A 72,089-nucleotide genomic window follows, 5' to 3' on the forward strand; every position below is an offset into this window, starting at 1 on the left:
AGAAAATTGGTTAATTAGATAAGATAATAAATTTGTATCTCAATTTTACAATTCGCATGACTAAATTTGCATTTATTTTCAAAATTGACTACATTTAGTTAATTTTGGTTATAATTGAAATAGTCAATTAATTGCTATGTGTTGATTGTGGCTACGTTTGAAATAGCCAATTGCCTGATTAAAGTCAATTAAAGTTATAATTGCAATAATTAGTTGTGGCCGTGTTTTAAAGAATTAATTGGTTAATTAGTTCTAATGTGGCCATAATTTAATTGTTTATTTTGTCACTTTTTTTATTTTCGGCCTTTTGATTAAATTTGCATATTTTGCCCTTCCATATACATATGTAGACATTAATATATATACCATGTATACATATATATAAAACGGCCCCTTCTTTTTCTCCTTTTAAACGATCGGGCCCAGTCCAAATGGACTTGAACCGGCCCAACCACCTCTCTATACAAACATACACAAACAGATCACACCAAACGGACCCTATCTCTCTTCATTTGTTGAAGAGGAGGGTTTCCTCTCCAAACCCTAGTCGCCAGGAGGAGTTTTTCTCTCTCTTCGTCATCTTTGGTGCCAAAAATGGCAAGGCCACAGCGTACGATCGCTTTATGCAGCTGTGGTTCAACCGTTTGGGGCAAGCAAATAATGTTTGCCTCTCTCTCTCCACCATGCGACAACCAAACAAGTTACAACCTTTTTTTTTCCTTTACTTTTCTACGTTTTAAGTTCAAAACGAGTACGAACTCTTCATGAGTTTTGTTTGTATACGAATTTGAATACTTGATTTTCATTGGTTTCTACTAGTTTAAGAGGGAAGTCAAGAGAATTCCCCTCAAACCCTTAGTCCCACATCAAATATTAGGGTTCAAGTCTTCAGATTTGGGGTTCTATATAGAACCCCATATCTCACTGTTTCAGTAGATTCATCGATATATACACCACACAAGTCTCAAATATGAGCAAAAAATACCTAATTTAACTCGGGATTTAGCAATTTTGCTGAAACCTTTAATCAATTAGGTTTACGTCTAAAATTTTAATTCATTTCTTGTTTGTGGCTGAGTTTCGAGGAGGAGCAAGGATCTCAACTCCAAATCTCGATCAAGGTTGCAGTTGAAAAAGGTAAATGTCTCTCCTTTCAGTCGTTTTTAATCATTTTAGTTAGTTGTAATTACTTATGTGTTCCTATTCTTGTGTGATTTGTGTAGGGTTATTAGTGTTTACTGTTTTGTTTAGTCATTATGAAGGTTTTTTTTAACCATATTTGTTGTTAGTTAATGGTAGTTTTAGCATGATTGCCAGTTTAAGCTACTGATAGATTAGTCATTAATACTGTTAAGCTTTGATTTGCAAAAATACTGAGTATTTGTTTAGATACTGCTATTGATACTTACCAACATGCCTATTAGTTTAGATGTGGATTAGCCTAAGTGTTTTGACTTGATATCTCTCTATACTCATTAAGATTGAAATCAGTATGATGGCATGTTCAGTTGCCTGGTTTAGACATGTTTAGTTCAAACTACATTAGTTACTTGTGATATATAAAGGTCAAATTGAACCCTCATGTCTGTACGTGATTTGTTTGGTTAGACCGGTCTTGTTTAAAAAATAGCATATCTTGTAATGAAAATAAATTAACATTCCCATGCTTTTATCAAGTAAAGTATGAGTTATGTTGAGTTTACCTGCTGTTTCAATGTGTGTGTCACTGAAATCTAACCTGATGAGGGATGTTCTATTTAAATGGTCTAAATGTTTGAAGAGTTAGTTAATACAGAGCAATGAAGTGCTAAATGTAACCATATTATGTCATTCAAAGTGTTTACTTATGCTGAGAATGATCTTTCTATGAATTTGATGACATAAGCTTTGTTAAGGAGTCTGTTTTGAGTCTGAAATCCATTACCTGTATTATCCTATGTCTGGTTGTGATATGCCTATTCATGAATGGTTTTGCCCTTTTTCTGTTAAAAAATGACTATGTGTTGGAGCCATTTAATCATCATTTGATGGTTGTATTTTTCTGACCAATAGTTGAATTCCCATCTCTGTCTGATTTTCAAATAAGCATTTAGACTCAAGAAGTTGTTTGGTATGACTAGTTTTCACTATCCTGTTTGTTGGAATGAAGCTAGTAGCTTGAAATGCTTAAGATATAATGGAAGATAAATTGGACTTGTGCATGATAGATTGGGTTGGTAAAGCTCACTTAGAGAGAAATGAAAAAATGTCTGATCACTTAACATGTAAAAGAGGCTTAAGAGGTTGTTACTTGGTTTCTAAAGACATGAGGAGTGACTTACCTAGGGCTAAGGAGGGTTCAGGAAAGACTTTGAGTTCCCACTCAGTCTAGTACTACCTATCCTAGGCTGCTGGGGTTCCTGCTTATGCATTTACAATGCCATGGGACCTTTTTTGGTCCTTGAAAGTTTAAAAAGAGGAAAACTATGTAAAAATGATGTGTAAATAAAGTTGAAAATCTGTTTGAAGTGCATTAGGTCTAACTGTGCAATATGATGATCTTGCATCCTATCTAGGTTGTCCCATACTATGATTTAGGAGTCTTTGGTGTTGTTCTTTCTTTGTGGTAGCCTAATCAAAGTCCTATCTTATTGAGTTATGTTCATGTTTGCAAGAGGCTCCTCATAGCCATTCAAAAATCTATCAAAGGTTTTAAATATGAAAGTTAGAATGGTCACCCTTTCTCCCCTTTCCCCATTTCTTGTCTAAAGCTTCTAAACATGTTGAATGATATGTAAACTGATTTTATTTTGAAAGAAATGATCTCATGCTTATGTACATTTGCCTTGCTGATATGAATGCCCTTTTCTTCCTCTAAATTGATCAGTTTGTTGTTTGTCATTCCTCTTTCATAAGCATTATTAGTTTCTCTAAGTAGTGAATGTGCAGTATATATGTTGGTAGATATCCCTTGTATATGTGCATAGGCATCTGTGTTAAGTCTACTCAAAAAATAAATGTTGTGCCCTGCTTGTTTCCCACTGTTTCTCCTCTTCCCTTCTCTTCTCTTTTGATGTTTGTGAACAAATATACCGGGTATACAATGTATATGCTCTACGTATATACCCCAGTATATATTGGAATTGAATATCGCGTATACCTAGGTATATCATGTTGCACTCATGAATAATAATTGACTTGGGCCTTGCCTTGCCTATCTCTCTCACACGGGCCTCTATTTGTTTCTTTAAGCTTTATGGACTTTCTGTCATGCCTTCTTGCTTCCATTGAATTTATTTGCGCCTGTTTTAGTATTATACATTGTGATACACACGGATATATTAACTGAAAATATGACTTTGCGTGTGTGATTATGTGTGGATAATTTATTCCTTTCTTGCATAATTTGCTAAGTATAGATGACTTCTGACCGTCATTTTCTTCCCCCCCCCCCCCCCCCGTCCCTCCCCCCACCCCCCACTCTTCGCATGGTATACACCGTCAAGGCCATTTGGTCCAAACTGCATCAACTAAGTTGTTGGGCCAAGACCCAACAGCTCATTCATTCCTTTATCGAGTCTGAACTGCTTGAAGGCCTAACCAGGTGAAAATGGCAACTGGTGGGCTCGGTAGGCCCACCATCCTTACTCTCCTATTTCATTTTTTATGTTTGTATGTACATCTATGTAAATGAATGATATGTAAATATTGAAACCCGAAAGGTTAGAATCGATTAAATCACGTAGAAATACTTAGCAAGGCTTTCAATTGATTTTTCAACATGACATTAACAAAAGATAAATGACGCATGAAATTGGTAAATAATTTTGACAATGTCTTTTGAAAGAAAAAAAAGAATCGGAAATGATATAGCATATATGTATACAGGTTGTACATTCCGAGTATAAAAGAAGAGAAAAACTGTTTTGGGTTTGTATTTGTTAAAAATGGATATAGGAGTGATTTTGAACATACAGGAAAACAGAAACTGATTTCCAAGAAAATGTGAAGTGTTACAAAAAAATGATTTCCAAAATATTCAAACTTAAGGTTATTTTGAAACCTTTTGGGCCCAAGCCAAAGACTTAAGTCATTTAAACAAGGAGAAATCCATTTGAACTTCAGTTTGGGGTAAAGGTTTAAAAGTAGAGTACGGTTGGCCTAAAATTAGACAAAAGAAAAACAAAAATGAAAAAGTTCTTTATACTTATATAAATCCATGGCATATTTATAAAGGAAATATACTCAAAACCCATTTTTCAACAAAATATATAAGGATTAAAAGCATAACATTGGACCAAATTAGTTGAACTCTACTTAAGAGAAATCTTAGGTGTGTTTTGGTCCAAAAATGAAATGACTTTAAACTTTATATAATTTTTTCAAGGAAAATTCAACTCTTTTATCTTCAAATAAATGAAACTTTGCCAAAATGATTTGTGATATGACATGACGAGTTGTACAAGAGATTAAACCATTTTTAAGCAAATAATTACAATAATCACACATTGAAGCTCGAAGGTCAACCGTATTCTACGGATCCTTAATACTAGGGTTCTTAAAACCTTCTCTAGGGGATCACCAGAACTCTTACCTCGATCTCTGATTATTATTATTTATTTTTAAAAAGTTTTTTCTCTTGTTTGATAAACCCTTTTAACTTGGCTTTCCTAAATTCTCTTATAAATTAGGTGGCGACTCTAAAAATATAAAAAATCCAAATAGAGTCCACAAGCTCGAAGTAGCTTTTATGCCTCGCGTAAAAGTGAACCGTAACAAATACCATCATCCCTCGTCACCCATGAGATCAACAACAACCTTTAACCAACATTCTAATCATATAATCATTCATGATTCGATATCATATTCACCAGTTATAATTCAAGAACTTATAGTCTCTAAATACCAAACACATAACCATATTCAAGTGTAGGATGAAGGCCTTACCTTTTGATATCCAAATCTTGAATTTCGGATTCTAGGGTTTCTTGTCCAAGGTGAAGATTCAAGTGACAATCTATGAATTCCCAAGATTTAATCTTGTTAATTAGAGTATTGGTGAGTTGTAATCAACATTAAAACACCATTAAAACTCACCTTGAAGGGTTGTTGGTGCCTTAGACGAGTTTTATGTCACGACCCGACTAGGGGCCGTGACGAGTACCCGGTACTTGTACCGAACACCCCTTATCTTGTCTCATATCCTTATTACTAAGTGGGTCGTATGACCTATACCATTTTTTTTCTTTGTTACTTAACATTAACATTAGTAGCATAGTTATGAACATAGGCGAACAACCTTTACTAACACATTATACATCGACTAGGACTGCAAAAAGTACAAAACATTTAACTGTACACATCTGTCTACGAGCCTCTAGACATAATACACATATACACAAGAAGGGCCGAGCACTGTCACGCCCGAATATATATATACACAAAAGTAGTACCAATAAACAGTGGCTCCGGAACAACTGGAGCACTCTCTATGAACCGCTGGTGGAGCTTCTAAGAACCGGACCCGTCTACCTGCTTACCTGCGCGGCATGAAACGCAGCGTCCACAAGAAGGGACGTCAGTACGAATAGTGTACCGAGCATGTAAGGCATGAAAAATAGTAAAGAGAGGAATATAAATTGCAACCCATAACATAATGAAATCATAGGACATATAGAGCGATAATAGAGCAACCTGTACATGTATGTGCCATCCAGGGCAGATGCCATGCATGCTAAGCTGTCTTTAAAAAAAACATTTCGTGTTCATATATGAATATAAAACATAATGTATTGCCGAGGCGTCGGCAGCCGATCCATTTGGCCATGAATGTGTGTAAATATCCCGCGTCCGGGCATCCCGCGTCCGGGACGATATCAAGTCCAATACGGCTACATGTACCGTGTGTATGTCCCAGCGTCTATAGCGCTCTGCCCTGCTCCCTTCTTCCCCGTATACATATACATATATACATATATATCATAGCATGCAAGGGAGCCCAAAGAGAAGCTATAACGTTATCGGAGTGACGTAAGGTCGGTAGCCTCCGATTACATTATGAAATCGTCATGGTCGTCAGGTCTCACCTTGAAGGAACAATAATTATAAGGCGAGACTATCAATAAAGAATAACATCACGAGAGAACATAGAACAGGATCATAAGGTATCGTTTCATGTACTATGGAATCTTTAATCATGGAATCATCATTGTCATATTCATCATGTAAACATTTTCTTTCCTGACATCATCCATGTCATTGTAGAACATACTCATCGTCATTGACAAAAAAACTATACTCATCGTCATTGACAAAAAAACTTACTTTGCCATAACCTTTGTTTTGGGAAAATGCGGGCGTTTGGAAAACATTTACGAGCTATTGGGGAGAAGATCATACCTTAGGATCAATAGATTAGTTAAACAACTATTGTTTAGTAGTCGAAATAGTAACTAAAAGTTTCCCTTAATTATCGTACGGAAATAAGCTAAATGGAACAATAGGAGGGAATTTGGGAATAGTGGGCCCACCTCGGGTCGACCGGGGTGGCGTACCCAAATTGCATATAATAAGTTTCATGGAGTCACTTATGAAGGTTTTGTTATAATCCGGTTTCATTTGGCAAGTTATAGAAGTAGGAGCCATTGTTTCAACAAGATATGAAAAATTTAAGTCAATTCTATTGAATGAAAAAGGGTTAATTTCAATCTCGGATTTCTAGGAATAGGATCATCCCCGAAGTTTGTATCCAACCCTATTACGTCTAAGACATGCCGAAGAAGGAAAGTGAGACCTTACATACCTCTTTCCGCTCCTTTGGCTATCCCGAATTCAACTCGCAAATCCGCCAAAATCTACAAATTGGTCAAGTTTACCAAACATGATTAGTGCCTTTAGAATTGAATTCTTAAAATGATACTTGGCTACCGAAATTTCGGCAGCACTTCCCCTGTAAACTACTCCATCCCACCAAGTTCAACTTGGCCAATTTCAATCAACAACAATCCGGGAATTCGACCCGGCCAAACTAACAACACAATATCAACGACCATACTAAAAATTTCCACATTCATTCCAAGTTACATTGTAACAACTCAATCAATATACTACTTCCTTCAAAACCTTCCAACTCCAATAAGAACATTAACAACATTATAATTCATATACCAACAACACCACACTAACAACATTATCTTCCATACATGCAAGAACATAGTATTCAATTTTAAATACTCCAACCGCAAGTCTCCAACTTCTTCAACTTCACAAGATTATTATGCATTCATCAACAACATAGTATCCGCAACACAACGACAACCAAAACACTAAATAAAATTGGCTCGTCTTCTTTCACTACTTAACACATATATACGGTTATACATATAATACACTACACGGCCACCACCCTACATACACAACTACAACCTTTCCAAAATCATTCAACTTCCATTATCCACATAACATTCACAACAATAACAATCAAATACTAAAAAAAATAATTACAACATAATTTCTACACACACACATATATCACACGGCCACACACACCCACTTCCATATTCTTCCCAATTTCACTTATTTTTGTACACTACAACATGCAAAATCTTCCATAACATATAAGAAAGATTTAAACCTTACCTTTTTCTTCAATTCTTCACTTGGCTATATGTTGGTAGCTTGAAAGAATATAAGTTTTTCTTGTTCCAAAACCACTTCACCTTGATAATCACCCTTCAATGGATTTCTTAGGTAGAAGAAAATAATTTTTTTAAGAAAATTTATCCAAGATTTTGTTGGTCTTTCTCCATGGCCGAATGGCTTGGAGTTTTTCTCCTTCTTGTCTTGCTTCTTATCTTCTTGAAATTTCTAGAGGATTTAATGAATAAGATGACTAATTAAGTCATCTTATGGTCTTATAAATTTTGTGCTCATATGGGCTTTGGTCCATTTACTATAGGTGGCCCAAATGGCCCCTTTTTCTTCCAAGCCCATATTTTTTTTTTGTGCACTTCATGAAAAATTATTATTATTATTCCACATTCCAAATTTGCCCTTCGCCTTCCTCCATATTTCCACGAGTCATGTTGCCAATTTACCTTTTTGCCTCTAGCCTTTCTTAATATTCCCACTTCAAAATTTTCATAAACAACTTGTATGCCAATCAATATCAAAATTATAGTGTTGCTCTTAACCTTCCGCCATTATCTTAAATTATCCAAATACGCGAAAATGCGGGATGTAACATTTTACCTCTCTCTAGAACGTTTTTTGAACTTGGGAAAGTTGGGGAAATAAACCCCGACCTTAAATACTTAATAAAATACGAAGTTTGAATAATCTTTACACGTACACCACCCGTGCATCGCATAGGTGCCGCACAAGAACAAAAATCATTCAGAGAGGGTGCTGGCGTGCGCCACACATGCGGCGCGAGGGTGCCGAGCACAGCTTTTAGTAAAATCGGCATAACGTTTTGTACAGAGCTCCATTTGGCCCGTTATTATATGGATAGAAAGGTGTTTCAAAGTGATACAACTTTCATTAAGTAAGATTTCCCAAATTCCTAACGAATAATGGGTTTATACCTGCTTAAAGTGAGGCCTTGCGAAAGTTCACTTGAAACCACGGTTCGTTGCGTAGCTTCCAACTTTAATTTGCCCAAAGACTCTTCTTATACCTTTTATAGGTTTCAAAACACTTCCTACACTTTCCATCTTGGTTCCATTGTATTCCTATCTTACGAGTCAAATCATAGCCTGAAGGCACGGGGTGTTACATATGTGTTTCTCATCGTATTCTCTATGGGATTCGACCCCAACCTAGTTGGGTTATATATTTGACAACGACCGCTTTACATAATTTAAAAGGTGTAATTTAGGCGATATCAGCAGCCCAAAAAATGGTTGTTTGCGCACTCGCCCAATAAAAACCAACAATTAGTCTATATCCATATCGATTTCATAGCTAGAACACAACCCGACATGCCAATATTAGATAAGCTCAAAGGAAATAGGAAAATAATTAGGTAAAAGGTGCAAAGTTTCTCTTAAACTTTGCAAAAGGATCCAAATTATTTTTCCTTTAATAGTTAGGGTCAAATATACTATTGTCATTACAAGATTAGTCCAAATATGCCCTTATTGATTAACCGCATAATCTTTCCAACACATGAGCCTTCTTAACAATGATAAAGGTGAAATTGCCCTTATACTATGCAAAATGGTCCTGATTTGCCCTTGAACTTTGAAGAAGAGGGTCACTGCTCTGGTGACAACAACATCGTCTTTTAATGCTCAAAACTTTCGGGCAAGGTCTCTATCCGCCAAGCTCAAATTAACGACCCTCATACCTCAAATCACCCCAAATAGAATTCTAACAATGAACAATTACACTACCAAGTTAAATTTCCACCTCGAACTTCATCGATACAACTCCATCACAAGTCCTCCTAAGATCACTAATAGTAATGCTAGAGCTCCACATCAACCCTCTAATGCTAAAACAAACCGAGGTACACAATATTTAGCTACTAAATCACTTGCAGCAATATCATGGCGGTCAGGGTGGGATTATAAGGATTGGGGCTTGGGCTTGTAGTCTTATGGCAGAGGTAAAATGGTGACACAAAAAAGTTGTAAAGATGAACATGTGAGAGTTCGTTTAAATGTGGTAGTTTTGTCTGAATTTTTTATGTGTTCTTTCTACAAGTGTTGTCGGGGTGAAGTAGTGTTGAAGTAACAATGATATTCAACAAGTGGTTTTGAGAGTGCATAAATCAGTTGTTATAATGGTGATTGATTTAGAGCAATGATGGATGATGGATGATGACTGGAAAAGTAAAATATGCATAATTTTGTAAAGTTCAGGGATAAATTTTTATCATTCACATAATTTAACGGCAAATTTGATTGTTTGTCCTTATAAAAAGTCTAATTTGTTGGAAATTTTTTGTTATTAGTTAATAAGAGCATATTTGAACCAATCTTATAAAGATAAGGATATATTTGACCCAACTATTAATTAAGGGCAAATTAGGACCATTAGAAAATGACAAATTTGAACATTTTCCCAAACAAATATAAAGATTACCTTTCGGAGAGAGAGGCATGTCAAGGTGGGTATGCCAATGATCAAAGCTTATGTTGGCTTTAGCGATCCAAACTTCAGTAGCACATCTCTCTGACGTTCAAACATTTATGCTTGAAGTTTGTTTGCACAAGTAATATATCAAATTCAAATAAAAATTATAACTTCATATGCGGACTTTTTATGCTTGAATCGCATATGTCTGAAATTAATTTTGAAATTGTGTAATATATCTGAAATTGTTTCTAAAGTGAAAAAAACTTATGTAAATTTATAAACTTTGAATATACCTTAAATAGTTTTTCCCAAATGTTAGGGGTGTCAATGTTTTTTTGAAAACCGACGTTACTGACCGTAACCGAATGGATTTTAGGTTTCTTTTAATAAAACCAAAAATTTTTATATAAATTTATAACCGTAGCGAATAATTAGGTAGGTTTTTAATTTTATAAAAACAAACCAAAAAAATACCGAACCATACGAATAAATTTATGTGTAAAATATGTTTTATATTAAGTTTTAAAATAATGAAAGATTCAGATTTCCGCCTTGGGCCTGGGGTGATGGAAACAACTTCAAGTCAATTAACACCCAAAGTCCCAACTCCGAAGCCTTTTTTTTTTTTTTTTTTTTTTTTGTATTGATAGTAAATTAATTCTAGCATCTCGAATAGTAACTGGTAAACTACAAGGTATTTCAGCAATCTTAAGTAGCAAGTCACAAGGTATTAGATATCTTTTCTCTTGTATGCTTTAAATTCTCTTATTAGATACTTAATCTTAGCAGACTTAGTTCTTGAGTTCCATGTTGATTGATTTACACTACTGTAAAATTGTAGGATGGATATTTATTCATGTCGTCTTTCATGTTATCTTGATTCATCACCCTTTAAACGATAACGATGTCTAAAGAATTTTGGTCGAAGTCCTATAAAAGTATGCATGATATCGTTTCCTAACTTTTTCTTGTGCTTTTACATGACATTTTAAAAAAATACCAAAAATGAACCAAATCGTACCGATATCAAAGAGAAACGAGATGATGGGACTGTTTTAACAAGTCTAATTTTGGTCATGAAAAATAAAGAAACCAAAAAATTAATATGTTCTAAATTTTATAAAATAACGGTCTGAACCATACAACTGTCCTCCTCCCCCACTCCCCAGTAAATCATGCATCTTGGGTGTGGGAAGTGTTGTGGGGACACTTAAGTAAATGCAAATTCTAATCAAACAGAAAATTACAAACGTATCCTTTTTTATTTTCAATATATAAAGTTACATAGTAAAATATTGGCGGAATAGCTTGGTAGGCCCCTGTACTTGTCCAGTTTTGTCATGCCGGTGTTTGCACTTCACGATGTTTCATCCAAACCCCTAAACATGTTCAAATCAGGTATTTTAAACCCCTCTGACAGTTGACCAAGCATATGTGGCATTTATTTTGATGAATCAAATGCAATGCGTGTTTACACTCATTTAGAAGCGAGTGAAGACGATAATTTTAATTAAAAATATATTGAAATTAAAGGGAAGAAATAACAATGAAAAGAAAAGGAAACAATGCCCCAACCCCATTCCCCATCCTCAGATATGCTGCTGCTGCTGCTTCTTCTTCTTAATTCCCAGCTTGAATCATCACCCCCCCCCCCCCCTCCCCTACCCCCTCCTTGTTCTTCTTTCTGATAGGAGTGGTGACACAGAATTCCAATTCAGCAAAATAAATGTCAAGGAAAGAGACACATTTATGTGACAGATATAGGTTTATGGAGACCGCAAGAGAAGTAGTTGAGTGCGGTGCCAATTTGAGGACTTTTTAGTTTTTAAATACCCAAAGAGGTATAAGTGTTGTGATATCAATTTTTCCCTCCGAATTGTCTCAAAATAATTGTAATTTAGGAATTCAAGACTAAAGTTGATAATTGTTGTCAATCATATTATTAAAATTAAAAAAAAGAGTAATTCGTTTTAAAATTGCTCAATTCTCAAAAAATATCTAATAAATAAGGATAACTCAGTAAATTATATTTTGTATTTTTTATTTTTCTTAATGGTATGAAAAGAACTAAAGCTACCTTTAAAAACCCTTAAAAGTTTAAATAAAGTCTGAATTTTCATTTGATGTACTTTATCATAATTTTGGTGTGAATTCGAATATGAATTTCTTGATATTCTTACATAAATTTACCTATTAAAAGACGATATTAGAAGCAGAACCACAAAACCTTACAATTTTTATAGTTAACATTATTTGGAAAACATTGCAGTTAAAAGATAATACAATTTAACTATGTGAATAGTAAAACACTGAACAAAGTGTAAAGGGAAGTGAACTTTTCAACTTTTTTTTTTTTTTGAAAGATTGAAGTATTTGTGCATGTAATATGTTACTCTACATCTTATATAAGTTTAGGACAAAACGGTTAGATTAAACACGTCATCATTCATTGTTTAGTCATACCACGGCGTGTGAAGTTCACGTGATATATTTTTCTTATAGGTTATTCATAAGAAATTTAATAAATACGCATTAAATGACATTAGATTGTTTAATAGGTATAAGCCTCATATGAAGTGTGTACGTATAAATTTGGCTATTGAAACATGATATTCTCAAAAACTTTCTGTAAAATGAAAAAAGCTAGAGCTTTTATGCTATATATACATTTGAAAATAAAAAGAAAGTCTATAATAAGAAAATGTTTTTTTTTTAACTTTCAAGTACTTCTGTACATATAACATGTTAGAAGTCTTTAAACTGCTTTTGAGTAACATGATGCAACAAAAACAATAAGACAACTAGACAAGTATTGAATACTTTTTAAAAACAATTGCAAATTTAATTTTTAATATTAAGCACGGGCCAAACGGGTAATTTGTAAATTTGTTAACGATATGATAATTTGTTAACAATAGGTGTTTGGGGAAATTAACACCGGTTAGGAATGTCGAAAAAAGCAGAAGTTGCGGCCCATTTTGGAGTGCCATGGCCAACACTTAATGACGGATTAACCTACCATGATATTGTCCGACTCACCGATGCTGGTCTCTATTTACATAAATTAAACTCATTTTTCTCCACACACTCGTTTTTTTTTTTTTTTTGGTTAATTGTAGAGTTTTTGCAAAATTTATAGGTCTTACACTGATTGAATTCTACTTCAGAAAGTACAAAAATTCAGCTCCTTTACTAGGGTAAGCAAGCTTATCAACTTTTGTGCAAATCTTTTTTTTTTTTTTTTTAATGAAGATTCAGATATTAATTAACTGTTGAGCAGTTGGTTGCAGAGAATTCAAAATAGACAGGTTAGTTCATCAAGGAAATGGTTTAATGCACATGGGAGTATTTTGAGATTATGAAGCTTGGTCATGTTTAATTGTTGCAGATAACAGTTGATGGTAAAGTTGTTACCTTACCAGATACTGAACTCAGGTCAATTTTGTAATTTTTTTGTTTTTGCAAGATTTAGCCTGCAAATGTTGTGTGATTCAATATGTGAAGTGTAGTTTTTGGATGTGCAGGGCAGGTGCTGAATTAGTATACCATCGCCTTCCTTGGAGAGAACCTGATGCACCTTACTTGTTACAAGTACTATTTGAAGATGACCACTTGGTAAATTAAATTGGAAGTTATCTTTTGTTGTATGACTTATTAATGTGATAGAGGAAAACTGAGAAATTAAAGAGGAAAAATCAATGTCTACACATCTTGATGATGTCTTAGAGAGGACTAGACTTGCGTACACAGGTGATCGATCAATGGAAAAATTAAAGATACCTAGATGGATATTGGGCTTGAGCAATTCAAATGCCTACATGAAAAAGAAATGATGACTTTTTTTTTGACACTGCATGGTGTCCGGGCTAGCTTGTGCGCACCTCGACTAGATCCACGGGATACCTGCCACCTCCCACCAGCAACAGGTACCTGGTAATTATGACCACTAAGCCACACCCTTGGGTGCAAAAATGATGACATTTATACCCAAAAGTAAAAGATTGAAATCTCTGTACTAGCTCCATCCTTCCCAAAATAAATAAATAAATAATAATAAATAAGATAAGATAAAGCCAGTTTCCTTGTATTTGTGATAAAATACCTGCTAGCTAACCATATTGTCAAGAGGTTTTCTAAGAAAACTTGGTTTAACAGGCAAAACTTAAAGAAACCACATTGGTAGATTCTGTGGTTCTCAAACTTTATTGCTATTCTTTTTATCTTCTGCAAAATCTTGTTAAGTGACGTGATCACTTGACTAAAGGGGAATTTATCACTGAGCTTTGGAAGTTTATGTCTCACATTACCTTACTTTGCTTCTTTGGGAGAAGTTATAAACTCATAGGTAGGTGGTCGACTAGCATAAAACTAGTCAAGATGTTATCATAACCTTATGTTTACACCGGTGATCTACTTTGCGTCTAAACTTGTTTATCCTAGTTATAGATAAGCTAACCAATAGTATATAAGATGGATGTCTGTAGTGCTCACTATTCACAAACAATATTTGAAACGAATGAAAGGGTCAATCAAAAGTTTGAATTATGATTTATGGAGAAACATTCTAGATAGCAAGAGTTTTAGGATAAGTAGAAGTTAGAATATATGCACCTCTAGGTTTTTGGTATAAGAAGAATGAAGTTTATGTGAAATTAGATGGGATTACGGCGTCTACATGCAAACAATTCAGAAGTCTAGGTTTAGCCTTTTAGGGGAATGTAAGCTATAGGACGACCGTGAGACAAACAGTGTTATATGGGAGTGAATGTGGGGTTTCTCAAGTCTAACATATCCATAAGATGAGTATCGTAGAAATGCAAATGTTAAGATGGATACGCGATCATACAACATTAGAAAAAATTACAAATAATTATGTCCAACAGAAGGTGCAAGTAGCTCAAGCCTTTGGTTATATATCCTACGTAGACCTAGGACGACCAAAAGTGTTAAAATGAAACAAGGTAGACCTAAAATCAAACAGAGGGACATTCTCTTAATAGACCTACAATCCCTTCACATCCGTTTGGACTTAACAAGGAAAAACAACACAATGGAAGCAAAGTACCCATATGAAATACAAACTGTTTGGAAATAAAGGCTTAGTCGTTGTTGTTACACTTACATTAAGATCAGTGTTCACCTGGAATCCTTTTAGTTTGGTTAGAGATTTGTATGTCAGAATGTGAGATTTAGAGAATCTGTAGGTTGAGTGTTCCTAATTTCTCTATAGACAAATTCCAGTAGGGGAATAAAATAGGCCCAAATGAATGGAATGGATATAAAGGATCTATACAGTGACACTACTTGTTAGGAATTGAGGCATAGTTGTCGTAAACTCATAGATCTTTCTACAGGCCCAATTCTGATATTGAATGAAAATTTAAAGAAGTTAAAATAAAGAAGCCATGCAGTTGGAAACCTTATGAGTGGATATATAAAGAGAATGGAGTGTTTATATATATATATATATATATATATGAAGCAAATACAAGTGAAAGAAAGAGCATAATGTAGCATAGCTAGTAGAGAATTTTTCACACTATCCTATATGGGCCAAAGGTACATTCATATTATGTATTCTCACTTTTCAGATTGTCGTAAATAAACCTTCCGGTTTGCAAGTTCTTCCTGGAGGGTCGTACCAGCAGCGGACCGTCTTGACACAACTCCAGTGGCATGCGTGCAAGCTGACAACCACTTCATCAGGTTGTCAAAAAGCACATCCAGTCCCAGTTCATCGCCTAGGAAGGGGTACATCAGGTGAGTTATCAAGGGCACGTCTGTACATGAGTTTTTGCTCCAAGTACACTGATAGAACAAGGAATGAATTTGTGCTCTAAGTATAATATGAAAGATGGGTAATCTTTCATTTAATGTCATGTCCTTTATTTAGAAAGAACAGAATTACATAAACCTGTCATAAATTGTAGTAGAGATTTTTTAATTTGAATTAGTAAACAAAATTACTACATGTAAGTATAATAAAATTTAAAACTGCAGCTATCTTTCACCTCCATCCTGCAAAGAAAACAGAAACACAACCAATCCTGGACAACATTGAATTGAAGTGATAATGATATGGTTATTGTAATATTTTGATGAAGTATGAATATATTGATTTCCAGCAACAAGAGAATGCCGGTAGGTTTGTGTTATTGTTTTTTTTTTTTTTCCTTAAATGTTAATTGTCGTTCAATGTGACAATTTGTTTCATGATTGTTGAATTATCAACTGCACTCTTCTATTTTTACATATCTGAAAATTAGTATTCCAGTCCATCTTAGAAAAAACTTTTCATGGTATTCTGCATATAAATTCCCAACAGGTGGAGCTTTAATCGTGCTCTGTCAGGGAAACCCATTATTCTTGCCTAGTTTTAGTCGTAATCAGCAAAAATCTGTTTCACCATTTTACTTTTCAATAAATGTGAATTTTATCATCCCTTTTCTTAATAGGATCTGACAGTAGTCTAATCATGATGTTATTTCCGAGATCTAGTAACCGTACAAAGTTGAGTTGTCAAGCAACAGAACTTTTTACTAGAACTATTGACACTTTGTAACACTAAAAACATTCTTGTAACAGTCTTTTGTTCCTTTTTTTGTTCTTCTGAAATCAAGCAATAAAGAACATTCTTAAATCTTTTGTGGAATGTTCCAGGAATACTGCTCTGTGCAAAAACAAAGCTTGGTAAATCTCGCCTTGCAGCATATTTTGCTGAGGGGACGTCAGTTGTTGAAGACAAGTATGTTGAATTTTCTTCACTACTTAGACATGCCATAATTTTCAGTACATACTTATGTTGCTATTTTTTTTTATGAAGTAAGATGATTTCATTAAAAGCATCAAGAAGATGCAGATGTAGAAAAGAGTGAGCTCAGAGGACAAAAGTCAGCTATACAAACTAAACAAAAAGCTGGCTAAAATTAAAGAGCTGACGAAGTCCAAAAGATTTACAGGGCAGTTGATAGGTGCTAAATTCGGCCAACTATATAACGAAAAAAGACATCTAGCTTTGAGGATAGAAGTAGGAGTTGATAGCCCATCAAAACATCTTGGATTCCTCATGCATGAGGGGATCATTTGCCAGACTTTACTGATGGGCTGTCAACTTGCCAAAGAGACCAGCTTTAAAAAGCATCCTTGATGCTGTGTGGCATGACCCAACTTAGACCAAAGATAGCAAAAAACATCCACCAAATGTCTGTTGCAATGGGGCATTGAAGAAAAAGGTGCTTGTTTAGATTCAGAATGTAGTAGACACATATAACATCTGTTGGCCAGCTGAAACTTTCTTCTATTGAGATTTTCTTGGGTTAAGCATGCTTCATTCAGGGCTATGCAACTGAAACAGGAAACCTTTGTAGGCAGTTTAGTCTTCTATATAACTTTCCAAGGCCATCTGTCAATGATTTCATTTGTTGAGCATAGATGAGTTTTTTTTTTTTTTTTTTTTCTGATAAGGTAAGTATTTTATTAACAAATGGGGACATCCCGTATACAAGCCGTTTACCAAAAGAAGATGAGTATAAGCTGCTTTTACAGAATAGAGACCATTTTTGGAGTTTCCCCACCTTATACTGTCAGCTACATTTTCCATTACAGAGAAGCGTTGTAATTTGGCAAGTAGAGTTAGAAGCTCTGGAAACTCCCAGTCCCGCATGTGCCTCCTGAATAGAATGAGCCAGCTAGTGTCTTGCCAATACTGAGAGATAGTGGAGTCTTGATTTTGGGCTGTCTGATAGAGGCTAGGAAAATCTAACATAATGGAGCCTTCCAACCGTTTATCTTTCCAGAAATCATTAAGAGCATCACTATGATAATACAATAAAAGCAGCTTACTGTCTGTGTTCGAGTGTCAGACACTGATGCGTCATCTTGTTAATGATATTAATTTTCTGAAAAAGGTTTGCTAATTTAGTGTGCAAAATCCTCTCTTTTTGAGGAGCGGGAAGGCGTGTAAAATTCTCTCTTGATTGGAGAAAATTGTAGAATTATATGCTATCTACATGTAACACTTTCCAATCTCAAGATGATAGTATGTTTTTTTTCCATAGATGAGGAGTGGATATTTAAAAGGTAACGCACCCCAACTTCTAAAAAACTTGTTAGTCATTATGTAGAAGTATGATGGGATGTCATAAGTTCTTTTTCTTTGAGAATGTAGGTTGTGTCAAAATATACTATGGGTAGTAAGTCATTTTGTTTGTATTTTATCAACGAGACCGATGATTTCCTTTGCATAAAACCTTCGAGATGCAAAGAATAGAATCTCGAAGAGTATGGACAATCCCGGCTTTACTGAAAAACTTACTAACCTTCGAGATGCAAAGTATAGAATCTCAAAGATTATGGACAATCTTAGCTATACTGAAAAACTTACTATCTGTTGAAATTATGACATAAAATCCTAGTCTACCTAGGTCCTGCAAGTTTTGGCTCTTTTAGGTGATGAAAGATTTAGACTTATCAAAAAACAAAAAGGTGATGAAAGATTTAGGAGTTGTAAATTGTGCATTGTAGTCTACTAAAACTTTTAAGAAGTAATATAATTTTTGTTTGGCATTGAAAGTTCCTGCATATAAGATGTATGTATGCCAAAAGGCAGAAAATCGTCATAGAAAAAGATGCATATGTACAAATAACATGCAATCATCTAACATCATCCCGGAAAGATCCTTCTGCAACTTCTTCTTTGACCTATCCCCAACTGGATGTTAACACCTCCACAGAGGCCCCCTCAGCGTTAAACACTTCCCCTGCTATTAAATGTTGTGGTAATAGAAAAATTCCTCTTTTTCACACCTTGAATTTCTAACGTTCTCTCTTCTCATTGTATTAAAATCACAGCCTTCCGCCTAGCCATAATCAAGCGCATCTTAGTGATGTCCCTTTAACATGGAATACTCATCCTCTCATATTCTATGAGTGATCTTGATCTCCATGTGAAACACACCCTCCTCCCCCTACTCTTTTTTCTTCTTCAGGTGTGAATTAAAGAGCTTTTGAGGGTCTTTTATCCCGTCACATTTTTGCATTCGACCTCCTGAACCTACTCCTCTTCTTGTTGCTTGCATCCTCCATTCTTGGTCGATATCATTAAATAAATGTATTGCCTCCCTTTAAACCCTTGTGATACCCGCGAAGTTTCGTAGAACTCTAATAATTGTTTCCCTCCCACTCGTTCTTGTCCTCCTTTACCACTCATCTAACTCCCTCTTTTCACTTACTTTTGTCTCCGAAGTCTCAAAGTATCCCCTATCCCCTCCTCTCCCTCATGGCTGATACATTTCTCCTTTTCCCCGAACAACGTTCCTTAATTGAGTTATGGTTCCCCTAATGTTGTTGCATTGATCATGCGGTAGCAACACCATTGCCTATTTGTCCTTATACAAAGGATTTTGGGTTTTGCTCACTGTAGCCCATGGTTGTTGGCATAGCTAAGCAACTGCTACTGTCGTCTTCCTTCTTTAGCAACCTCCATCTTCCCACTATTCTAAACTTCATCCTCATAAAGTGAGTAATATAATTTATTAATATAATTAGTTTTACAAAGGGAAAAACTTGGCCTAAAAACTAGTTTTGTTACACTTTTATATACACACACACCCTCCTTAACAATTGGAGCTTCAATCTATCCCCACTTCTCATTCTCTCTCTTGATTTCCAATACTAATCATGTATGAGCAGAGCAAAATCTAACAAACCACTTGACTCGACATACCAATAGCACTTATGAATTAATAATGCATATAAACAAAGCAAATAGCATTGCCATTTTCAACATTGAAGCTTAAGTTCTTTGTATTCAACCAAGGACACATAGCAACGACTGAGCATGCCAAAAGGGAGAAAGTGTTTTTTCTGTACATGAAAAGGTTGAAATCTACACCGTAAATTTGATAATGATAGATACTAAAATAGTCAATATTAGAAAAAGAGAAAAAATATGAACAAAAAACATGGAATGCTGGAGAAGAACTGGCTGCCTGCTTGATCTCTTTTCCTGCAGGTACCAGTGAAGGAAACTTTGGGTGATACTAGGAAGAGGAAAATGAATGAGGGATTTTTGGTCAAATGACAAAACAGTCCCTGTATTTAATGTGTTGATAAGAAATAGTATGGGTCTTTAAACAACAGCAACAACATACCCAGTGTAATCCCACAAGTAAGAGTATTTAAAGAAATAAAAAAATGGGAAGATTGGTGGCTATGGTGGACAATTTGGAAAGAGAGGAATTCAAGGTGTTTTGAGGACATCAATAATGAAGCACAAAAGATCAAACTGAACTGCATTAGACTTTTTTGTTTTTGGTGTAAGCAGATATATCCAGAAGATACTGAGTCCATTGTAGATATTCTAGGATCTTGTTAGAATGTTGGATCAGTTGTTTTCTTTTGCCTGATGTAAATATGGTTTTCAGGACAACCCATGTGCTGGTTTAGTCTATACATACAACTGTTACCTTCTCAAAAAAAAAAAATGGGGAGATTGCTGACCAACTACCTTCATGCAGTAGATTAGCAAAACCCTATATATACTATATACACACATACATTCATGTATACATATACATGAACACACATATATATGACCCCCCTTGTTTTCTCTCCTATTCAACCCCACTAGTTATGATTTCCTCAAGATTCGACATCAAAAGCAACATTGTCACCTTTTCAATCTTCCTTGACTGGCTACTGTAGGATGTCTTCTCTACCATCTCCACCGTCTTTCCATTAGCCTCGTGCATTACAGACATTTGAGGCTTTAACTGGGCGAATACTAAAACATTGTCCAGGATGGTAAACCCGACATCATCTTTTCAAGCTTCCTCAATCAGCTAGTTTCCATTGACTTCATCTTCTCTGGCACCTCTATCAGTTGCATTCTTCATTACAACATTTGCAGCTTTGTTTGGTCAAGCGGAACACTTTGTTCATGGGTCCACAGTCCATTTCTTTATCAGAAGTTAAAGTCGGACATGCTGCAACATTGCTAAACATCCGATTGTCCAAATTCTTCGGTTTGTCATTAGGCTTCAGAGACAAGCCCTTGTTTAAAGGCCTATAGCAGTTCGGGAATTGTCTCCCTAATTGGAGTTCTAGAGAAAACTCAGCTTACTCTATACTAATACAAGGGTCAATTGTTTAGTGATTAAGTGTTTGAGTATCTTGGTGTTTTAGTTCTACCATTCACTTATCAACCTTATACTTCCATTAATTGTTTCCAACATACTGAGGTTAATTTGTTTCTTTATTTTCTTTTATTTGGACAATATTGTGTAGGCCAAAATGCTTTTTGCTTTAAATTTCAGTTTGACTATTCTAGCGATGTGTAAAGAGATTTGTCAATTAAAACTTCTAGATGTAAAGATTGTGTTATATGAAAGTAAAGAACACAATGAGAACGATATCCAAAATTCAAAAAAGAAGTTTTTGAGAATTTTCTGCACTAAACTTTTACAACTGAAAGGTTTCTATATTAATTAAGCATTTCTGCAGTAGATAATGATAAAATATCTTTTTTTTTCTTTCCCAATTTACTCTAGCTATGATTATGCTGTTTCGTTTCCTTTTTTTCTTTCTTTGGGGATGATTAGCTCAATATCTACTACTCCCTCCTTCCCAATATAAGTGTCTTAGTTTGACTAGGTACGGAGTTTAAGAAATAAATAGAGGCTTTTGAATCTTGTGGTCCTAAATTAAAGATGTGTATAATGTACTAAAGTGTCCTTTGAATCTTGTGGTTATAAACTTGTCATGTAGGATGTTTGAATTGTCAATTTATTAAATATAGATAGAAAGAGGCACTCTTTTTGGAACAGACCAAAAAGGAAAGTGAGACGCTTAAATTGGGATGGACGGAGTATTTAAGAAGGTAACTCAGGTCTTTGAGAGCAGTTGTAAGTGATGGAGTAAGAAAAGATATATTAATAAATAGAAAGATGCCTCGTTGAAGTAAGATTACTATATTCCTTCCTGATGCAGATTACAATGCGTTCTTTATTTGTTTGGAACTCTTACTAGCTTCATTCATCCATACATCCTTCCATATGTAAAATTTAAATAGGAAGTTGGTAATTTAAACATCCAAACTTTCTACATAAATATGTGGGTATAAAATATTCCAGACTTAGTTCTCACAAGCAGCAACTTATGTTACCCACTCAATCAGTCCCAATCACACCAATGGTTGGAGAGCGCTCACCTCAAAGTCAGTTAAGCTCTTCAGTTTGTTCTGTTTACAACAATATATCCGTTCTCTGAAATTTGAACCTTTTTAGTAGACTTGATTTGCTGTCAGGTGAGAACAAGATTGTCTTTCAAGCTTTCCCAGACTTTGTAAAGGTGATAGAAACAAATGATTTTGGGTTTTGATCGAATCTTCAACTCTTACGTTTTGACTAAGTATTCTCTATTTTATCCTGGTAACTCTCTTACCCATCAACATCACTTCATAGAACACACTGTTGAGGCCATTAGAGAAGTCTCTGAAAAGTATGAATCAGTTGTTCAATGCATAGGATATTATAGGTCATCTGGTCCCCTTAAATATCTTCCTCTCTATTTTGGTTTTTCTTGATACTTTCTAGAATGCAATCAAGTTGGGTGCTAGTATGTCCCCTTACAAGTTACATGGTATCCACTTATGGAAGCTTGAAATTCTGAAGTCAAATTCACTACAATCTAAACATTAAGTTCTATGATTACGCAGTTTCCCATCCTTACTAAATCATGCCCGGTCCATTTATAAACCCCCAAAAGGAGGGAAAACCAAGTTCTTACAGATTAAGAGCAGTGAGACCAGTATGAAGGACTTTATTTGTTTTACCAATGTAGAAAGACTTTCTTTTTCCTATATCCCACTTGCAGTTCACCTTTACATTTACATGCTTATTGACTTATTATGTCATACAATGAAGATAGCTGATGGTTGGTTAGTAAAAGACAAAAAGTCAGGCGTTAGGTCCAAACTTCACTTTCTGTTGCATTCATCCTGTACAATAGCTTCTTAACTTTTGATATTTTAATCTTCTGAAGAAATGCAGTTATTAAAGAAAAACGAAATCCTAATCTGAAGAGGGTGAACTCTATTTTAACACTTTTTTGGAATGGCACTTGTGGAACTCCTACTAAAGCCTTGAGGAAAATTCAGAAACATCACTTACTTCTTGAAAGTTGTGCCCCTTCTTGTACTTTTCTGCTATAACACATATTTTGTCTTGTAAAAAATTCATGTGGATCATTTTGTTAACGATGGTTGAACTTTACTTGTATAGATACACCAACTCAGAGTGCAATACAATGAGGAAGATTTGCAAGATATATCGAGCGCTAGTAAGTGGTGTGATGGCTATGGATGAGGTAATATCATAGCATTATTCTCCCTCTCATTGTCCCCGCTTTTTCCTCCTATGCATGTTCCCACCTCAGTTTGGTTTCAACTTTTCTGTTGGAGTGTATTCTACGGCAGTCAATCCATCAGGTTACTGGAATTTAAAAGTAACTTTGACTGATAGGTTGTCATCAAGCAACCAATTGGTACAATTAAATACCCTGGAGTTGCTAAAGGGCTGTATGTTGCTTCTCCTTCAGGTTTTCAAATTATTTATTTTAGGCAAACATTTCCTGGATTAATTTTTTTAAAAGATTCCTTCAGTTGTCATTCATGCAGTGCTTCAGAGGACACTATTGTTGGCTTAATTATCTGATCCTTTTTTATAGGGAAGCCAGCTCTGAGCAGCGTTCGCGTTCTTGATAGAGATTTGGAGAACAACTGCACATTGGTTCAGGTATTTGATGTCAAAGACATAAGAAATTTAATGTTATAGCCACCTTCCTTGCCCTACCCTTAAGCAGGAGAAGGAACCTGTATTTTCTTTCCTTAATTTTGTAAATTGTTAACAGGTTGAAATTCAATCTGGAAGGCCACACCAAATCCGCATCCACCTCTCTTTCAATGGACATCCGCTAATTGGTAAATCTGAAATTTTATAATCCATCCTCCCCCCTTATAAAAGAACAAATTTAAGCATAGAAGTAGACATATCAGTTTGGGTCTTCTAAAAGAAACACTCACGAAAGAAAAAAGAAACACGAAGTTCATCTACTTCAGACGACCAGCCATATATTGAACAGTACATCGACATTGGATGGTGCATTGCAAACATTTGTCGTTCTTACTTCTATGAAACCATATCAGTAAGTATCTACCTGAGTGCCTGAGTCTGAGCCTGTGGACTATGCATCTGCTTTGTTACAGAAACGTCAATGACCTCTCCGATGAAGTCGATATGAGGCCCTCTACGACATAAAAAAGGAGCAGTTAGTTTTCCTTACTGTATCATCCATTATGTAATTTCCTCACCAAACATCTAGTGTTCAGGTTTTGTTACTGAGTATGCTCCCCTGTACTATGTGATCAATCCAAGGCTAAGAATTGTTATCCCTGAGTTAATTTGTTCAAGCTGAACTTCTAGGTAACAATCCTACTGGCCTTCAATAGACCTACAGGGTCTGTTGAAAGAGATTGGTTCTGGATATGATGTGTATACCTTATCAAACTAACCAACCACAATTGATTAATTTTTGTTATGTAGTATTACAGACTTCTATTGCCCAGCAGCTCTTCTGTTAGTTCCTTTTATGATTTATAAGAAATTGTATATCTTGCCAGGTGATCCTCTTTATGTATCTGGCGGGCAACCAAAGTGCTTTCATCCTGAATTAATGGGTGAAAATTTTGAGAAAGATGGGTATGAAACTGGACTTTTATTTGCCTGGTATTCGTTTTAATTAGATGGCCCCTCGGCCAGACATCTTTTGTTTCCATAGTAACTGGTTAGTTTGCTATCTAGATTAACCTGCTTCGACAGCTTTGGTACCTCTTTCATGACAATTATAGGCAACAAGTTCACAGATTCCTTAATTGTTTATACATGCTGCCTATCTTGGACTAAATAAAGCTTATCCTTCATGTTAATTGCGAAGATATTCATATCGCTTAAAATTGAAACAGAAAGTAGCTGAATGTTTATTCTATCTAATCACTTTAAACAAGAACAATTAGCTTTTTCTGCTGCCAATATCATGATCTGATTTTAGTTGGCTTTACTTTCTTATTAGCGGCTATCAAAGACCTGAGAATCCGGTTCCTGGGGACTGTGGATATAACTTGCATGCGCATCAAATAGTTCTTATTCACCCCATCATAAACGAGGTTAGTTGTTTTTCTAATATTGTTTTAGAAGCCAGTAATTTTGATGTTACCGATCAAAGAAAAATCAGTAATTTCAACGCTACATTTGCATATTTTACATCCCTAGCAATTCTATCTTTAATCATTTGCAGTTTTACATCCCTGAATCAAGAGGAATATTTAACTGAGATGCTTGTTTTGATGGAACAGTGTTGCCAACAGTGTAAACTGTTAGATTACTTTATCGCTATTATGACTCCATACTTTTATCAGGTAGCAGCACTGACTTTGCCAAATGGGATCTTACTACCTTGAGTGTGATGTTTAAGGCTGGATGGGTCTTAACTCCACAAACCTTAAGCATGTACTCATCAATTCCTTTGGTCTGACTGTGGAACTAGATTGATTGAATATTGGGTTGAAAAAGCCAAGCTTTCAATGCTTCAGATTTGGGCTGGGACATCTTCAGTTTTGGCTAATAGACAAAGAGGATCATGTCTGACAATTGCATTGTTTTTTTAAACATTAAAACAAGGCTACTTTCCTAGACATCTCAATTCAAAGTAAACTTGTTGACAGTAGCTCTTCATCTTGCAGCTTATCAAAATTACAGCACCTCTTCCAGCTATCCTTCAAACACAAGAAGAACGCAAGGCGAACCAGCCAAACTCCAGCTAGAAGAAGAATATTCAAAGCCTCAGCTTGCCGTCAGCTAGGTAGTCAAGCTCATACTACTTCCGGGACGGCTGATTCCCGACGAAGTAGAAGAGCATTATTTAATGATTCAAGTTATGGTACATTGTCTCAACTTTCTTTGTTGGTATTATGTAACTTATAAGCTCGTTTTCTTTTTCTTGGTCAAAAGATTCTGGAAAAAAGAAGAGATGGTGATTTTTATATATAAACAGGAACAGAAAAAACTTAGTGGCATCTTTACGGCATATCCTGGGGCAGATATTTTATGGGCGGCCTGTGAGAACGATTATGACCATCACATCAGTCATCACGGGCCAACCCAGAAATAAAAGTCACTTTAGAAGTTAGAGGTGAGGTGGGACCTGGCTTGAAAAAAGAGGCCCCCCCTAGTTTATTCTAATCAATTGTTAAAGAGGCCAGCTGTCAATAACTGATATCTATCCAAATGCACATGATCATTGGAAGTGAAAAGGGTCCTCTACGTATGCTTATCAAACAGATATCCAAACCAAATCCTACCTTGTAACTCCTTGCATTTAGAAATATAACCACACCAACCGAGCCACATAACAAAATTAACAAGCACTAATAATATGAAAAAATCAGAAGAAACTGCGAAGAAAAACAAGGGGGCAGAAACATGGAAAAGATCAAAATGCGAAATGGTAATGAACTTCTTCCACCTCCCAAACTCTTGATAAATTATTGCTGCATTTTCCATCAAATACAACAAATACAAAGCTACTGGCAAATAAATATTACAGACACCTAGAATCCTGTAACCAAAAAGACGGTAACAACTGTAACCATCTACTGCCCTATGGTTTCCTGGATTAAACTTACAAAAACTATTGTACATGGTGGCAAAAAGAGAATTGCCACGGAGGCCATCCACTGTGGCCTCCCTTGCGATCAACTACCTGCTGACGTCCCCTTTACTTCTCCAAGAATCATCCTCTCTGATGATGCTTGCCGCCTGCCCACTAAATTGTTCAGCTTTCGCATAATGCATTTTGATGGCAGCCACCGGATCTGAGACACCGGTACACTGCAGAACCCCTCCTCTTCCAACAACCACCCCCCTCGCTTGTTGCGGCATACCAGCCACCACATCGAACCCATTTCTTCTTTGCATCTCAGAGAACGCCTCTTGCCTCTGTTTCATCTCTATAGTAAAAGGCTGCACATCTCGATTTCTGTACACTTGATAATCTGCTGCTGCTACTCCATTACTTACATCTCTTGTTGGAAACACAGGGACACCGTTCAAACTCCGTTCGGCGCTCTTCACAACCCCATGCAAAGTAGGCTGCTCTATTTTGGTGGAAGGTATTGCATAATTACCAAATGCAGCAGGATATTTTGCCAACAGGATAGCAGAGTCGGGCAACGCAGAAAACCCTGTCTGTATCCTATTCCCGTCCCAAAAACCAAAACTTCTCACTGGATGATTCTCTGAACCCAGGAAGTTATTTCGTTCGAATTTGGAAGTGGCTGAATTCCCATCTAAACTATGACTTGCACTAAAGGAATTGCTACCAACTTTCAACTGCTGATTGCTACCATCACTCTGCTGTGCATTGGAACTGGGATTCGCTTGAGGGCATGGTTTACTGAGAATCTGTCCGAACAATTTCACATCACCATTCCTACAAGGTTTCTTCACATTTGATGAACTACCTCCTCCTGTCTGTTCTCGGTTAGGAATCAGAGGATCAGAAACAGAACCACCACCACGATTTGTACCATTGCACTTCTGGAGAAAGCAACCAGTTGCAGAAAACTTATCTAATTGTAGATTCCTACCCACCACCTTCTGGAATTCTTGCAAGGCAGCTGATGTTCTGCAGCCAGGATCCCCACTCTTCGTGAGAGCTGACTCCCCCAATGAATAACTGTCAAGAATCTGGCAGACCTGGGCTAACCGTGAAGTGCTCGGCAAGGGCTGTTCAGCTGACTGAGTAGCATTCTCACACTGCTTATCACCAACATTCTCAAGTTCCAGTTCTGATAATCTATCAGCAGTAGAAGCTTGAGGCATCTGTTTCCTCTGAACTGAGATATTGCTTTCCAAGTAATTGACACCTGGCTTACACTCAGAGTCAGATTCCAAAAGAGTCATATTCTGGGATCCATTCAGAGGACACAATCCCTCTTCCCTAGCAGCAGCAAGACGAGAATTACTCCCAGACAACACCATATCGGGCTTTCTATCTTCCAAAGAGCAGTTTGACCTACTTACTTCAGCTATTTCTGTTTTTCTATCTTTCAAATCCTGTTCAGGCGAAGAGACTACTCCCTTGATTTCTTCCCTTAAATGCTTGGCAGAAACTTCACTGGGACACGGCATGTCAGACAGGCCAACACCTTCCCGAGGAACTGGAACCATATTCTCATCCCCATGACCATTTCCAATACAAGCACCAAACTGCATCTCACAGTCCCTAATGACTTCCACCTCTTGATTATCTACAGGACAGTTTACCTGAACTGAATTCTTTGACATAAGTTCAGTATCAACAGAATCCAGTTCTCCAGCTCCATCTTTGTCATCAGAGCTGGTAAAATCGGGCTTTGAGATCTCCCCCTTCATATATAAATCAGATACCTCTTCCAACATCAAACTTGATTTTTCATTACACAACAGCTTAGTCTCCATAAAGCAAGCATCAGGATCACTTCCACCATTAACATCCTGCCTCACCAAATTGCCAGGTCCAGGAAGAATCTTATCTAATCCAAGACACTTCCTAGCCTTGCTAAAGAAGATCTTGCACTGATCACGGGATCTCGTTCCAACACGTCTTGAGACCATAACAAAATCTTTGCCATAAGCTGACACAGCCTGGATGAAAGTTGATTTCTCTTCATCTGTCCAATCAGTAGGATCCATCTCCCCGCAGCTCTCATCTGAACAGGTTTCATCATCAACACTCTGAGTAACCTCTGGAGTCAGAGGCAATCTGGTCGACGAACCCACTTTCTGGTGCTTCCATTCCTGGTTTCCTTCTCCAGGATCAACTGAACTTGTAATGCAAGAACTCATAGCTTCTGATGATAAGGAACCACAGATACCAGCCAAAACATCAGCAGCCACTGTTTCTCTTTCACTATGACATACATCAAGACTGTTTGACCTCTCCAACTCATTGAGTCTGGACGTCCTATACTCAGTGACCATTCGAACAGTGTACTTTGACGTACCCTTTTGCTGAATTTCAATACTATCCTCCACATTAGCTGCAATTGCTGATGCAGCACCTAAGATATCGAGAGAAACAGAATTAGCCTCGCGGTTCCATCTTTTCCCAGAAGAAGCAACAAGGTAAGTATTTGCAGAACAAACTTTTGCTTGTTTAGAATAATCTGGTTTCCTCCTTGTTCTCTCAAAACAATCTGATTTGTGATTCTTGTAATAGAACTCTATGCAATCAGCAATTGTCTTATGATCAAAAAAAGAAGCTATCTTCCTGAAGTCTTTCCCAAAGGTAGCAAGCTTGTCAATAAAAATTTCTCTCTCCTTAGATGTCCATGGATTGATCAAACTCCTTTCTTTCTCGGCGGCACAGGGATCTTCCACGAGACTATTCTTTGAAATGAACCTTGACATCGTCCTCTCCTTCTGATCTAAAATTAAAGCAGGCATCCTTAATGTGTTCCTGTAGACCTTTGCCCCAAGTTCCGAGAGCAGCCTGCTTGCAAAGTTCAATAGTTCTGATGAGGGTACCAGACTTAAGTTTCCAACTGCATTGGCAAAGAACATTTTTCCAAATCAGTATTGCAAAGACGATGACATTAAGGCAAATGAAGACACTAGGGATGCTAAAGCCAAAGAAGAAAAGGATGAAAACAGCTGCACACATATTTACAGAGTTAGGATGCAGATATCAAGGAAGTACCAACTATTTTAAATGAAGGGTATCCAAGCCGGTGCATATGGGATCTCTGACACTGTGTATAGTTGGGATTTAAAACTGGATTCTTCGGGTTGTTACTTCTATGCCTGTTGCCACTGCTACACCCCAACCAGTCAGCCTACCCCAGTCATCCCTTTGGGACCAATATTAAAGAGCTAGTTTAATTAGAAACAAACAACTTACAAATAACCATCTTACATTCCTTCTCTTTAGTACTACTGACCTTCCTACAACGTAAGAAACAAAAAAAATTCCAGAAAGGGGGATTGCAGACATCTAAATTCCAAAAAAATGCACTATTTATATGCATTCCAAACTCATCCTTCACGAAATCTATTGCAAGCGTCTCCATCAAATTGAAGAAGTACCCTCGCTTATATTAGACATGATTAAAAGTAGGATATTTCTGATTTAACAGAATTCACAAGTATCTTCAAATCAAAGGAAGTTGCGCCCAACACCATCCAACTTGGACACCATAGGTGATCATGTGCCATCCTCTACCCTAGTAAGTATAAATTAGTCATGCAGCAGTCAGCAAACTGAGACCGGACTCAACAAGCCGTTGAAAAGCAAACTGCCTGGAGTAACAAAACAAAGGTCTCCCAAGGCTGAACTTCCCTCTCAGTAGAGCGGGCTTACAGCAAAAGTAAAGCTAGTTTTTAATTAAAGCTAGACTACAAGAACCATATTTAGTATAAAACAGCCCTTACGTAATTCTGAAGTTTTAAGAATGTCAGAACAACAAGAATTAAATTTGATGCACAAAAAACTACAAATTGAACCCTAATTCTTGCTACAATGTGGTACACTCGGTTCAGACTTCTTTAGATTTACATATAGTGACTCTATGACATGCTGAAATTATTGTCAGATGAAATTTGACCAACTTTCTGTAAACTTAATTGTAAATCACATATACAAGTAAATCATCATGGCAAAAGAATATTTCATTAAGATGAAATTCCCAGTCCCTCCAGATTTAGGTGCCGTTTGGCCATAAAAATTATTCACTTTTTTCCGGAAATTTTTTTCACTTTTTTTACTTTTGGGCGTTTGGCCATAAATATTCGGGATGCAACTTGAAGTTGGATTCCGGAATACCAAAAACAAGAAAAACTTGTTTTTCAAATTTTTTTCACTTTTTTACAACACATTTCACCAAAAACTACAATTTCAAAAACTATGGCCAAACACAACTCCAACTTTAAAAATTCCAACAAAAGTGAATTTGTTTTTGGTATCTATGGCCAAACGCCTACTTAATCTCTCTAACCACCCCCAAGAAGATTGAAGCCCCAAGGATTAAACAAGATCTCTGACTTACCAATAAAACCAGTAAACATTTTTTGTGTTTGTTTTTTGTGGTGGTGTGTTTTTGAGAGGGGGGGGGGGTGAGAGGGGCCCCAAAATGTAAAGAGATAATTTTAAAAAAAAGCATATTAAAAAAATCAAATTCCCCATTACCAATTGACAAATAAACCTTCCAAATCAAAGAACGAAATTGTAGTAAATGTTAATCAGAAATTCTATACAAAATTCCAACTGGTACATGCACGGAATATAGGAGACTGAAAATTGAAGCAGAAACTCAATCTATATTATAAAAATAGAGTTTAACTCATGAGGACCAATGCCATGACATTAAAAAACCCAGAGATATGGCACGAAAGTCTCTCCCCCCCCCCCCACCCCTCAGTTAGTATGAGCTATAACTATGACTACTCCACAGGCTATGAACAACAAACTGAGTTCACGTCGTTCCAAATCATCAGGGCCAGAACCAATACACCGCTCACCTGTGATTCACCTAACTACTACTCAAACTTTGGATCACAATGTTAAATACTGTACCCAAAGCTTTAACAGAAGTATCACAAACACAAAATTCAACTCAATAGATAGTGCAACCAACTTGAGGTAAGAAGAGTGTAAAGCTGCAGAACAGGACCAAAATATCCAGATCTTGAAACTTCTTCCATTTTGGTATTTCACAATTTAAATCTATAAAAGGATAGTGTCACACCAAACAATACACACTCATAAAATAGCAACTAAGCTAATTGTGAGCTATGTTAAGAGAAGGGAAAAAGAGCACGAAGGTTAATGGTACAGAGAAGATAAAGGAAATAACTAACCAGTAGAAATCCGTGAACGAACTGTAGAACGGTGTTTTTGATGTCCTATATGCACAGGCCGCAGGCTCAAGTCAAACTTTTTCTGAGTTTTTGCACGTAACTTCCGTGCAGAAAGCATGTGAATATCTTCCTTCCAAAGGTACTGATGTACCCTAAACTTTAGGGCAATTATCTTCTCTTTGAAGTGTTGAAACTGCTTCCTCTTAGCAAATCTTTCCTTAACCGCAGGATCAATTTGCAACGAAGAGCCCCTGATTGCTCTTGAAAAATCAAAACTACATTTGCTGGCAGACAGTAGGTTGTTAAATACTTCAAATGCTCTCTGTGCAGAATCTTTGTTGGCAGCTAATATCAAATTATATAAAGCATCTTCTCCACAACTCAAACTGCCATCAGAAGCGGAGTGAGAATAACTGGCAGTTGGCTGGGAGGTCTCCCCGCAAGCAAGTGTGTCCCTTGCTTTTTCCTCGTTGAGGCTGCACAGTCTTACATCTGAAATTCTAGACTTAGCTTTTTCCTCAGTGAAACTGCATATCTTGACATTCAATCTTCTAGACTTACTGTCATCTGAAATCAACATTCCACCATGTATCATGGCATCAACAGGTGCCACATCTTTCTCTGAGGGCAATTCAACAAACTTTGAAGTTGCACTACCAGGGCTATCAATGTCCTCAACTTTCACCTCGGTCTGCTCATTTTCATGTATATTAGCCCCTTCCTCTCCAATAAAATCGTCAGGTATATCAACTAGCAAAGGAGCAGGTCTAGAAGCTATATTAGAAGTAGTGCCTTGATCTTCATGAGAATTAGCGTTGCAATCCTTTGGTGGAGAGCACGAAGCAGATGGAACAAGCTGAGTATTTTCAGGTCCAGAGTTCAATGTCTTCAGTTCATTCTCAAGTGAATCAATCTCAGCTTCAGTTTTTTCTAGGGCCTTAGTAATATCACTCTTCCACACTAGCAACTTGTTAGCTGCAGTTGATCTCATAAAACCAGAGTCCACAGAATTTGGGTCCTCTGATTGTAGCAATTCATTGATTGAAGAGTTCAAATGGGAGATTTGAGCAAGATCCCAATTCTCTAAGTTAAAACCTGATCCCTCAGAGTAATACTGGGAGACAACACTGGGTGAGCCACATAAATTACCAACATCCTGATCAATGTTTGTTGCCTTGACTAGTTGTTTATCCTCAAGACCTGTTATTAACATAGCATGGACAAAAAACGTGAATTAGATGCTACTGCTCTGAGCCAAGCACAAACAAATTGTGAATGATTTTTTCTTTTCTTAATCTCTTATACCTAAAAGGGTTGAATTGTCTAACTATCCGGGTGTTAAAACTGCAAACCCATAATTTCAGACCAACCCACTTAAAAAGAAAAGATAAGGACAGCGAGAAATAAAAAGCAACGATATGTCTATTGACAAGATGGATATTTTTCTCTGCTCAATGCCGTGAATGGAAGGATATTCCTAGGATTCTGCTACAAAACCACAATACAAATAGGAAACATAGATAATCAAATGCATGTCTTGTTCCTTCAGCAAACCAAAGGATGGAGCAATAAGAGCTCTATCTCTTTCTTGAATAATTGGAAGTACTATGAAAACTCCACAAAGAGAGCATCAAAACTTTCAAGACAGGGATATGCAGCAGCTATGATACAAAATATATGCTCCCACACCAAAAAGACGTTACTCCCTCCGTCCCAATTTAAATGACACTGTTTCCTTTTTTGTGAGACCCCAAAAGAATGACACCTTTCTATATTTAGTAACAATTCAACATTAAATTTACCTTTTTACCCTTAATGAAAGGGTTTCTAGCCACACAAATTTCAAGTCTTCCTTAATTTTTTAAACTTTGTGCCCAGTCAAACACCCTCATATACAATGGAACAGGGGGGGGGGGGGGGAATATATAAGTTACTGGCCACTTCATGTATTGGGTCAGCAAAGTAGCCAAAAAGAACAGAAAGAGCTTAAGAGTGTCGATCACTAGATACTGGAATTTGTTGAATAGGATCACATCAAGTAAAATAAATATATGATTTTTCAGTTACTGGCGAATTTTGTGAAACTTGCTATTTAATGAATCCTAAAGGTAAGGTTGTGTTACATATAATGCCTGCAAACGCTAAAGTTCGACGATGTGTTACAAAATATATGCTCCCACATCAAAAAGACGTTACTCCCTCCGTCCCAATTTAAATGACACTGTTTCCTTTTTTGTGAGACCCCAAAAGAATGACACCTTTCTATATTTAGTAACAATTCAACATTAAATTTACCTTTTTACCCTTGATGAAAGGGTTTCTAGCCACACAAATTTCAAGTCTTCCTTAATTTTTTAAACTTTGTGCCCAGTCAAACACCCTCATATACAATGGAACAGGGGGGGGGGGGGGGGGGGGGGGGAATATATAAGTTACTGGCCACTTCATGTATTGGGTCAGCAAAGTAGCCAAAAAGAACAGAAAGAGCTTAAGAGTGTCGATCACTAGATACTGGAATTTGTTGAATAGGATCACATCAAGTAAAATAAATATATGATTTTTCAGTTACTGGCGAATTTTGTGAAACTTGCTATTTAATGAATCCTAAAGGTAAGGTTGTGTTACATATAATGCCAAGCTAATTAAAATTTGAAAATAGGGATATTACACTTGCATTGAACTACATAAGCATTTTCCATAACCAAAATTTTTTATCATTCAAATTCAGTCCAAAAACTGTCCCAGTTGCTAGAAGACATACAGACCAAAGAAAATGCCAAGTACAGCTCCTGACAGTTCAGACTCTTTAACACAAACAACTACTTTGGATAAAGCATATTTTCCAGCAAAATAACTTGAGAATAATACCTGGTGAAGAACTACAAGCAACTGACGAAGGTGTGGCAGGAGAGGGGCAATCCGGAAAAACAGCAAGTCTTGGGCTTTTATCCAGCAGGTTCATCAAAGGCTGAGAATGACCAGGTTCCACACTATCACCAGAGATAGAAGCTCCCCCCTTAACAACACCACTATCCTCAGGACCAGGTTCAACTTTCTTCTTCTCATACTTGGCCAGTCCTTCTCCCCAACCCAGGCGCGGCTTCTTCCTGGAAGTTGTCTCTTGAGAAGGGGCAGCAGAAGTTACACAAGCCGTTGCATCCACTGCTTGCACAGCTTTCGACTTTCCAAGTTGCTGCAATTCGGGCTTTGTTGTCTCATTAGAATCCACTCCCATGCTTTTCGAGCTACCAGAATGACTTAACGATCCCCTTGACGATAAACTTCCAGAGCGAGCCCATTTCAGTGGCCTCCATTCCATGGACCCCAGCGAGGTCTCCCTCTCAAATCTTTGTCCGGTGCTTGCCGTTCCATTTACACTAGCACTCTTATTGTTCTGTTCTCTAGAGTGAGATTGATCACATGTGTTAGGGACCATATTAACATCATTTGTAGCATCATTCTGTCTTGCAGAAGCACTGGGGGATGCAGCAGCTTCCCAAGAGTGACCACCGCCTCTCCAATCCCTCTGACCAAAAGACCTATTTTCCCTGCCGCTGCTATTATTCCTGCCGTACTTTCCACCATCTCCACGAGACTGCCGACAACTCTCATCTTCATTCAAACGAGAAGGCATGAAACCCCCATGTCCAGGTTCTTCAGTATACATGTGCCAATTACCCTGCTTACCATGACCTTCAGCAGAAAAAATTCAAACCCCCCAAAAAAATAAGATCACCAAAAAAGCAGCAAAAAATACCAACAGATAGAAATAAAATAAAAACGGAATTTAGAAGAAAAAACGGATTCTAATGAATTTTAAACTCTAAAAAACTATAGAGTGACAGATAGATAAAAACAAGAAAATCACAGATCTAGAGAGGTATAAAGAGAAAAATCAACCCCCAAAAGTAAGCTTTAGGCACCAGATCAGCCCTAGATACAAGCTATGACCTCCCCACCCACCCCAAGTCATATACCCTAGAAACCCAAGAATTTTTTAAGAGTATGTTAATATAGATCCAACCATGAAGAAGCTAACAACGAACCCATAAAATTGTTATTTAGTAACCTACTTTCAGCCCCAAAAACCATAAGGCCCACGAGTTTCTAGATCGAGCAATTTGTTACAAAAACGATAAATTGACCATTTTTGGAATAGCCAAAACAAGGGTGTCAAGATACCCGAAAAGGGGTGTCAAAATACCCAAAAAAAAAAGGGGGCGTGAAAATACTGAAAACCCTAAATAAAGGGAAGCAGAAAAAAGGAGATATAAAACATACCAGTGGTCGGGACGGCTCTAGAGCGATAATCAGGAAGCCAGCGAGAAGATGCGTAGTGGTGGTGAGGTGTAGGCTCCCTCCACCTGGGCCCACTCAACACTTCTGTCCGATCCTGCTGCTGCTTCCTCTCCTTCCGATCCCACGGCAATGGCTCTGGCGGCATCTATTCTACCTTCTCTTTTATCACTATAAAGCATCACACAACCCCCACCAAAATCTAACCAAACCCCACAAAAACAAAAAAATTGTTGGATCCTAAAATTACCCACAACTGCACCAAACCCCACGGCACAACCAAAAAAGAAAAAACTAGGGTTAGGGTTTCCCAAAAATAAAAATCAATAAAAGAAAAACTAATACTACTATTGGTTTCTTCTTTCTTGATTCTTGCTGTGTTCTTCTTATTATTCTGCTTCTGTGTGGGGGATTCTTCAACGGAGAATCAGAGAGAAAAACAAACGAAAAGGGGGAAGAGAGAGTGTGTTTGTGTTTGTGTTTGTGTTGTTGATAAGGGACAAAAGAAAAAAGAGGCAACCAAGAGAGAGAAGAGAGGGAAACAAGAATAGGATTTTTAATTTATTTCCCTTTTTTTTTCAATCTCTTTTGATTTTTGATTTTTGATTTTTGATGAGATAAGAGAGAGAGATAGAGAGCGGAACGTATGCGGATCTCAACCCACTTATTATGCCACATTTCATTCATCTTTTGCATCCGCTCATATTTCATTATTATATTTATATATTTATTTATTTTTATTGCTACTAGAATTTATTTTATTTTACTAACTACATGCGCGCATTTATTATTTCATTTCCTTTAAAAAAAAAATTAACTTGGGAAATCGAAATTAATCAAGTATTCGCGGTTCTGTCTGTCTACCACCTTGGTTTAGTACTTTTTACTTTGTGTCCATTTTTGCATGTACAAGTATGGCTTCATCTCTATTGATTATTTACCATGAATGTTATTCAAGACCTTGACGAGACTAATAAATGCACCCATGGATTTTGTGCCCTTTTCCTTTTTTCTTCTTTTGATTAAGTTAACGGGGAATGGTTAAAAGAGATAGTTACTACTGTTTACACCGAATTTAGGTAATAATTAAATTTATAAGTGAGGTATAAGATATGTGAATAAACTTTAATTTATTTTGGGTGGATGTGGAATATATGTGGATTCGTATGCTATAATATATATGTATATATGTGTTAATGCCTTGAATAAATATGTTGATGTTGATGATTAAGCTAAGTTGTATTGAATGTGAATAGGCAAAGCTAAGAACACCACAGATTCAGACTAAAAGAGAGAGAGAGAGTGAGCTTCTGTTATATCCCGTATTTTTGAACCTCGGAGCATCTGCTGGGGTGGGGCCCACATACCGAGATTTTTTTTTGGAACATCTGAAAAGTCATATGAATCACATATGTAAAGTTAAACACAACTCATGAAGTACCTTTGGACCAAATCAAAGTGGAAACCCTCCAAACGAATATTTTTAAGAAAACGTTTTCGGGTGACCTGACTTTGAGGGGCAAAAACTGTATTGTAAGTTTGGAATTTCGAAAATACCTTGAAATAGAAGTTGTAGATAATTGAATTAGCTTTCAATCCATAGGTCGTGGGTTCCCAGGTGACGTCGGTACAAGGAGTTATGAACGTTTTAAGGTCGAAAGGTCAGTGGGCTAGGCCCAACTCGGGACCAACCGAGTTGGCCCAAAAAAAAAAAAAAATTTTAGGCCCAATGTTTAAGGGGTGGCCGGCCAAGTGAGGCCCAACCCATGGCTTTAATGAATATTTCCATGTGCTAATTAATTATAAAGGGATCACTATCCCTTAGAAGGTTCAAGAGACTTAGAAGAGAAAGAAGAGCAAAACAAGAGCACAAAAAAGAAGGCATTTCGGGTTTGGTGTGGAAAATTCACCACCAAAAATCTTGTGTTAAAAATTTGTATTTTGTGGTTTCCTTACTAAGTTGAGTCCCCTCTTCAACTTGGTGTAGTTGGTTTGGAGAAAGGAGGCCTTGGTTCACCAAAGTGATCACAAATTCAAGTAAAGAAGACTAGAGGAAAAGGTAAGAATTTATCCTTTATTCTTGTGTTATGGAGTTTTGTTTGGGTTGTAGTATATAGAAATGTGTTGATTATATGGAGAAATGGAAGTTTGCAAAGTGGGTGTGTGGTATATATGTGTAGCCATGTGTATTTGTATATTGTATAGCCAAAAATGTATAGAATTCATGTTGTATTCTAGTTGTGAATGTGATGGAATTTATGTTGAGAATGAAAGTGGAATAAATTTGATTGAATGGAGAAAAATAGCATATGGCCGTGTGGTATATTTGACTTGGGAATGAAATGGATTAAGTTTGTTTAGAGTATTGGAGTGTTGTTGTAATGCTTGATATGTAAATGAAGTTAGAATGATATAAGTTTGTATTGAATTGGAATGTAGAAACTTATGTCGTTTTAGTATGGTTTTTCCGACATTAAGGAAATGAAGTTGTTTGGTTGTTAGTTGTGATGACCATTGATGAATTTGGAAGTTGGAAACTTGTTATGAAGTTGTATGCTAAAGATTTGATGTTTTGCATAAGTTATGATTTTGGCGGAAGATTGTATATCATGTATATCGAGTGTATATCTTAAGGAAAACGATATGAAATGTTTCTAGAACTATATGGTGATGATCATGATGGTTGTTGAATATGAAATTATTGATCTTAGTTGAAAGTTGGGTTGAATTGAAGATTATGTCAACTTGTGAGAAAAATGACTAGTTGAAGGATATTTGTGTTTTTAATGTTCATTGTTGATATTGTTGTTGTCGTTTGGGTTGTTGTTGATGATTTATAGCCGAGTTGAATTCTCGGGGTGTCATATGTATAGGGGAAGTGCTGCCGAAATTTCGGTAGTCAAATATGCTTAAAGTTGAAATAATGGCATTAATAATTCACAATTGGTAAACTTGACCAATTGCAGTTTTTCGACGAAACGGGAAGTGAGTTTGGAAAGGCTTAAGGAGCGCGAAAGGTATGTAAAGCAACCCCAATTCTTCCCTTGGCATGCCCCTAGTGTGTTAGGGTCGGATCCGGGCCTCGAAGGACCTCTTGGCCCTCGGAATCCGCAAGACAAAATTTCAGTTTTTCCTTCAGTAGAATTGAACCATTTTGACACGCTTTTTCTGAAATTATGCAATTTTGCTCTAAATTATTCAGAAAGTCATAGAATGTTTGTATAACCTTTTTAGGTGATACTATATACTTAGAGGACACAATTTGAGCCCGCCGCCTTGTTTGTCCCAAGGCGGTCCCGCTATTTACGGTTTTGCCCCTAATGTGTTAATGCTTCCTTTTTAAGCGATTTTTGAAAGAAATGTTTTAATTTCCCTACTAATCGCTTAACGAATATTATTTTAAATATTCTGTTAAATATTATAAATTATTTTGACACTCGGAATGACTTCGGGAAAGTTATACTTCTGTAATTTATTATGATATCCGAAATACATTTATTATGATTCCGTCCGACCCCATTGGATTTGTTTGTCTTTGATACGCTTCATTGAGTCTTTGAAAACATTTATTATATTTTTAAATTGCATTAGTCTCTCACTACTCCATTCGTGGATGTCCCAATGTTTCCCACACTGAGCCCGGGCCAGGATATGTTGTCAAGCGTAATTCTCTGCATTGTTCGCCGCGTCCCGATGTGAGGGGGCAGGTATACGCGTACATGGGTCTGTGGAGTATGATGTGCCATGTCCGCCTATTCTGATCTGATCTGTTATGGCCATTTTGATATGATATTATATAATACGGGGCCACGCCCCTTTTCTGATTCCTCTGTATTGTGGCACTAGTGTCGGGAGGGTGACCACGTTCTGTCTGCCGAGTCCCGTGGCAGGGATCAGATATGATATGACATATGTTTCTGTACACATTCTGTCTGATTTGGAAATATGCATTTGACACTCTGGATTTTGTACCCATTTTCTGTAATCATTATGATTTGACTTCTGTGATTCCGCTTTACATATTCAGTACATATTTCGTACTGACCCCCTTTCTTCGGGGGCTGCGTTTTCATGCCGCGCAGGTACAGACGACAGGTTTGCTGATCCGCACGTTTAGGATCCTATTTCTGCTATTTTGGGGCGCTCTCTTCTACAGAGCCCATCTTTTGGTACAATCTGTCACTGCTATCTGGATATGTACTTTGTTCAGGGTATGACGGGGCCCTGTCCCATCTTATGATTATGATATGTTCTGTAGAGGTCTGTGGATACATCTGTGTGGGTTCTGTACATATGTTTGGGATGTTTTGTTTTATGATAGCCTTATCGGCTTCTGTGTGCCAAGTCTGCTCTTCGGCTAAATTCTGTAGCATCCACTAATGTTATTATTATATTATTATTCTGATAATATGCTAATTTGGGTATCGGGTACGTATAGGTGCCCAGCTAGGGCACTGGTCGCGGCCCACGGGGTTGGGTCGTGACAAAAGTGGTATCAAAGCGGTTCGTCCTCGGAATGTCCACAGACCGTGTCTAGTAGAGTCTTGTTTATCGGTGTATTGTGCACCACACCTATAAACAGGAGGCTACAGGGCATTTAGGATACTACCCTTCTTTCTGTCTTAGATCGTGCGATAGAGCTGTGTTATCAGGATGACCCCTCCCTAACGAGTGGCTATGTTTGCAGATATGCCTCCAAAAAAGGCAACAGCGGCCCAAAAGGCCAAGTCAGCAGCCTTGGGAGAGACTAGCCGGGTCCAGAGGATTACCAGGGCCCAGGCACATATTGCTCCGGGGACTTTTCCCCAGACAGAGGGTTCGTCTACACCGCCACTCGTGGAGGAGATTGGGGCGGCCGTAGCTGCAGATCGGGGGGCGGCTCCACCGCCAGCTCCCGCAGTTCCAGTACCTGAGCCTCCAGCTCCACGGCCAGGCACTGAGGATCAGTCTATGAGGGAGGCAGTCCAGTTGCTGACTAGACTTGTGGCAGGGCAGGTTCAGGGGCATGGACTGGGAGGTGACCGGGCAGTCAGGCGTGATAGTTCGAGAGCCCGTGAGTTTTTGACTTGTAACCCTCCAGAGTTCTTCGGGACAAAGCCCGAGGAGGATCCTGAGGAGTTTATTAGGAAGATGCGACGCACTCTAGATTTGATTAATGCTTCCGAGACAGAGTCAGTCGCGTTAGCTTCGTACCGGTTATATGATGTGGCGGCAAACTGGTACGAGTCATGGGGGCTATCCAGGGGGGACGGCGCTCCTCCAGCAGTTTGGGGCGATTTTTCTCAGGCATTTCTTGGACACTTTCTGCCCCCAGAGTTGCGACGAGCCAGATCTGATAGGTTCTTATTATTGAGGCAGAAGGGCCGCAGTATCCGGGACTACAGTTTGGAGTTTGATTCCTTGGCCCGATATGCACCTACTGTGGTGGCTACTATGGCGGACCGGATGCACAGATATATTATGGGGCTGGATCGGTATTTTGTTGATAGCTGCTTAGTATTGGCTGCTCAGCCCGGTATGGACATTGCCCGTATCCAGGCCCATGCCCAGGGCATGGAGGATCGGGGCAGAGGAGGACACCAGCCTGACAGGGGCCAGGATCGGAGATAGCCCAAGAGGGCCAGGTCATCTGGAGACTTTCGGGGCAGACAGCCCCAACAGCCGCAGCAGCCTAGCAGATTTTCATCTCAGCCGGCGCAGAGCGCGCCTCCCCAGCCTGCAGGTCGCAGATTCGATAGCCCAGGGTATTCAGGAGCAGGCCAGAGCTCCAGGGCTTCAGGTTCGCGGACAGATAGGGGTTCTGGTCAGATGAGGCCACCCAGGGTTCAGTGTTCTTTTTGCGGCAGATACCATACGGGAGAGTGCTACAGAGCCACCGGTGCATGCTTTTCTTGTGGCCGTCAGGGCCATTTTGTGAGAGATTGCCCGTATAAGGGTAGTTCGGGTGGTGCAGCGCAGCCTACCGGATCAGCCGCTGGGTCTTCATCTTCGTCAGTGGCTATGCGCCCTACGGGACAGGGTATTTCGGCACCAGCGGGTCGCGGCAGAGGCCGTGGTGGAGCTTCTGGTATTAGCGGTCCTTCGAACCGCATTTATGCTTTGGCCAGTCGCCAGGATCAGGAGGCATCTCCTAATGTCGTCACAGGTACTTTATTGGTCTTCTCTCGATCTGTGTATGCACTAATTGATCTAGGTTCGACTTTATCATATATTTCACCCCTTGTTGCCGGTAAAATTGGTATTATGTCTGAACCTATAGAGCCATTTGAGGTAGCCACACCGATAGGGGATTTTGTTGTAGCAAAACAGGTTTATAAAGACTGTTCTGTGATCGTTTGTGACCGTGACACTAAGGCAGATCTGGTAGAGTTAGATATGACTGAATTTGATGTTATTATGGGTATGGATTGGCTAGCTTCCTGTTACGCTAATGTTGACTGCCAGAATAAGGTAGTTCGCTTCCAGTTTCCCGGGGAGCCAGTTATAAATTGGGCTGGTAATACAGCATCGCCGAAAGGTAAGTTTATTTCATACCTTAAGGCAAAGAAAATGATCAGAAAGGGTTATATCTATCATCTGGTTCGGGTGCAAGACTTGGACGCCGAGACGCCGACACTTCAGTCAGTCCCCGTGATTAATGAGTTTCCAGATGTTTTTCCCGACGAGCTTCCAGGTCTTCCTCCAGAGCGGGAGATAGACTTCTCTATTGACTTACTCCCAGACACTCAGCCTATCTCTATTCCTCCGTATAGAATGGCGCCTGCAGAGTTAAAGGAGTTGAAGGAGCAGCTGAAAGATTTGTTGGATAAGGGCTTCATCAGACCCAGTACTTCGCCTTGGGGAGCCCCGGTATTATTTGTGCGTAAGAAAGACGGGTCGCTGCGTATGTGTATTGATTATCGGCAGCTGAATAAGGTAACTATAAAGAATAAATACCCCCTCCCCAGGATTGATGATTTGTTTGATCAGCTGCAGGGCGCTAAGTGTTTTTCGAAGATAGATCTTCGATCCGGTTACCACCAGGTGCGAGTACGAGAGGCCGATATCCCTAAGACAGCTTTCCGGACCCGATATGGGCATTACGAGTTCAGGGTTATGTCTTTTGGGCTGACAAATGCTCCCGCAGTATTCATGGATTTGATGAACCGGGTATTCAGGCCATTCTTGGATATGTTTGTAATTGTATTCATTGATGATATCCTGGTTTATTCTCGGTCTGAGGCGGAGCACGCAGATCATCTGAGATCGGTATTAGGGGTACTCCGGCATCAGAAGTTATATGCGAAATTTTCTAAGTGCGAATTCTGGCTGTCTTCAGTGGCCTTCTTGGGGCATGTTATTGCAGCTGATGGTGTCCGGGTGGACACACAGAAGATTGAGGCCGTGAAGAATTGGCCCAGACCTACGACGCCCACAGAGGTACGCAGTTTCCTGGGGTTAGCAGGCTATTACAGGAGATTTGTAGAGAAGTTTGCTTCGATTTCAGCGCCTTTGACAAGGCTGACTCAGAAGGGAGCTAAGTTCCTGTGGTCTGACGCTTGTGAACGGAGCTTCCAGTTGCTGAAGGAGAAGCTGACTACAGCCCCAGTTCTGACTCTTCCAGAGGGACCGGACGGGTATGTTATTTATTGTGACGCTTCTGGCATGGGGTTGGGCTGTGTATTGATGCAGCATGGCAGAGTTATAGCGTATGCTTCCCGGCAGCTCAAGAAGCATGAGAAGAATTATCCTACCCACGATCTGGAGCTCACAGCGGTAATTCATGCTCTGAAGATATGGAGACACTATTTATATGGCGTTCATGTTGATATCTATACTGATCATAAGAGTCTCCAGTATATTTTCAGGCAGAGAGAGCTTAATTTGCGACAGCGGAGGTGGCTGGAGCTTCTGAAAGATTATGACGTGGATATTCTGTATCATCCGGGTAAGGCTAATGTTGTTGCCGATGCGCTCAGTCGGAAGTCTATGGACAGTTTGGCCGATTTACAGCCAGACAGGAGAGAGATAGCCCGTGATATTCAGCAGTTGGCTAGTCTCGGGGTTCGTCTGGCCGATTCTGGAGATACACGGATTTCTGTTCGAGGGGTTTCTGAGTCATCCCTCAGGGACGATATTAAGCGGCGTCAATACGAAGATCCTGTCTTAGCTCAGTACAGGGACACAACCTATGATAAGGAGAGGACTCCGTTCGAGTTTTCACCGGACGGTACTTTGTTATACAGAGGCAGGTTGTGTGTACCTGATATTGCAGGCCTTCGGCAGCAGGTTATGAGCGAGGCACATTATGCTCGCTATTCGGTCCATCCTGGGTCTACGAAGATGTACCATGATCTCCGATGCTTATACTGGTGGGACGGCATGAAGCGGGATATTGCAGAGTTCGTCGCCCAGTGCCCTAATTGTCAGCAGGTCAAGATTGAGCATCAGAAGCCGGGTGGACTGTTGCAGGAGATGGAAATCCCGACTTGGAAGTGGGAGGTTATTAATATGGACTTCATTACAGGTTTGCCTCGCACTCCACGGAAGTATGATTCCATCTGGGTCGTCGTTGATAGGCTGACGAAATCAGCCCATTTTCTTCCCGTCAGGACTACCTATTCCGCCGAGGATTATGCCAGGCTCTATATTAAGGAGATTGTGAAGCTCCACGGGGTTCCTATATCTATTATTTCTGACAGAGGCGCCCAGTTTACGGCGCATTTCTAGAGATCTTTTCAGGAGGGACTAGGGACTCAGGTGAGTCTGAGCACCGCATTTCATCCTCAGAGCGACGGGCAGGCCGAGCGCACTATACAGACGCTGGGGGATATGTTGCGGGCCTGCGTTATTGATTTCAGAGGCAGCTGGGATGATCACCTGCCGTTGATTGAGTTTGCATATAATAACAGTTACCATTCCAGCATCAAGATGGCTCCGTACGAGGCTTTATATGGCAGGAAGTGCAGATCGCCGATCGACTGGTTTGATATTGGCGAGACAGAGTTGATTGGCCCAGATATGGTCCAGCAGGCCGTGGACAAGGTGAAACTTATTCGAGAGCGACTGTTGGCAGCCCAGAGTCGACAGAAATCATACGCGGATAAACGGCGTCGACCGTTGGAGTTTCAGGTAGGCGATTGGGTATTTCTGAAGGTATCGCCTATGAAAGGCGTGATGCGGTTCGGCAGAAAGGGTAAGCTCAGTCCGCGTTATATTGGGCCTTATCAGATTGTTCGGAAGGTTGGAAATGTCGCCTATGAGTTAGATTTGCCATCTGATTTGGAAGCGGTACATCCGGTATTCCATGTCTCTATGCTTCGCAGATGCATTGGTGACCCTTCCAGAATTTTCCCTGCGGATGATATTCAGGTGTCGGAGCAACTATCGTACGAGGAGCAGCCCGTATCTATTTTGGATCGTCAGGTAAGGAGGCTTCGGAATAAAGATGTAGCCTCTGTTAAGGTACTGTGGCGGAACGATAATGGGGAAGAAATGACATGGGAGGCCGAAGAGGAAATGAAGAAGAAATATCCTCATTTGTTCTCTATACCCACAGGTAACCTTAAATCCCTGCTTTAATTTATTCCAATATCAATCGTGTGTCATATGTGATGTCTGTAAACATGAACTCCCCCAAAGTATTTTCAAACCCTATGAGATTAATTTAACATTCGAGGACGAATGTTCTAAAGGGGGGGAGGATGTTATATCCCGTATTTTTGAACCTCGGAGCATCTGCTGGGGTGGGGCCCACATACCGAGATTTTTTTTGGAACATCTGAAAAGTCATATGAATCACATATGTAAAGTTAAACACAACTCATGAAGTACCTTTGGACCAAATCAAAGTGGAAACCCTCCAAACGAATATTTTTAAGAAAACATTTTCGGGTGACCTGACTTTGGGGGGCAAAAACTGTATTGTAAGTTTGGAATTTCGAAAATACCTTGAAATAGAAGTTTTAGATAATTGAATTAGCTTTCAATCCATAGGTCGTGGGTTCCCAGGTGACGTCGGTACAAGGAGTTATGAACGTTTTAAGGTCGAAAGGTCTGTGGGCTAGGCCCAACTCGGGACCAACCGAGTTGGCCCAAAAAAAAAAAAAAAATTTAGGCCCAATGTTTAAGGGGTGGCCGGCCAAGTGAGGCCCAACCCATGGCTTTAATGAATATTTCCATGTGCTAATTAATTATAAAGGGATCACTATCCCTTAGAAGGTTCAAGAGACTTAGAAGAGAAAGAAGAGCAAAACAAGAGCAAAAAAAAGAAGGCATTTCGGGTTTGGTGTGGAAAATTCACCACCAAAAATCTTGTGTTAAAAATTTGTATTTTGTGGTTTCCTTACTAAGTTGAGTCCCCTCTTCAACTTGGTGTAGTTGGTTTGGAGAAAGGAAGCCTTGGTTCACCAAAGTGATCACAAATTCAAGTAAAGAAGACTAGAGGAAAAGGTAGGAATTTATCCTTTATTCTTGTGTTATGGAGTTTTGTTTGGGTTGTAGTATATAGAAATGTGTTGATTGTATGGAGAAATGGAAGTTTGCAAAGTGGGTGTGTGGTATATATGTGTAGCCATGTGTATTTGTATATTGTATAGCCAAAAATGTATAGAATTCATGTTGTATTCTAGTTGTGAATGTGATGGAATTTATGTTGAGAATGAAAGTGGAATAAATTTGATTGAATGGAGAAAAATAGCATATGGCCGTGTGGTATATTTGACTTGGGAATGAAATGGATTAAGTTTGTTTAGAGTATTGGAGTGTTGTTGTAATGCTTGATATGTAAATGAAGTTAGAATGATATAAGTTTGTATTGAATTGGAATGTAGAAACTTATGTCGTTTTAGTATGGTTTTTCCGACATTAAGGAAATGAAGTTGTTTGGTTGTTAGTTGTGATGACCATTGATGAATTTGGAAGTTGGAAACTTGTTATGAAGTTGTATGCCAAAGATTTGATGTTTTGCATAAGTTATGATTTTGGCGGAAGATTGTATATCATGTATATCGAGTGTATATCTTAAGGAAAACGATATGAAATGTTTCTAGAACTATATGGTGATGATCATGATGGTTGTTGAATATGAAATTATTGATCTTAGTTGAAAGTTGGGTTGAATTGAAGATTATGTCAACTTGTGAGAAAAATGACTAGTTGAAGGATATTTGTGTTTTTAATGTTCATTGTTGATATTGTTGTTGTCGTTTGGGTTGTTGTTGATGATTTATAGCCGAGTTGAATTCTCGGGGTGTCATATGTATAGGGGAAGTGCTGCCGAAATTTCGGTAGCCAAATATGCTTAAAGTTGAAATAATGGCATTAATAATTCACAATTGGTAAACTTGACCAATTGCAGTTTTTCGACGAAACGGGAAGTGAGTTTGGAAAGGCTTAAGGAGCGCGAAAGGTATGTAAAGCAACCCCAATTCTTCCCTTGGCATGCCCCTAGTGTGTTAGGGTCGGATCCGGGCCTCGAAGGACCTCTTGGCCCTCGGAATCCGCAAGAAAAAATTTCAGTTTTTCCTTCAGTAGAATTGAACCATTTTGACACGCTTTTTCTGAAATTATGCAATTTTGCTCTAAATTATTCAGAAAGTCATAGAATGTTTGTATAACCTTTTTAGGTGATACTATATGCTTAGAGGGCACAATTTGATCCCGCCGCCTTGTTTGTCCCAAGGCGGGCCCGCTATTTACGGTTTTGCCCCTAATGTGTTAATGCTTCCTTTTTAAGCGATTTTTGAAAGAAATGTTTTAATTTCCCTACTAATCGCTTAACGAATATTATTTTAAATATTCTGTTAAATATTATAAATTATTTTGACACTCGGAATGACTTCGGGAAAGTTATACTTCTGTAATTTATTATGATATCCGAAATACATTTATTATGATTCCGTCCGACCCCATTGGATTTGTTTGTCTTTGATACGCTTCATCGAGTCTTTGAAAACATTTATTATATTTTTAAATTGCATTAGTCTCTCACTACTCCATTCGTGGATGTCCCAATGTTTCCCACACTGAGCCCGGGCCAGGATATGTTGTCAAGCGTAATTCTCTGCATTGTTCGCCGCGTCCCGATGTGAGGGGGCAGGTATACGCGTACATGGGTCTGTGGAGTATGATGTGCCATGTCCGCCTATTCTGATCTGATCTGTTATGGCCATTTTGATATGATATTATATAATACGGGGCCACGCCCCTTTACTGATTCCTCTGTATTGTGGCACCAGTGTCGGGAGGGTGACCACGTTCTGTCTGCCGAGTCCCGTGGCAGGGATCGGATATGATATGGCATATGTTTCTGTACACATTCTGTCTGATTTGGAAATATGCATTTGACACTCTGGATTTTGTACCCATTTTCTGTAATCATTATGATTTGACTTCTGTGATTCCGCTTTACATATTCAGTACATATTTCGTACTGACCCCCTTTCTTCGGGGGCTGCGTTTTCATGCCGCGCAGGTACAGACGACAGGTTTGCTGATCCGCACGTTTAGGATCCCATTTCTGCTATTTTGGGGCGCTCTCTTCTACAGAGCCCATCTTTTGGTACAGTCTGTCACTGCTATCTGGATATGTACTTTGTTCAGGGTATGACGGGGCCCTGTCCCGTCTTATGATTATGATATGTTCTGTAGAGGTCTGTGGATACATCTGTGTGGGTTCTGTACATATGTTTGGGATGTTTTGTTTTATGATAGCCTTATCGGCTTCTGTGTGCCAAGTCTGCTCTTCGGCTAAATTCTGTAGCATCCACTAATGTTATTATTATATTATTATTCTGATAATATGCTAATTTGGGTATCGGGTACGTATAGGTGCCCAGCTAGGGCACTGGTCGCGGCCCACGGGGTTGGGTCGTGACAGCTTCAATATATATTTTTCTATCACAATGTTTTAGATCTCAAAAAACCAAGCCCTAAAAGTAGGGAGATGTCCTCTATTTATAGTTTTGCCACATGGGCCTTACATACCACACAAAGCCTTTTTAGAATAAAGAAACCCTAAAAGGATAAGGTAGGACCATACGGTCTGACACCTGTACGGTTGTCAGTACAAAATGGCAGAACGGTCTTGACGCGTGGCGATTTCGCAACTGGTTAACCGGACCAACGGCCACGATCAATTCGGACATGGAGAAACCGGACTAATGGCCACGAGAACTTGACTTAGAGAAAACAGACTAACGGCAACGCAGAGTTTGGTCCGGAATAACCGGACCAACAGATTTACTTCTCTTTTCTCGGATCAGCCACATCCGGTAGATCCCCCCGGTCTGAAAGAAAGACCGATCATACTCCTGCTCATTTGGTCATACCTTCGGCCCCCAGTCTCACCGGTCTTACATATATTCGGTTTTTACCATATACAGATAGTCCCCACACTTTCCGGACCGTAGTATTACCGGAGTCACGGGAAGTGGATAAGTCACAAACCCGGTGGTTTCATAAACTCGTTCTTATCTTTTAATTTTGGCGGGAACAGTTATGTCATGTCCCTCTGACATTGGCCACGTGGATGTCCCAATGTTTCCCACACTGAGCCCGGGCCAGGATATGTTGTCAAGCGTAATTCTCTGCATTGTTCGCCGCGTCCCGATGTGAGGGGGCAGGTATACGCGTACATGGGTCTGTGGAGTATGATGTGCCATGTCCGCCTATTCTGATCTGATCTGTTATGGCCATTTTGATATGATATTATATAATACGGGGCCACGCCCCTTTTCTGATTCCTCTGTATTGTGGCACTAGTGTCGGGAGGGTGACCACGTTCTGTCTGCCGAGTCCCGTGGCAGGGATCAGATATGATATGACATATGTTTCTGTACACATTCTGTCTGATTTGGAAATATGCATTTGACACTCTGGATTTTGTACCCATTTTCTGTAATCATTATGATTTGACTTCTGTGATTCCGCTTTACATATTCAGTACATATTTCGTACTGACCCCCTTTCTTCGGGGGCTGCGTTTTCATGCCGCGCAGGTACAGACGACAGGTTTGCTGATCCGCACGTTTAGGATCCTATTTCTGCTATTTTGGGGCGCTCTCTTCTACAGAGCCCATCTTTTGGTACAATCTGTCACTGCTATCTGGATATGTACTTTGTTCAGGGTATGACGGGGCCCTGTCCCATCTTATGATTATGATATGTTCTGTAGAGGTCTGTGGATACATCTGTGTGGGTTCTGTACATATGTTTGGGATGTTTTGTTTTATGATAGCCTTATCGGCTTCTGTGTGCCAAGTCTGCTCTTCGGCTAAATTCTGTAGCATCCACTAATGTTATTATTATATTATTATTCTGATAATATGCTAATTTGGGTATCGGGTACGTATAGGTGCCCAGCTAGGGCACTGGTCGCGGCCCACGGGGTTGGGTCGTGACAAAAGTGGTATCAAAGCGGTTCGTCCTCGGAATGTCCACAGACCGTGTCTAGTAGAGTCTTGTTTATCGGTGTATTGTGCACCACACCTATAAACAGGAGGCTACAGGGCATTTAGGATACTACCCTTCTTTCTGTCTTAGATCGTGCGATAGAGCTGTGTTATCAGGATGACCCCTCCCTAACGAGTGGCTATGTTTGCAGATATGCCTCCAAAAAAGGCAACAGCGGCCCAAAAGGCCAAGTCAGCAGCCTTGTTTGTCCCAAGGCGGTCCCGCTATTTACGGTTTTGCCCCTAATGTGTTAATGCTTCCTTTTTAAGCGATTTTTGAAAGAAATGTTTTAATTTCCCTACTAATCGCTTAACGAATATTATTTTAAATATTCTGTTAAATATTATAAATTATTTTGACACTCGGAATGACTTCGGGAAAGTTATACTTCTGTAATTTATTATGATATCCGAAATACATTTATTATGATTCCGTCCGACCCCATTGGATTTGTTTGTCTTTGATACGCTTCATTGAGTCTTTGAAAACATTTATTATATTTTTAAATTGCATTAGTCTCTCACTACTCCATTCGTGGATGTCCCAATGTTTCCCACACTGAGCCCGGGCCAGGATATGTTGTCAAGCGTAATTCTCTGCATTGTTCGCCGCGTCCCGATGTGAGGGGGCAGGTATACGCGTACATGGGTCTGTGGAGTATGATGTGCCATGTCCGCCTATTCTGATCTGATCTGTTATGGCCATTTTGATATGATATTATATAATACGGGGCCACGCCCCTTTACTGATTCCTCTGTATTGTGGCACCAGTGTCGGGAGGGTGACCACGTTCTGTCTGCCGAGTCCCGTGGCAGGGATCGGATATGATATGGCATATGTTTCTGTACACATTCTGTCTGATTTGGAAATATGCATTTGACACTCTGGATTTTGTACCCATTTTCTGTAATCATTATGATTTGACTTCTGTGATTCCGCTTTACATATTCAGTACATATTTCGTACTGACCCCCTTTCTTCGGGGGCTGCGTTTTCATGCCGCGCAGGTACAGACGACAGGTTTGCTGATCCGCACGTTTAGGATCCCATTTCTGCTATTTTGGGGCGCTCTCTTCTACAGAGCCCATCTTTTGGTACAGTCTGTCACTGCTATCTGGATATGTACTTTGTTCAGGGTATGACGGGGCCCTGTCCCGTCTTATGATTATGATATGTTCTGTAGAGGTCTGTGGATACATCTGTGTGGGTTCTGTACATATGTTTGGGATGTTTTGTTTTATGATAGCCTTATCGGCTTCTGTGTGCCAAGTCTGCTCTTCGGCTAAATTCTGTAGCATCCACTAATGTTATTATTATATTATTATTCTGATAATATGCTAATTTGGGTATCGGGTACGTATAGGTGCCCAGCTAGGGCACTGGTCGCGGCCCACGGGGTTGGGTCGTGACAGCTTCAATATATATTTTTCTATCACAATGTTTTAGATCTCAAAAAACCAAGCCCTAAAAGTAGGGAGATGTCCTCTATTTATAGTTTTGCCACATGGGCCTTACATACCACACAAAGCCTTTTTAGAATAAAGAAACCCTAAAAGGATAAGGTAGGACCATACGGTCTGACACCTGTACGGTTGTCAGTACAAAATGGCAGAACGGTCTTGACGCGTGGCGATTTCGCAACTGGTTAACCGGACCAACGGCCACGATCAATTCGGACATGGAGAAACCGGACTAATGGCCACGAGAACTTGACTTAGAGAAAACAGACTAACGGCAACGCAGAGTTTGGTCCGGAATAACCGGACCAACAGATTTACTTCTCTTTTCTCGGATCAGCCACATCCGGTAGATCCCCCCGGTCTGAAAGAAAGACCGATCATACTCCTGCTCATTTGGTCATACCTTCGGCCCCCAGTCTCACCGGTCTTACATATATTCGGTTTTTACCATATACAGATAGTCCCCACACTTTCCGGACCGTAGTATTACCGGAGTCACGGGAAGTGGATAAGTCACAAACCCGGTGGTTTCATAAACTCGTTCTTATCTTTTAATTTTGGCGGGAACAGTTATGTCATGTCCCTCTGACATTGGCCACGTGGATGTCCCAATGTTTCCCACACTGAGCCCGGGCCAGGATATGTTGTCAAGCGTAATTCTCTGCATTGTTTGCCGCGTCCCGATGTGAGGGGGCAGGTATACGCGTACATGGGTCTGTGGAGTATGATGTGCCATGTCCGCCTATTCTGATCTGATCTGTTATGGCCATTTTGATATGATATTATATAATACGGGGCCACGCCCCTTTTCTGATTCCTCTGTATTGTGGCACTAGTGTCGGGAGGGTGACCACGTTCTGTCTGCCGAGTCCCGTGGCAGGGATCAGATATGATATGACATATGTTTCTGTACACATTCTGTCTGATTTGGAAATATGCATTTGACACTCTGGATTTTGTACCCATTTTCTGTAATCATTATGATTTGACTTCTGTGATTCCGCTTTACATATTCAGTACATATTTCGTACTGACCCCCTTTCTTCGGGGGCTGCGTTTTCATGCCGCGCAGGTACAGACGACAGGTTTGCTGATCCGCACGTTTAGGATCCTATTTCTGCTATTTTGGGGCGCTCTCTTCTACAGAGCCCATCTTTTGGTACAATCTGTCACTGCTATCTGGATATGTACTTTGTTCAGGGTATGACGGGGCCCTGTCCCATCTTATGATTATGATATGTTCTGTAGAGGTCTGTGGATACATCTGTGTGGGTTCTGTACATATGTTTGGGATGTTTTGTTTTATGATAGCCTTATCGGCTTCTGTGTGCCAAGTCTGCTCTTCGGCTAAATTCTGTAGCATCCACTAATGTTATTATTATATTATTATTCTGATAATATGCTAATTTGGGTATCGGGTACGTATAGGTGCCCAGCTAGGGCACTGGTCGCGGCCCACGGGGTTGGGTCGTGACAAAAGTGGTATCAAAGCGGTTCGTCCTCGGAATGTCCACAGACCGTGTCTAGTAGAGTCTTGTTTATCGGTGTATTGTGCACCACACCTATAAACAGGAGGCTACAGGGCATTTAGGATACTACCCTTCTTTCTGTCTTAGATCGTGCGATAGAGCTGTGTTATCAGGATGACCCCTCCCTAACGAGTGGCTATGTTTGCAGATATGCCTCCAAAAAAGGCAACAGCGGCCCAAAAGGCCAAGTCAGCAGCCTTGGGAGAGACTAGCCGGGTCCAGAGGATTACCAGGGCCCAGGCACATATTGCTCCGGGGACTTTTCCCCAGACAGAGGGTTCGTCTACACCGCCACTCGTGGAGGAGATTGGGGCGGCCGTAGCTGCAGATCGGGGGGCGGCTCCACCGCCAGCTCCCGCAGTTCCAGTACCTGAGCCTCCAGCTCCACGGCCAGGCACTGAGGATCAGTCTATGAGGGAGGCAGTCCAGTTGCTGACTAGACTTGTGGCAGGGCAGGTTCAGGGGCATGGACTGGGAGGTGACCGGGCAGTCAGGCGTGATAGTTCGAGAGCCCGTGAGTTTTTGACTTGTAACCCTCCAGAGTTCTTCGGGACAAAGCCCGAGGAGGATCCTGAGGAGTTTATTAGGAAGATGCGACGCACTCTAGATTTGATTAATGCTTCCGAGACAGAGTCAGTCGCGTTAGCTTCGTACCGGTTATATGATGTGGCGGCAAACTGGTACGAGTCATGGGGGCTATCCAGGGGGGACGGCGCTCCTCCAGCAGTTTGGGGCGATTTTTCTCAGGCATTTCTTGGACACTTTCTGCCCCAGAGTTGCGACGAGCCAGATCTGATAGGTTCTTATTATTGAGGCAGAAGGGCCGCAGTATCCGGGACTACAGTTTGGAGTTTGATTCCTTGGCCCGATATGCACCTACTGTGGTGGCTACTATGGCGGACCGGATGCACAGATATATTATGGGGCTGGATCGGTATTTTGTTGATAGCTGCTTAGTATTGGCTGCTCAGCCCGGTATGGACATTGCCCGTATCCAGGCCCATGCCCAGGGCATGGAGGATCGGGGCAGAGGAGGACACCAGCCTGACAGGGGCCAGGATCGGAGACAGCCCAAGAGGGCCAGGTCATCTGGAGACTTTCGGGGCAGACAGCCCCAACAGCCGCAGCAGCCTAGCAGATTTTCATCTCAGCCGGCGCAGAGCGCGCCTCCCCAGCCTGCAGGTCGCAGATTCGATAGCCCAGGGTATTCAGGAGCAGGCCAGAGCTCCAGGGCTTCAGGTTCGCGGACAGATAGGGGTTCTGGTCAGATGAGGCCACCCAGGGTTCAGTGTTCTTTTTGCGGCAGATACCATACGGGAGAGTGCTACAGAGCCACCGGTGCATGCTTTTCTTGTGGCCGTCAGGGCCATTTTGTGAGAGATTGCCCGTATAAGGGTAGTTCGGGTGGTGCAGCGCAGCCTACCGGATCAGCCGCTGGGTCTTCATCTTCGTCAGTGGCTATGCGCCCTACGGGACAGGGTATTTCGGCACCAGCGGGTCGCGGCAGAGGCCGTGGTGGAGCTTCTGGTATTAGCGGTCCTTCGAACCGCATTTATGCTTTGGCCAGTCGCCAGGATCAGGAGGCATCTCCTAATGTCGTCACAGGTACTTTATTGGTCTTCTCTCGATCTGTGTATGCACTAATTGATCTAGGTTCGACTTTATCATATATTTCACCCCTTGTTGCCGGTAAAATTGGTATTATGTCTGAACCTATAGAGCCATTTGAGGTAGCCACACCGATAGGGGATTTTGTTGTAGCAAAACAGGTTTATAAAGACTGTTCTGTGATCGTTTGTGACCGTGACACTAAGGCAGATCTGGTAGAGTTAGATATGACTGAATTTGATGTTATTATGGGTATGGATTGGCTAGCTTCCTGTTACGCTAATGTTGACTGCCAGAATAAGGTAGTTCGCTTCCAGTTTCCCGGGGAGCCAGTTATAAATTGGGCTGGTAATACAGCATCGCCGAAAGGTAAGTTTATTTCATACCTTAAGGCAAAGAAAATGATCAGAAAGGGTTATATCTATCATCTGGTTCGGGTGCAAGACTTGGACGCCGAGACGCCGACACTTCAGTCAGTCCCCGTGATTAATGAGTTTCCAGATGTTTTTCCCGACGAGCTTCCAGGTCTTCCTCCAGAGCGGGAGATAGACTTCTCTATTGACTTACTCCCAGACACTCAGCCTATCTCTATTCCTCCGTATAGAATGGCGCCTGCAGAGTTAAAGGAGTTGAAGGAGCAGCTGAAAGATTTGTTGGATAAGGGCTTCATCAGACCCAGTACTTCGCCTTGGGGAGCCCCGGTATTATTTGTGCGTAAGAAAGACGGGTCGCTGCGTATGTGTATTGATTATCGGCAGCTGAATAAGGTAACTATAAAGAATAAATACCCCCTCCCCAGGATTGATGATTTGTTTGATCAGCTGCAGGGCGCTAAGTGTTTTTCGAAGATAGATCTTCGATCCGGTTACCACCAGGTGCGAGTACGAGAGGCCGATATCCCTAAGACAGCTTTCCGGACCCGATATGGGCATTACGAGTTCAGGGTTATGTCTTTTGGGCTGACAAATGCTCCCGCAGTATTCATGGATTTGATGAACCGGGTATTCAGGCCATTCTTGGATATGTTTGTAATTGTATTCATTGATGATATCCTGGTTTATTCTCGGTCTGAGGCGGAGCACGCAGATCATCTGAGATCGGTATTAGGGGTACTCCGGCATCAGAAGTTATATGCGAAATTTTCTAAGTGCGAATTCTGGCTGTCTTCAGTGGCCTTCTTGGGGCATGTTATTGCAGCTGATGGTGTCCGGGTGGACACACAGAAGATTGAGGCCGTGAAGAATTGGCCCAGACCTACGACGCCCACAGAGGTACGCAGTTTCCTGGGGTTAGCAGGCTATTACAGGAGATTTGTAGAGAAGTTTGCTTCGATTTCAGCGCCTTTGACAAGGCTGACTCAGAAGGGAGCTAAGTTCCTGTGGTCTGACGCTTGTGAACGGAGCTTCCAGTTGCTGAAGGAGAAGCTGACTACAGCCCCAGTTCTGACTCTTCCAGAGGGACCGGACGGGTATGTTATTTATTGTGACGCTTCTGGCATGGGGTTGGGCTGTGTATTGATGCAGCATGGCAGAGTTATAGCGTATGCTTCCCGGCAGCTCAAGAAGCATGAGAAGAATTATCCTACCCACGATCTGGAGCTCACAGCGGTAATTCATGCTCTGAAGATATGGAGACACTATTTATATGGCGTTCATGTTGATATCTATACTGATCATAAGAGTCTCCAGTATATTTTCAGGCAGAGAGAGCTTAATTTGCGACAGCGGAGGTGGCTGGAGCTTCTGAAAGATTATGACGTGGATATTCTGTATCATCCGGGTAAGGCTAATGTTGTTGCCGATGCGCTCAGTCGGAAGTCTATGGACAGTTTGGCCGATTTACAGCCAGACAGGAGAGAGATAGCCCGTGATATTCAGCAGTTGGCTAGTCTCGGGGTTCGTCTGGCCGATTCTGGAGATACACGGATTTCTGTTCGAGGGGTTTCTGAGTCATCCCTCAGGGACGATATTAAGCGGCGTCAATACGAAGATCCTGTCTTAGCTCAGTACAGGGACACAACCTATGATAAGGAGAGGACTCCGTTCGAGTTTTCACCGGACGGTACTTTGTTATACAGAGGCAGGTTGTGTGTACCTGATATTGCAGGCCTTCGGCAGCAGGTTATGAGCGAGGCACATTATGCTCGCTATTCGGTCCATCCTGGGTCTACGAAGATGTACCATGATCTCCGATGCTTATACTGGTGGGACGGCATGAAGCGGGATATTGCAGAGTTCGTCGCCCAGTGCCCTAATTGTCAGCAGGTCAAGATTGAGCATCAGAAGCCGGGTGGACTGTTGCAGGAGATGGAAATCCCGACTTGGAAGTGGGAGGTTATTAATATGGACTTCATTACAGGTTTGCCTCGCACTCCACGGAAGTATGATTCCATCTGGGTCGTCGTTGATAGGCTGACGAAATCAGCCCATTTTCTTCCCGTCAGGACTACCTATTCCGCCGAGGATTATGCCAGGCTCTATATTAAGGAGATTGTGAAGCTCCACGGGGTTCCTATATCTATTATTTCTGACAGAGGCGCCCAGTTTACGGCGCATTTCTAGAGATCTTTTCAGGAGGGACTAGGGACTCAGGTGAGTCTGAGCACCGCATTTCATCCTCAGAGCGACGGGCAGGCCGAGCGCACTATACAGACGCTGGGGGATATGTTGCGGGCCTGCGTTATTGATTTCAGAGGCAGCTGGGATGATCACCTGCCGTTGATTGAGTTTGCATATAATAACAGTTACCATTCCAGCATCAAGATGGCTCCGTACGAGGCTTTATATGGCAGGAAGTGCAGATCGCCGATCGACTGGTTTGATATTGGCGAGACAGAGTTGATTGGCCCAGATATGGTCCAGCAGGCCGTGGACAAGGTGAAACTTATTCGAGAGCGACTGTTGGCAGCCCAGAGTCGACAGAAATCATACGCGGATAAACGGCGTCGACCGTTGGAGTTTCAGGTAGGCGATTGGGTATTTCTGAAGGTATCGCCTATGAAAGGCGTGATGCGGTTCGGCAGAAAGGGTAAGCTCAGTCCGCGTTATATTGGGCCTTATCAGATTGTTCGGAAGGTTGGAAATGTCGCCTATGAGTTAGATTTGCCATCTGATTTGGAAGCGGTACATCCGGTATTCCATGTCTCTATGCTTCGCAGATGCATTGGTGACCCTTCCAGAATTTTCCCTGCGGATGATATTCAGGTGTCGGAGCAACTATCGTACGAGGAGCAGCCCGTATCTATTTTGGATCGTCAGGTAAGGAGGCTTCGGAATAAAGATGTAGCCTCTGTTAAGGTACTGTGGCGGAACGATAATGGGGAAGAAATGACATGGGAGGCCGAAGAGGAAATGAAGAAGAAATATCCTCATTTGTTCTCTATACCCACAGGTAACCTTAAATCCCTGCTTTAATTTATTCCAATATCAATCGTGTGTCATATGTGATGTCTGTAAACATGAACTCCCCCAAAGTATTTTCAAACCCTATGAGATTAATTTAACATTCGAGGACGAATGTTCTAAAGGGGGGGAGGATGTTATATCCCGTATTTTTGAACCTCGGAGCATCTGCTGGGGTGGGGCCCACATACCGAGATTTTTTTTGGAACATCTGAAAAGTCATATGAATCACATATGTAAAGTTAAACACAACTCATGAAGTACCTTTGGACCAAATCAAAGTGGAAACCCTCCAAACGAATATTTTTAAGAAAACATTTTCGGGTGACCTGACTTTGGGGGGCAAAAACTGTATTGTAAGTTTGGAATTTCGAAAATACCTTGAAATAGAAGTTTTAGATAATTGAATTAGCTTTCAATCCATAGGTCGTGGGTTCCCAGGTGACGTCGGTACAAGGAGTTATGAACGTTTTAAGGTCGAAAGGTCTGTGGGCTAGGCCCAACTCGGGACCAACCGAGTTGGCCCAAAAAAAAAAAAAAAATTTAGGCCCAATGTTTAAGGGGTGGCCGGCCAAGTGAGGCCCAACCCATGGCTTTAATGAATATTTCCATGTGCTAATTAATTATAAAGGGATCACTATCCCTTAGAAGGTTCAAGAGACTTAGAAGAGAAAGAAGAGCAAAACAAGAGCAAAAAAAAGAAGGCATTTCGGGTTTGGTGTGGAAAATTCACCACCAAAAATCTTGTGTTAAAAATTTGTATTTTGTGGTTTCCTTACTAAGTTGAGTCCCCTCTTCAACTTGGTGTAGTTGGTTTGGAGAAAGGAGGCCTTGGTTCACCAAAGTGATCACAAATTCAAGTAAAGAAGACTAGAGGAAAAGGTAGGAATTTATCCTTTATTCTTGTGTTATGGAGTTTTGTTTGGGTTGTAGTATATAGAAATGTGTTGATTGTATGGAGAAATGGAAGTTTGCAAAGTGGGTGTGTGGTATATATGTGTAGCCATGTGTATTTGTATATTGTATAGCCAAAAATGTATAGAATTCATGTTGTATTCTAGTTGTGAATGTGATGGAATTTATGTTGAGAATGAAAGTGGAATAAATTTGATTGAATGGAGAAAAATAGCATATGGCCGTGTGGTATATTTGACTTGGGAATGAAATGGATTAAGTTTGTTTAGAGTATTGGAGTGTTGTTGTAATGCTTGATATGTAAATGAAGTTAGAATGATATAAGTTTGTATTGAATTGGAATGTAGAAACTTATGTCGTTTTAGTATGGTTTTTCCGACATTAAGGAAATGAAGTTGTTTGGTTGTTAGTTGTGATGACCATTGATGAATTTGGAAGTTGGAAACTTGTTATGAAGTTGTATGCCAAAGATTTGATGTTTTGCATAAGTTATGATTTTGGCGGAAGATTGTATATCATGTATATCGAGTGTATATCTTAAGGAAAACGATATGAAATGTTTCTAGAACTATATGGTGATGATCATGATGGTTGTTGAATATGAAATTATTGATCTTAGTTGAAAGTTGGGTTGAATTGAAGATTATGTCAACTTGTGAGAAAAATGACTAGTTGAAGGATATTTGTGTTTTTAATGTTCATTGTTGATATTGTTGTTGTCGTTTGGGTTGTTGTTGATGATTTATAGCCGAGTTGAATTCTCGGGGTGTCATATGTATAGGGGAAGTGCTGCCGAAATTTCGGTAGCCAAATATGCTTAAAGTTGAAATAATGGCATTAATAATTCACAATTGGTAAACTTGACCAATTGCAGTTTTTCGACGAAACGGGAAGTGAGTTTGGAAAGGCTTAAGGAGCGCGAAAGGTATGTAAAGCAACCCCAATTCTTCCCTTGGCATGCCCCTAGTGTGTTAGGGTCGGATCCGGGCCTCGAAGGACCTCTTGGCCCTCGGAATCCGCAAGAAAAAATTTCAGTTTTTCCTTCAGTAGAATTGAACCATTTTGACACGCTTTTTCTGAAATTATGCAATTTTGCTCTAAATTATTCAGAAAGTCATAGAATGTTTGTATAACCTTTTTAGGTGATACTATATGCTTAGAGGGCACAATTTGATCCCGCCGCCTTGTTTGTCCCAAGGCGGGCCCGCTATTTACGGTTTTGCCCCTAATGTGTTAATGCTTCCTTTTTAAGCGATTTTTGAAAGAAATGTTTTAATTTCCCTACTAATCGCTTAACGAATATTATTTTAAATATTCTGTTAAATATTATAAATTATTTTGACACTCGGAATGACTTCGGGAAAGTTATACTTCTGTAATTTATTATGATATCCGAAATACATTTATTATGATTCCGTCCGACCCCATTGGATTTGTTTGTCTTTGATACGCTTCATCGAGTCTTTGAAAACATTTATTATATTTTTAAATTGCATTAGTCTCTCACTACTCCATTCGTGGATGTCCCAATGTTTCCCACACTGAGCCCGGGCCAGGATATGTTGTCAAGCGTAATTCTCTGCATTGTTCGCCGCGTCCCGATGTGAGGGGGCAGGTATACGCGTACATGGGTCTGTGGAGTATGATGTGCCATGTCCGCCTATTCTGATCTGATCTGTTATGGCCATTTTGATATGATATTATATAATACGGGGCCACGCCCCTTTACTGATTCCTCTGTATTGTGGCACCAGTGTCGGGAGGGTGACCACGTTCTGTCTGCCGAGTCCCGTGGCAGGGATCGGATATGATATGGCATATGTTTCTGTACACATTCTGTCTGATTTGGAAATATGCATTTGACACTCTGGATTTTGTACCCATTTTCTGTAATCATTATGATTTGACTTCTGTGATTCCGCTTTACATATTCAGTACATATTTCGTACTGACCCCCTTTCTTCGGGGGCTGCGTTTTCATGCCGCGCAGGTACAGACGACAGGTTTGCTGATCCGCACGTTTAGGATCCCATTTCTGCTATTTTGGGGCGCTCTCTTCTACAGAGCCCATCTTTTGGTACAGTCTGTCACTGCTATCTGGATATGTACTTTGTTCAGGGTATGACGGGGCCCTGTCCCGTCTTATGATTATGATATGTTCTGTAGAGGTCTGTGGATACATCTGTGTGGGTTCTGTACATATGTTTGGGATGTTTTGTTTTATGATAGCCTTATCGGCTTCTGTGTGCCAAGTCTGCTCTTCGGCTAAATTCTGTAGCATCCACTAATGTTATTATTATATTATTATTCTGATAATATGCTAATTTGGGTATCGGGTACGTATAGGTGCCCAGCTAGGGCACTGGTCGCGGCCCACGGGGTTGGGTCGTGACAGCTTCAATATATATTTTTCTATCACAATGTTTTAGATCTCAAAAAACCAAGCCCTAAAAGTAGGGAGATGTCCTCTATTTATAGTTTTGCCACATGGGCCTTACATACCACACAAAGCCTTTTTAGAATAAAGAAACCCTAAAAGGATAAGGTAGGACCATACGGTCTGACACCTGTACGGTTGTCAGTACAAAATGGCAGAACGGTCTTGACGCGTGGCGATTTCGCAACTGGTTAACCGGACCAACGGCCACGATCAATTCGGACATGGAGAAACCGGACTAATGGCCACGAGAACTTGACTTAGAGAAAACAGACTAACGGCAACGCAGAGTTTGGTCCGGAATAACCGGACCAACAGATTTACTTCTCTTTTCTCGGATCAGCCACATCCGGTAGATCCCCCCGGTCTGAAAGAAAGACCGATCATACTCCTGCTCATTTGGTCATACCTTCGGCCCCCAGTCTCACCGGTCTTACATATATTCGGTTTTTACCATATACAGATAGTCCCCACACTTTCCGGACCGTAGTATTACCGGAGTCACGGGAAGTGGATAAGTCACAAACCCGGTGGTTTCATAAACTCGTTCTTATCTTTTAATTTTGGCGGGAACAGTTATGTCATGTCCCTCTGACATTGGCCACGTGGATGTCCCAATGTTTCCCACACTGAGCCCGGGCCAGGATATGTTGTCAAGCGTAATTCTCTGCATTGTTCGCCGCGTCCCGATGTGAGGGGGCAGGTATACGCGTACATGGGTCTGTGGAGTATGATGTGCCATGTCCGCCTATTCTGATCTGATCTGTTATGGCCATTTTGATATGATATTATATAATACGGGGCCACGCCCCTTTTCTGATTCCTCTGTATTGTGGCACTAGTGTCGGGAGGGTGACCACGTTCTGTCTGCCGAGTCCCGTGGCAGGGATCAGATATGATATGACATATGTTTCTGTACACATTCTGTCTGATTTGGAAATATGCATTTGACACTCTGGATTTTGTACCCATTTTCTGTAATCATTATGATTTGACTTCTGTGATTCCGCTTTACATATTCAGTACATATTTCGTACTGACCCCCTTTCTTCGGGGGCTGCGTTTTCATGCCGCGCAGGTACAGACGACAGGTTTGCTGATCCGCACGTTTAGGATCCTATTTCTGCTATTTTGGGGCGCTCTCTTCTACAGAGCCCATCTTTTGGTACAATCTGTCACTGCTATCTGGATATGTACTTTGTTCAGGGTATGACGGGGCCCTGTCCCATCTTATGATTATGATATGTTCTGTAGAGGTCTGTGGATACATCTGTGTGGGTTCTGTACATATGTTTGGGATGTTTTGTTTTATGATAGCCTTATCGGCTTCTGTGTGCCAAGTCTGCTCTTCGGCTAAATTCTGTAGCATCCACTAATGTTATTATTATATTATTATTCTGATAATATGCTAATTTGGGTATCGGGTACGTATAGGTGCCCAGCTAGGGCACTGGTCGCGGCCCACGGGGTTGGGTCGTGACAAAAGTGGTATCAAAGCGGTTCGTCCTCGGAATGTCCACAGACCGTGTCTAGTAGAGTCTTGTTTATCGGTGTATTGTGCACCACACCTATAAACAGGAGGCTACAGGGCATTTAGGATACTACCCTTCTTTCTGTCTTAGATCGTGCGATAGAGCTGTGTTATCAGGATGACCCCTCCCTAACGAGTGGCTATGTTTGCAGATATGCCTCCAAAAAAGGCAACAGCGGCCCAAAAGGCCAAGTCAGCAGCCTTGTTTGTCCCAAGGCGGTCCCGCTATTTACGGTTTTGCCCCTAATGTGTTAATGCTTCCTTTTTAAGCGATTTTTGAAAGAAATGTTTTAATTTCCCTACTAATCGCTTAACGAATATTATTTTAAATATTCTGTTAAATATTATAAATTATTTTGACACTCGGAATGACTTCGGGAAAGTTATACTTCTGTAATTTATTATGATATCCGAAATACATTTATTATGATTCCGTCCGACCCCATTGGATTTGTTTGTCTTTGATACGCTTCATTGAGTCTTTGAAAACATTTATTATATTTTTAAATTGCATTAGTCTCTCACTACTCCATTCGTGGATGTCCCAATGTTTCCCACACTGAGCCCGGGCCAGGATATGTTGTCAAGCGTAATTCTCTGCATTGTTCGCCGCGTCCCGATGTGAGGGGGCAGGTATACGCGTACATGGGTCTGTGGAGTATGATGTGCCATGTCCGCCTATTCTGATCTGATCTGTTATGGCCATTTTGATATGATATTATATAATACGGGGCCACGCCCCTTTACTGATTCCTCTGTATTGTGGCACCAGTGTCGGGAGGGTGACCACGTTCTGTCTGCCGAGTCCCGTGGCAGGGATCGGATATGATATGGCATATGTTTCTGTACACATTCTGTCTGATTTGGAAATATGCATTTGACACTCTGGATTTTGTACCCATTTTCTGTAATCATTATGATTTGACTTCTGTGATTCCGCTTTACATATTCAGTACATATTTCGTACTGACCCCCTTTCTTCGGGGGCTGCGTTTTCATGCCGCGCAGGTACAGACGACAGGTTTGCTGATCCGCACGTTTAGGATCCCATTTCTGCTATTTTGGGGCGCTCTCTTCTACAGAGCCCATCTTTTGGTACAGTCTGTCACTGCTATCTGGATATGTACTTTGTTCAGGGTATGACGGGGCCCTGTCCCGTCTTATGATTATGATATGTTCTGTAGAGGTCTGTGGATACATCTGTGTGGGTTCTGTACATATGTTTGGGATGTTTTGTTTTATGATAGCCTTATCGGCTTCTGTGTGCCAAGTCTGCTCTTCGGCTAAATTCTGTAGCATCCACTAATGTTATTATTATATTATTATTCTGATAATATGCTAATTTGGGTATCGGGTACGTATAGGTGCCCAGCTAGGGCACTGGTCGCGGCCCACGGGGTTGGGTCGTGACAGCTTCAATATATATTTTTCTATCACAATGTTTTAGATCTCAAAAAACCAAGCCCTAAAAGTAGGGAGATGTCCTCTATTTATAGTTTTGCCACATGGGCCTTACATACCACACAAAGCCTTTTTAGAATAAAGAAACCCTAAAAGGATAAGGTAGGACCATACGGTCTGACACCTGTACGGTTGTCAGTACAAAATGGCAGAACGGTCTTGACGCGTGGCGATTTCGCAACTGGTTAACCGGACCAACGGCCACGATCAATTCGGACATGGAGAAACCGGACTAATGGCCACGAGAACTTGACTTAGAGAAAACAGACTAACGGCAACGCAGAGTTTGGTCCGGAATAACCGGACCAACAGATTTACTTCTCTTTTCTCGGATCAGCCACATCCGGTAGATCCCCCCGGTCTGAAAGAAAGACCGATCATACTCCTGCTCATTTGGTCATACCTTCGGCCCCCAGTCTCACCGGTCTTACATATATTCGGTTTTTACCATATACAGATAGTCCCCACACTTTCCGGACCGTAGTATTACCGGAGTCACGGGAAGTGGATAAGTCACAAACCCGGTGGTTTCATAAACTCGTTCTTATCTTTTAATTTTGGCGGGAACAGTTATGTCATGTCCCTCTGACATTGGCCACGTGGATGTCCCAATGTTTCCCACACTGAGCCCGGGCCAGGATATGTTGTCAAGCGTAATTCTCTGCATTGTTTGCCGCGTCCCGATGTGAGGGGGCAGGTATACGCGTACATGGGTCTGTGGAGTATGATGTGCCATGTCCGCCTATTCTGATCTGATCTGTTATGGCCATTTTGATATGATATTATATAATACGGGGCCACGCCCCTTTTCTGATTCCTCTGTATTGTGGCACTAGTGTCGGGAGGGTGACCACGTTCTGTCTGCCGAGTCCCGTGGCAGGGATCAGATATGATATGACATATGTTTCTGTACACATTCTGTCTGATTTGGAAATATGCATTTGACACTCTGGATTTTGTACCCATTTTCTGTAATCATTATGATTTGACTTCTGTGATTCCGCTTTACATATTCAGTACATATTTCGTACTGACCCCCTTTCTTCGGGGGCTGCGTTTTCATGCCGCGCAGGTACAGACGACAGGTTTGCTGATCCGCACGTTTAGGATCCTATTTCTGCTATTTTGGGGCGCTCTCTTCTACAGAGCCCATCTTTTGGTACAATCTGTCACTGCTATCTGGATATGTACTTTGTTCAGGGTATGACGGGGCCCTGTCCCATCTTATGATTATGATATGTTCTGTAGAGGTCTGTGGATACATCTGTGTGGGTTCTGTACATATGTTTGGGATGTTTTGTTTTATGATAGCCTTATCGGCTTCTGTGTGCCAAGTCTGCTCTTCGGCTAAATTCTGTAGCATCCACTAATGTTATTATTATATTATTATTCTGATAATATGCTAATTTGGGTATCGGGTACGTATAGGTGCCCAGCTAGGGCACTGGTCGCGGCCCACGGGGTTGGGTCGTGACAAAAGTGGTATCAAAGCGGTTCGTCCTCGGAATGTCCACAGACCGTGTCTAGTAGAGTCTTGTTTATCGGTGTATTGTGCACCACACCTATAAACAGGAGGCTACAGGGCATTTAGGATACTACCCTTCTTTCTGTCTTAGATCGTGCGATAGAGCTGTGTTATCAGGATGACCCCTCCCTAACGAGTGGCTATGTTTGCAGATATGCCTCCAAAAAAGGCAACAGCGGCCCAAAAGGCCAAGTCAGCAGCCTTGGGAGAGACTAGCCGGGTCCAGAGGATTACCAGGGCCCAGGCACATATTGCTCCGGGGACTTTTCCCCAGACAGAGGGTTCGTCTACACCGCCACTCGTGGAGGAGATTGGGGCGGCCGTAGCTGCAGATCGGGGGGCGGCTCCACCGCCAGCTCCCGCAGTTCCAGTACCTGAGCCTCCAGCTCCACGGCCAGGCACTGAGGATCAGTCTATGAGGGAGGCAGTCCAGTTGCTGACTAGACTTGTGGCAGGGCAGGTTCAGGGGCATGGACTGGGAGGTGACCGGGCAGTCAGGCGTGATAGTTCGAGAGCCCGTGAGTTTTTGACTTGTAACCCTCCAGAGTTCTTCGGGACAAAGCCCGAGGAGGATCCTGAGGAGTTTATTAGGAAGATGCGACGCACTCTAGATTTGATTAATGCTTCCGAGACAGAGTCAGTCGCGTTAGCTTCGTACCGGTTATATGATGTGGCGGCAAACTGGTACGAGTCATGGGGGCTATCCAGGGGGGACGGCGCTCCTCCAGCAGTTTGGGGCGATTTTTCTCAGGCATTTCTTGGACACTTTCTGCCCCCAGAGTTGCGACGAGCCAGATCTGATAGGTTCTTATTATTGAGGCAGAAGGGCCGCAGTATCCGGGACTACAGTTTGGAGTTTGATTCCTTGGCCCGATATGCACCTACTGTGGTGGCTACTATGGCGGACCGGATGCACAGATATATTATGGGGCTGGATCGGTATTTTGTTGATAGCTGCTTAGTATTGGCTGCTCAGCCCGGTATGGACATTGCCCGTATCCAGGCCCATGCCCAGGGCATGGAGGATCGGGGCAGAGGAGGACACCAGCCTGACAGGGGCCAGGATCGGAGACAGCCCAAGAGGGCCAGGTCATCTGGAGACTTTCGGGGCAGACAGCCCCAACAGCCGCAGCAGCCTAGCAGATTTTCATCTCAGCCGGCGCAGAGCGCGCCTCCCCAGCCTGCAGGTCGCAGATTCGATAGCCCAGGGTATTCAGGAGCAGGCCAGAGCTCCAGGGCTTCAGGTTCGCGGACAGATAGGGGTTCTGGTCAGATGAGGCCACCCAGGGTTCAGTGTTCTTTTTGCGGCAGATACCATACGGGAGAGTGCTACAGAGCCACCGGTGCATGCTTTTCTTGTGGCCGTCAGGGCCATTTTGTGAGAGATTGCCCGTATAAGGGTAGTTCGGGTGGTGCAGCGCAGCCTACCGGATCAGCCGCTGGGTCTTCATCTTCGTCAGTGGCTATGCGCCCTACGGGACAGGGTATTTCGGCACCAGCGGGTCGCGGCAGAGGCCGTGGTGGAGCTTCTGGTATTAGCGGTCCTTCGAACCGCATTTATGCTTTGGCCAGTCGCCAGGATCAGGAGGCATCTCCTAATGTCGTCACAGGTACTTTATTGGTCTTCTCTCGATCTGTGTATGCACTAATTGATCTAGGTTCGACTTTATCATATATTTCACCCCTTGTTGCCGGTAAAATTGGTATTATGTCTGAACCTATAGAGCCATTTGAGGTAGCCACACCGATAGGGGATTTTGTTGTAGCAAAACAGGTTTATAAAGACTGTTCTGTGATCGTTTGTGACCGTGACACTAAGGCAGATCTGGTAGAGTTAGATATGACTGAATTTGATGTTATTATGGGTATGGATTGGCTAGCTTCCTGTTACGCTAATGTTGACTGCCAGAATAAGGTAGTTCGCTTCCAGTTTCCCGGGGAGCCAGTTATAAATTGGGCTGGTAATACAGCATCGCCGAAAGGTAAGTTTATTTCATACCTTAAGGCAAAGAAAATGATCAGAAAGGGTTATATCTATCATCTGGTTCGGGTGCAAGACTTGGACGCCGAGACGCCGACACTTCAGTCAGTCCCCGTGATTAATGAGTTTCCAGATGTTTTTCCCGACGAGCTTCCAGGTCTTCCTCCAGAGCGGGAGATAGACTTCTCTATTGACTTACTCCCAGACACTCAGCCTATCTCTATTCCTCCGTATAGAATGGCGCCTGCAGAGTTAAAGGAGTTGAAGGAGCAGCTGAAAGATTTGTTGGATAAGGGCTTCATCAGACCCAGTACTTCGCCTTGGGGAGCCCCGGTATTATTTGTGCGTAAGAAAGACGGGTCGCTGCGTATGTGTATTGATTATCGGCAGCTGAATAAGGTAACTATAAAGAATAAATACCCCCTCCCCAGGATTGATGATTTGTTTGATCAGCTGCAGGGCGCTAAGTGTTTTTCGAAGATAGATCTTCGATCCGGTTACCACCAGGTGCGAGTACGAGAGGCCGATATCCCTAAGACAGCTTTCCGGACCCGATATGGGCATTACGAGTTCAGGGTTATGTCTTTTGGGCTGACAAATGCTCCCGCAGTATTCATGGATTTGATGAACCGGGTATTCAGGCCATTCTTGGATATGTTTGTAATTGTATTCATTGATGATATCCTGGTTTATTCTCGGTCTGAGGCGGAGCACGCAGATCATCTGAGATCGGTATTAGGGGTACTCCGGCATCAGAAGTTATATGCGAAATTTTCTAAGTGCGAATTCTGGCTGTCTTCAGTGGCCTTCTTGGGGCATGTTATTGCAGCTGATGGTGTCCGGGTGGACACACAGAAGATTGAGGCCGTGAAGAATTGGCCCAGACCTACGACGCCCACAGAGGTACGCAGTTTCCTGGGGTTAGCAGGCTATTACAGGAGATTTGTAGAGAAGTTTGCTTCGATTTCAGCGCCTTTGACAAGGCTGACTCAGAAGGGAGCTAAGTTCCTGTGGTCTGACGCTTGTGAACGGAGCTTCCAGTTGCTGAAGGAGAAGCTGACTACAGCCCCAGTTCTGACTCTTCCAGAGGGACCGGACGGGTATGTTATTTATTGTGACGCTTCTGGCATGGGGTTGGGCTGTGTATTGATGCAGCATGGCAGAGTTATAGCGTATGCTTCCCGGCAGCTCAAGAAGCATGAGAAGAATTATCCTACCCACGATCTGGAGCTCACAGCGGTAATTCATGCTCTGAAGATATGGAGACACTATTTATATGGCGTTCATGTTGATATCTATACTGATCATAAGAGTCTCCAGTATATTTTCAGGCAGAGAGAGCTTAATTTGCGACAGTGGAGGTGGCTGGAGCTTCTGAAAGATTATGACGTGGATATTCTGTATCATCCGGGTAAGGCTAATGTTGTTGCCGATGCGCTCAGTCGGAAGTCTATGGACAGTTTGGCCGATTTACAGCCAGACAGGAGAGAGATAGCCCGTGATATTCAGCAGTTGGCTAGTCTCGGGGTTCGTCTGGCCGATTCTGGAGATACACGGATTTCTGTTCGAGGGGTTTCTGAGTCATCCCTCAGGGACGATATTAAGCGGCGTCAATACGAAGATCCTGTCTTAGCTCAGTACAGGGACACAACCTATGATAAGGAGAGGACTCCGTTCGAGTTTTCACCGGACGGTACTTTGTTATACAGAGGCAGGTTGTGTGTACCTGATATTGCAGGCCTTCGGCAGCAGGTTATGAGCGAGGCACATTATGCTCGCTATTCGGTCCATCCTGGGTCTACGAAGATGTACCATGATCTCCGATGCTTATACTGGTGGGACGGCATGAAGCGGGATATTGCAGAGTTCGTCGCCCAGTGCCCTAATTGTCAGCAGGTCAAGATTGAGCATCAGAAGCCGGGTGGACTGTTGCAGGAGATGGAAATCCCGACTTGGAAGTGGGAGGTTATTAATATGGACTTCATTACAGGTTTGCCTCGCACTCCACGGAAGTATGATTCCATCTGGGTCGTCGTTGATAGGCTGACGAAATCAGCCCATTTTCTTCCCGTCAGGACTACCTATTCCGCCGAGGATTATGCCAGGCTCTATATTAAGGAGATTGTGAAGCTCCACGGGGTTCCTATATCTATTATTTCTGACAGAGGCGCCCAGTTTACGGCGCATTTCTAGAGATCTTTTCAGGAGGGACTAGGGACTCAGGTGAGTCTGAGCACCGCATTTCATCCTCAGAGCGACGGGCAGGCCGAGCGCACTATACAGACGCTGGGGGATATGTTGCGGGCCTGCGTTATTGATTTCAGAGGCAGCTGGGATGATCACCTGCCGTTGATTGAGTTTGCATATAATAACAGTTACCATTCCAGCATCAAGATGGCTCCGTACGAGGCTTTATATGGCAGGAAGTGCAGATCGCCGATCGACTGGTTTGATATTGGCGAGACAGAGTTGATTGGCCCAGATATGGTCCAGCAGGCCGTGGACAAGGTGAAACTTATTCGAGAGCGACTGTTGGCAGCCCAGAGTCGACAGAAATCATACGCGGATAAACGGCGTCGACCGTTGGAGTTTCAGGTAGGCGATTGGGTATTTCTGAAGGTATCGCCTATGAAAGGCGTGATGCGGTTCGGCAGAAAGGGTAAGCTCAGTCCGCGTTATATTGGGCCTTATCAGATTGTTCGGAAGGTTGGAAATGTCGCCTATGAGTTAGATTTGCCATCTGATTTGGAAGCGGTACATCCGGTATTCCATGTCTCTATGCTTCGCAGATGCATTGGTGACCCTTCCAGAATTTTCCCTGCGGATGATATTCAGGTGTCGGAGCAACTATCGTACGAGGAGCAGCCCGTATCTATTTTGGATCGTCAGGTAAGGAGGCTTCGGAATAAAGATGTAGCCTCTGTTAAGGTACTGTGGCGGAACGATAATGGGGAAGAAATGACATGGGAGGCCGAAGAGGAAATGAAGAAGAAATATCCTCATTTGTTCTCTATACCCACAGGTAACCTTAAATCCCTGCTTTAATTTATTCCAATATCAATCGTGTGTCATATGTGATGTCTGTAAACATGAACTCCCCCAAAGTATTTTCAAACCCTATGAGATTAATTTAACATTCGAGGACGAATGTTCTAAAGGGGGGGAGGATGTTATATCCCGTATTTTTGAACCTCGGAGCATCTGCTGGGGTGGGGCCCACATACCGAGATTTTTTTTGGAACATCTGAAAAGTCATATGAATCACATATGTAAAGTTAAACACAACTCATGAAGTACCTTTGGACCAAATCAAAGTGGAAACCCTCCAAACGAATATTTTTAAGAAAACATTTTCGGGTGACCTGACTTTGGGGGGCAAAAACTGTATTGTAAGTTTGGAATTTCGAAAATACCTTGAAATAGAAGTTTTAGATAATTGAATTAGCTTTCAATCCATAGGTCGTGGGTTCCCAGGTGACGTCGGTACAAGGAGTTATGAA

General features: G+C 40.9%; 2 protein-coding genes across 3 annotated transcripts; one reads left to right on the plus strand and one right to left on the minus strand.

Annotated features, from left to right (window-relative positions):
* Positions 1-12,829: 12,829 nt before the first annotated feature.
* On the plus strand, positions 12,830-26,191 carry LOC132615917 (RNA pseudouridine synthase 5). Of its 2 annotated transcripts, none has more exons than XM_060330514.1 (14): positions 12,830-13,109; positions 13,202-13,259; positions 13,343-13,370; positions 13,451-13,497; positions 13,587-13,677; positions 15,654-15,822; positions 16,723-16,807; positions 23,343-23,427; positions 23,583-23,658; positions 23,788-23,855; positions 23,971-24,040; positions 24,740-24,818; positions 25,189-25,282; positions 25,535-25,852. In XM_060330514.1, exons 1-14 carry the CDS (start codon positions 13,010-13,012, stop codon positions 25,574-25,576), a joined length of 1,092 nt encoding a protein of 363 aa, XP_060186497.1. In that variant the 5' UTR covers positions 12,830-13,009; the 3' UTR covers positions 25,577-25,852. The 2 variants fall into 2 exon arrangements, with proteins under 2 accessions (XP_060186497.1, XP_060186496.1); XM_060330513.1 differs by lacking the exon at positions 25,535-25,852 and adding an exon at positions 25,859-26,191 and having other exon boundaries at positions 12,837-13,109.
* Positions 26,192-26,602: 411 nt separating this feature from the next.
* Positions 26,603-36,908, minus strand: LOC132615916 (uncharacterized). The gene is made up of 4 exons (XM_060330512.1): positions 36,294-36,908; positions 34,881-35,705; positions 32,013-33,212; positions 26,603-29,701 (listed from the first exon to the last, which is right to left on the minus strand). The coding sequence occupies exons 1-4, from the start codon at positions 36,454-36,456 to the stop codon at positions 26,874-26,876; spliced, it is 5,016 nt and encodes a 1,671-aa protein (XP_060186495.1). The 5' UTR covers positions 36,457-36,908; the 3' UTR covers positions 26,603-26,873.
* Between the last annotated feature and the right edge of the window lie 35,181 nt (positions 36,909-72,089).

This window comes from Lycium barbarum, chromosome 10 (assembly GCF_019175385.1).
Source record: "Lycium barbarum isolate Lr01 chromosome 10, ASM1917538v2, whole genome shotgun sequence".
NCBI classification, from domain to species: Eukaryota; Viridiplantae; Streptophyta; class Magnoliopsida; order Solanales; family Solanaceae; genus Lycium; species Lycium barbarum.

Excerpts from the sequence above, each read along its gene's own strand:
- LOC132615917 (XM_060330513.1), top strand. The coding sequence starts at position 13,010 with ATGTCGAAAAAAGCAGAAGTTGCGGCCCATTTTGGAGTGCCATGGCCA. Across the intron at positions 13,110-13,201 it reads TGTCCGACTCACCGATGCTG|GTCTTACACTGATTGAATTC; the intron begins GTCTCTATTTAC and ends CAAAATTTATAG. Across the intron at positions 13,498-13,586 it reads TTACCAGATACTGAACTCAG|GGCAGGTGCTGAATTAGTAT; the intron begins GTCAATTTTGTA and ends TTGGATGTGCAG.
- LOC132615916 (XM_060330512.1), bottom strand. The coding sequence starts at position 36,456 with ATGCCGCCAGAGCCATTGCCGTGGGATCGGAAGGAGAGGAAGCAGCAG. Across the intron at positions 33,213-34,880 it reads TGCTTGTAGTTCTTCACCAG|GTCTTGAGGATAAACAACTA; the intron begins GTATTATTCTCA and ends TGTTAATAACAG. Across the intron at positions 29,702-32,012 it reads TCGTTCACGGATTTCTACTG|TTGGAAACTTAAGTCTGGTA; the intron begins GTTAGTTATTTC and ends TTGCCAATGCAG.